This window comes from Hibiscus syriacus, unplaced genomic scaffold (assembly GCF_006381635.1).
Source record: "Hibiscus syriacus cultivar Baekdansim isolate YM2019G1 unplaced genomic scaffold, ASM638163v2 tig00008957_pilon, whole genome shotgun sequence".
Lineage (NCBI taxonomy): Eukaryota > Viridiplantae > Streptophyta > Magnoliopsida > Malvales > Malvaceae > Hibiscus > Hibiscus syriacus.
In genome coordinates, this window is record NW_024062178.1 from 718,554 (window position 1) to 782,907 (window position 64,354).

The following is a 64,354-nucleotide window of genomic DNA, read 5'->3' on the forward strand; positions in this document are numbered from 1 at the left end:
AAACTCGAATTTGAAAATTCCACTGCCGAAACAACAAAAGGATAAACAATTTCCACAAATAATGTTGCTGGATCTATACATTCCAAACTGTGACGAACACAATACCAGAAATCCTTTGCAATTATACCTAACGGGATCTTTCACAAACACTAGGGTTCCCTGGAGAACTGAGGTGCAGAATAGTTGGGTAAAAAGGAAAAATAGAGGGATGGTCGGGCCATATAAATTCATGTTTTTAGAACTTTGTCAAGGTACAAACACTAGTCCCAGATGCATGAACATATAGATAGGAACCATAACTTTGCAACAATTAGAAGGTTTCAAGGATCAACCCACATAGATAATGGAACAGTCATCATTCACAAAATTCTTCAAGACCAACTATCATTTAACAGCTCAAAAACAATTATGAGCGTGTAACAGTAAATTGGTAACAGTAGAATAATGCATAACCGGGTTACCTGAATATAAGCTCTTGCCCAAGGATTTCTAAACTCGGTGTCATCGAGTTTACGGATCTGTAAAATGTTAGAGCAAGCCAGTTCAATTATAAGCACTGAAGAAACAAAATGATGGTGAGTTAGCCAAAATTTCTCTCTAAACCACTTACAGCATATTTCATGTCATCATAATTGGTATAATCAACAATACCAAAAGTCCCTGAATGAATAGAGAGATAATTAATGAAAACTCATTCAAAATCATGAAGACACAATAACTAATACAATGCATAAAGAGAACACTTATAAATCAGAATCAGATGTTCCATACAAGTATACAAAATGGATGCAGTATGAACAACTGATCTTTTAATTCTAAACAACATCCATTAAACATAAAAAACGTCCCATATAAGTGTGCTCTCGTAGACGATAAGAATATCAAATAGCATTATTTTACAGCCAAAAGAATTGGAACAAGGTAAGAATATATGTGAAAACACCAAAAGAAAACATAACCAAAAAAAAAGAAGAATCTGAGGGAGCAGCAGGGAGATAAAGTAAACCATGGACTGCAAGTGCCTCATTAATTTGTATCCTTAGATCATACCATCACTGTCACGTGAAATTTCAGCAAAACACACATCACCAGCTTTCCGCATGTGATCCTGCAAAGAATTCACAAAATAGGCAAGAGTTACAGCAGAACTAACAAAGCCTAAGATCTCTTTTTGAGTTTCAAAAGTTCTTGAACCTTCAGATCTTGCCAGGAAGCTGAAGAAGGGAGTCCTCGCACAATAACTGCAGGACAAACAGAATGTGTAGAACTATTTCTTAGCACAAATAAAGCCAGATAGATTAATTAGGATAACACAGTTAATATACCAAACGGACCTCGATATTCAGAATGGCATGAGGTGCCAAATTTAGATCCACCCCCACTATATCCACCCCGACGATCACTTGAGGATTGTCCTCTACTACCATGTGCAAGCTCAACCTACAACAATTACAATGAAAAGCAGATCAAGCAAAAGTTGTATGACAACAGGATACACATAAAAAAATAACAGTCTAGTATTACCCTCAAACGACAACCATCAAAGTTATAACCATCTCGACCCCTGATTGCATCTTCAGCATCCCTTGAATTGTCAAACTATGAAACAAACACAAATGAAAGACATTGATATGGTTTAGACATGCATCTTCTGTGAAAATATATAAGGTGAGACATACCTCAACAAAACAATAACATGGAGGGCGCACTGGGATCTTCAATTCGATATCCAAAATACGACCATACTGTAAACAAAAAACACGTTATAAAATAACACTAGCAATCAACCAAAAGTAAATAGATTCCCAATTACATTATTGCTGAGGTTCATTTAATCCAAGTACAAGTCCAATATACATTCACCAAAATCAAGTACAAGCATAAGAAAATCCATTATATCAAGTAATCAACTAAATGATTCAGAACACTTTAGGAAAAGGTAACATTTGTTTAACTTAATAAAAAAGGCATTGACAGAAAAGTAAATCCGACACCTACCTTGTAGAATAGATCTTCAACCTCCCATTCTCTAATATCAGAGGGTAGGTTGCCAACATAGATTGTGCGAGAGAATCGACCACTCATTTCCAGTAACAGAAAAAAAGTTAATACAAATATCTCACTGCATCCACAAAAACTAAACCAAATTAATAGAGAAAGAAAATTCCCAATTAAAACTTTAATGTATTTCACTCCACACAGACGTTCCATTATCATCAACATCTAATATGAAGATAAGCAAAAAAAAGTTATTGCAAAACCAAAAGCCATGAAACACACCAAGTGAGCAATTCCTCCGATAGAGAGATGTGCTCCAAAAGCTCCATTGTTCATTTGCTTCACGGATGTTGCACAAGCTATAAAATGATTTGAAATATAATTTAGTCTCATCATGCACCCAAGAACAATTAGCCTGCATAAGGAACATCAATCTCCAATCATTAAACAAAACCAAAACTCCACCCTGATTTCCCCACTCCCTTCTATATCCTCTATGCATCATTGCAAACCAAAAAGCATGAAGCTGACACCAAATGAGCAATTCCTCCAACAGAGAGCAGTGTTCCACAAGCTAGAACAACATTTGAAACTTAATTCAGCCTCCTCATCCTCCCACTAGCATTTAGCCAGAGCTTCGCAAGGGAGAAACATTCTCCATTTTGTTAAACAGAACAAATCAAAACCCAAAACTCCACTCAGATTCTCTCACTCCTTTACTATCCCCCCATGTATCATTGCAAAGCTCCTATTTGTCCAAGCGCTTGTCATCTATCATAAACAAAGCATGTGTGTCACCAGATGATGTAATATTTTCAGGCACGTTATTTCATTTCACCTCACTCGTATATCTAATTCAACTACATTGAAGAAAAATATTCCAATCGAAAATACATTGTTTTCCCTAATTTTCCCATTTCTTATTAATTACCGCGCTTGCTTTTAATAGATTATGCAAAACTTGAACAAACAACAAAATGAAACGATAATTCAAAAAAAATCAATATGGAAAAGTAAGCAATGGGGAAGAATTGAGAGCCTAGTAAGAGAGAACCGAACCCGGCGACAGTCAATTAGCGGAGTAAAACCGGAGCTTGATGGGGCTTCAGCTCGCGCTTGCTTAGGCAAATATGACTCGGCCAACTCGCTAGAGTTCGTTGCTCTTCGTTTCGTCCAGGGATTCGAGATTGCGGATGTTATGGTGGGATTATCGAAAGCCTTTTTTGCTTTTAAGTTGGAAAACCTCGAACCATACCTGATCCAACCCGGTCCAATTGTAGAATCCGGCTCGTGCATTTCTAATGGCATGTAGAACTATATCCGGGCCTAAACCCGGTTCGAATTAGAAACAATAACGAGTCAGGTCATGTAGATTATTGGGTCATCTGACGGTGTTCCATGGTGTATGTTGTTCGCTGATGACATTATCCTAGTTGCTGAAACAAAAACTGAGTTAAATAAGAGATTGACTGCCTATAAGATTGCTTTGGAAGAAAAAGGTCTAAAGATCAATATTGAAAAGACATAATATTTATGTTCAAACTACAGTAGAAACCAAAACGATGAAGATGTAGACGTATGCATAGAAGAACACGTTCTCCCCCCAAAAGATTATTTCAAGTACCTAGGGTTTATGATACATAAAGATGAGGTGTAGATGATGACGTTACACACCGTATAAAGGCGGGATGGCTAAAGTGGAGAGCTGCTACTGGAGTTTTGTGTGACAAGAAGGTGCCTCTAAAACTTAAGGGAAAATTTTATAGAATGGCAATAAGACCAACGTTGCTGTATGGATCAGAATATTGGGCAATCAAGAATGATCACTTAAGGAAGATAGAGGCCACAGAGATGAGAATGCTTCGATGGCCATGTGGTAGGACTCTGTGGGACATGACACCAAACTCTGCTATTAGGATGTCCTTAGGGGTGGTGCCTGTATCCGAAAAATTGAGGGAGAGAAGATTACGGTGGTTTGGACATGTCCTTAGGCGACAACCGTCGGATGCAGTCAAGAGGGTAGAGTCGATTACAGTCGACGGTGTCAGAAGGAGAGGACGACCAAGGCGGAAGTGGAAAGACTGCTTGAGATCTAATTTGAAGGATTTAGCCCTTACCGAGGACATGACCTCTGATAGGAAAGTATGGAGACTTAAGACAAGGATAGTCGAGTAATGCGGGTCACATCCATAGGGTGTATCATCTCTGTCTTCTTTTAATGTCTTTGTAGTAATTTTCATGACTTCTACTTTTAATATATTTTTGTCATTGGAATTTATGATGGCCTAGAACTAGGGTAACAGAATAATGTTGTCTTAGTTTTAGGTTTTAACACATTTGACTTTATCCCTTCTCGTAGCTAGCTATTCGTTGACTTCTGTGTATCTTTCTCTTCATGTTTCCTCTTTTTAAATTTAGTCAGGTCGTACGTTTTCTGTCTATATGCAAAGATTATTACGCAGGGATTTATTTACAGGGATTTACTTCCCATAACAGACACGCATATGAAGACTGCATATGAAGAAATTTCAACTATGTATTTATTATTATTATTTTAATATATGCATTGCATTTCATCTTTATTTTAAATTTTCTTACTGCAAGAGGTCTTCCATGGAAACTGTTCTCAACCTGACATTGGGGGCAGCCTACTATCGTACGTCCCTTTACTCCATTGCATATGAGAATAGAGTTTTATTGTTGTTATTGTGAATTTGACCTTAAAAATTAAAGTCTTATATCTGCACCAAACTTGATTCGGGTTTAGAAGAGTCTCATCTGATCTAAAACTCAACATGATATTTTAGGTTAGAATTCACACCCGATCCTACTCCATCTATATATATAATTAACTTTTATTAAATAAAGAATAATTATAGTATTATATTAAATATCATAAATTCTTTTTCATACTCGAATTTTTAAAATAAAAAATTGACCGACCAAGTCGTGTCGAGTTAGAATTGTCAAATCCAAATGAAATGATCATATCAAATTATAATATTATAATATACAATTGAAGTGAAAATCAAAACACATTTACACTTGAACTGAAATAAATTTAGGCTTCATACTCGAGACCTCCAAATTTCAAGAGTCCTAATATTGTCATTAATAATCTTTATTTTACTGAAAATATTTTTTTAAGTAATTTTATAAAACATTTTTTTAAAATTAATTTTTCGAAAATAATTTTATGATGTGAGACAATGTTTTATAAAATTTAATAATTTTTGTAAAATATTATATATTTTTAGATATTAAACATAATAAATAATATAAAAATTATTCAAACTTATTAAACACTAGTTAAATCGTATGAAAATGATAAACACAATGAAAGGTCTCTAAAAGCAAATCTTAAACTCGGCTTTTTGGAAAGAAAGCATATTTTATTTGATAGATTTAGAAATTTAAATCATCAAATTGAATTCGTAAAATGGGATAAGTGTTAGAAGGGAATATCGTTTTTTTAAAAATTTCTTTGTATGAAAGTTGCGTTTGTAAAGTGTGCATATGCCATCAAATGATTAAAAAATTATGAATCGATATTATCTTATAATTACTTCAGATTATTTTAACGCCTATTTAATATTACAATTACATATTTAATATTTAATCTCGTTCTAATACAACATATTACCATTATGTTAATTAAAAATTATCAAACTAATTTTCCATTGAAAAATGTATTCATTCAACTACTCCTTATCCTAAAACCCCCATAATATAACATCAGCCGGGCGGAAATTTAATTTTCTTTTAATTAAATAAATCATGTAAGTAAATTCCCACCGATGTTGACTTTTTCACGACAAAAAATAACGATAGTATTATTAGTTCGTGACAAAAATGTGGGAAATACGGTAAACGTGCGGCGTCTTAGTACAGCTAAAATAAGGTGTTATCGATTTTATTATTATTTTAAATAATAAAATTGAGAAAAAAAAGTATTGAAAATATCATTATTTTGATCAGTTCTAATTATTTATGTAGGTAAATACGGTAAAAAAATTTGATCAAAAAATGATGTTTTAGGTAGCGCTTTATCGAAAACACCATTTTTGACCGGATCTTTTTACTGCGTTTACCTATATAGGTAATTAGAACCGGTCAAAATAATAATATTTTCGGTCATTTTTTACCGTTTTGTTATTTAAAATAATAACAAAACCAGTAACGCCTTATTTTAGCCGTATACTAAGGCGCCGCACCGAATCGATTCATCCGCCGACTAAAATAACTTTTAGGATAAATTATATATACTCACTAATTTATTGATTCTTTCTTATTCTGTTCACCTAATTAATCTTCCTTACAAAATCATCATTAATGTCACCTTCTTCCTAATTCATTCACCGGTCATTAAAAAATTAACCACGATGCTAAGTACGCATGAAAACACTGTATTAGACAAATAAAATAAAAGAATTCATGTTATTTAAAAGATTAAGGATAAGATCAATTCCTGAATTTCATGTATATAGGTCCATCACCCAAGTACTAAAGCTTATTTGATTTTTTCTATTACAGTCATTCGATTAAATATAACAAAAAGAAATCGATAATAATAAATATTATCGGTTTGATCTACAGTCCAATTTAAAATCATTGGACAGACCATAATATATACATGTGTTGTGAATTTTTTATGAGATTATATAAAGGGTGATTAGATTATTTGAATTTAATAAATTTTGATATAATATGATTTTTTTAAATTATTTTTTGAAATTTAAGTTTGAACCAACATAAGTTTTGTGAATGATGAAATCGAATTTGATTTTATTTTAAGATGAAAATTTTCTAATTTAACCCAACCCAATACAATATAATATTATAATTTTCCTCTATATTTAAGAGTAATTATTATAATGTTCTCTCTATATTTTTCAATTATTTCATTGTTTTACTGAATAAAAATAGGATTTTTTTTATTTTTTGTCGGATCGAGTCAAAGACAAATTTTATCATTAGAAATTAGGTCAAATTCAAAACGGGTAAAACATTTCCAAACCTGAATTGAATCAAGTGGAGGAGTATACCACTCGGGTCAAAATCAAACTGATTGATAATCCGATCTTACTCGATCTATAATCATTCTTTTCTTTTCTTTTTAATTTGTAGATACAAGATAATATATGTTTAAAATACCCTAAACAATTGACAATGAATACTCATACAATTCGACAGACATCATACTCGATCTATTGGGACCACATCATCCAACTCCTCCTTATCCTAAAACTTTTATAATTTTTTAAATCATTTTGTTCATATTTTACAACTATATCAGTTATATAAAATTATCAAACTAATTTCCACTTGAAAAATGCATTGGACCACATCATCCAACTCTTATCCTAAACCCCCCAAAGGCCTCCTCAGCTTGGTGAGGGGACAAGTGTTTCTTTTGAGTTAAATGAGAAAAAAAACAGAAACAATTTGAATACTTTCCATGTGTTCATACACGTAGAATAACATTTTTGGTAAATTATATGTTTAATACTTAAATTTTATTGTTTTAAAAATCATATCTAATGTTTAATTTAGATTTTAATTTGACATATCGTCATTAAAAATTGAGCGACAATGATAACATGAAATTATTCTCGTTTGGGTAAATTACATGTTTAGTACTCGAAATCATACTTAATGTTTGATAAAATAATTACTTTGTACCTTGTTCTTTTTTCGGAGGGCATTTTATCCCTCAATATTTCATTTTAGGTTAAAAAGACTCATATTTTAGAGCGTTAATAATGTGTTAACTAATGATTTTCATCTATAGATTAAGCTTTTTTCCCTAAAGGGAAACGTTGGGGGCCAAAACGTTCCAAAAAATGAATAAGGGCCCAAATAACTATTTTAGTAAACGTTAGGGTTATTTTTGGTATTATTTCTTTTTAAAAAAATAAAGTTTATGTACTAAAACATAATAAAAATGATAGTTTATATACTAAGCGTGTAATTTACCCTTCCCTTTTTTTATATTCGACGTGTCTTGTAATGTAAATTCCACGTCATTGATGTCGTTACATTTTTAACAGCGAGTACCAAATTAACCGTTAGATTGATTTAAAAAAAATAAAGTTTAGATACTAAAATAGAACAAAAAAATATAGTTTAAGTACTAAAATATAGTTTATCCTAAGATTTTTTGATATTTTTCCAACTATTCTTACAATTATTATTAAGAAAACAAAACATGTAATGGCACGATGGACACGTGACCGATATTGACATTTTCACTAGAAACAATATTAACAAATAAATTAAATATTAACAATATTAACAAAGAGCCATGAACATGAAATTTATATTAACAAATAATGTAGATTTAAATAATAAATATTTAATTATCAATTATATTTCTTTTAAATTTACACGTGAATTTAATATTATTTAAATTTAACAAATAAATTAAATATCTAAATTACCATCCATCCATAGTTTAATATATTATGTTGACATAAAATTATCAATAACTCTGAAAGACGATGAGACGGGGTTCTAGTGGTCTTGGTTTGGTTTTGTCGTGAAGAAGATTTTTCCCTCTACCATCTATTGCATGAACATTTAAAATAATGTAGATTTTTCCCTCTACTATCACGTTGAAAAGATGGCTGTATCCTTTGGTACAGCAACGCAGTATTTATACGGGTATATACACGAACATAAAACACAAGCCAAAAACAAAGCCTTGTACTTTGTTTTCACCAGTTGATTAGCATTTCTTTGTTTACAGAGTAATCTGAAGAGCATTTGATAATGGCGGTTGCTGAGAATTCCGGGGCGAAAGTCGGGTCATCGGGTCGAAATGTGGAGAACACTACGGAAGGTAAGTCCGAAGAAGAAAAACCAGCACCACCTGTCAACGGTAATGGCGATGGCGGTTCGGCTGAGAAGAATCAACAGCAAATGCTTATTGAGCTTAGCAATGTCGAAAATGGGGGAAATGATGAAATTTTGAAGAAAGGAATGAGTGATTTGGCTGAGATGTTGTCTAAGCTTAACCCCACGGCTGAGGAATTCAGACCCCCTTCCCTTGCTAATAATCAGAATTTTAAAGAGAATCGATTTTCTGGAAATGGAAAGGTATATTTTACTTTCTGGGCCAAATTCCATTTGATTCTATGAACCTATATATATATATATATATATATATATATATATAAAAGTTATATTCGGTTGTTTTTATTGATCTTCTCTTGTTCTTTTTCAATCAGAAGAGGAATGATAAGTATAATCAAGGGAAGATAATGTTGAACAAGAAAACAAGCATTGGTCAGGGAGTTGATGCTATTAGGAACACTGTTTATGTTACTGGTGTTGATTATCAGGTGAATATGTTTTCACACTTCTGTTTTGATCATTTTTATTGACCTACTTATATTTAAGTTATGTTTGAATATGAATTTCGAGATATGATATTCTAAGGAACCTTCAAATGCATGAAAAAATTCGATTTATGTTCGTTTTGGCTGGAATCCTCATATTCAATGCATGTTAAAAGCTTAGAAAAACTTGATATATCCAGGTTGGATATGTACCTGTTTCATTTTGTTTGCGTACTGGTGCGATCTATGTTGCTTCGACTTTTCATTTTTATTGAACTGGACCTCGGGTTTGCAGATATGATCCTCCAAATCATCTACATGTATGGAAAGGACAGGAAAAAAAACCGGTATATAGTGAAAATCTTACTGATTGATAGTGCTTGTTATATAGGTTACTGAGGAGCTTCTTGCTGGTCTCTTTCTGAGTTGTGGACCGGTATCGTTTATCCCTCCAATTTAATGAAAAAATTTCAGTTCAACAAACTTAAGTGTTGGATTATTCCCCTGAGATTAACTTCATTCTTGTTTTGATCCATAGATTGTTGATTGTCGCATATGTAGTGATCATATTACAGTTCTCCGATTCGCCTTCGTCGAGTTCTATAATGAAGGTATTACAAACATCTTATGAATTTGGTAACTAACCATTGATATCTTCCATCGTTCCACAGCATCAATGATTCAATGTTTTCGCAGAGGACGCTAACACTGCTTTGAATTTGTCCGGAACCATTCTCGGGTTTTACTCTTTGAAAGTGCTGCCTTCCAAGACTGCAATTGCACCTGTTAACCCAACATATTTGCCCAGGGTAAAGCATGGATATGATGAACAAATTCCATTCACAGTTCAATCTGTTTTAGTTACTCATCTTTGATTGTTTTTATGATCTCCAGTCGGAGGACGAGCGAGAGATGTGTTCAAGGACTGTTTACTGTACAAACATACACAAGAAGGTAGTTTCTAATGTCTCTTATTTTTTCTTGAATGCAAGTGTGATCGACGTAACTGGACCTGGCTTGTTTGTTGAACTGATGCAGGTTACTCAACCTGGCGTCAAGCTCTTCTTCGAATTTTTTTGTGGAAAGGTTTGTTGTTTCCCACGTGACCTATTTTACAAAGATAAAATATAGAAAATGTTATTAACTTTCGATAAAATAGTCACTTTGATTTTTTTTTTTTACATTTTAGCATATACTATTTTATTTTGAGATGGCCTATAATCAGATGAAAACCATTAATTGACTAACAATCAATTCTCTTCGTTGACATGGAAATTCTATGTGTCTAAGGTGATGATGTGACATATGTCACGTGTATATAAGTGATGAAGCGACACATGTCATATGTACGTAAATGATTATATGACACATGCTACGTGTATATAAGTGATACTCTACTATTAGCATATGCCACTTGTTGAAAGTGAAAACATGACACATGTTACATGTATATAATTGATGACGTGACACATATACATAAGCGATAATATGACACATATTACATCATTATTTTAGACACATGACTTATTATGTTCTTGACCAGCTCCGATGAAGATATTTCTCATGTTGAACTTAATGAGTTCGTACTGAACATTTGCTCTTTATGTTAGGTTCAACGTTTGAGGCTAGTGAAAGACTCTCATCATTCAACTCACAGTGCTTTTCTTGAGTTCACTACGGTATTTGCTTATTTGTTAACCTTATTTACTGATACGGTTGTAATATCTAATTTTTTGGTATATATTAAATTATCGATTTGCTGAAGCAACTGGAACTTGCTTGCCAGAGTTCACATAATTTTTGCAAGGATGATGTTTATGCTCTATTTTCACTATCTGCAGGCTGAGAGTGCCATTGCAGCTCTCAACTGCAGTGGTGCAGTTCTGGGATTATTGCCAATAAGGTTGGTTTGTGAGCCTTTTTAGTCTGCAATTTTTCGAATTGTAAAATCCGAAATCTTCCGTAATTTCATGGGATTATTTGCCTGTTACACATGAAGGGTAGCTCCTTCAAAGACACCAATTCGCCGCCGTGCTCCTCGCACCACAACACACTGAATCATCAAGCTGAATCATCCTTGCTTGTTTCTTTTCTCCGAGACTGATCAAGCTACCAATAGATGTATGCGCCCACATGTCATTGATACATCGACACTTTCGAGATACTTTCGGGCTTAATGTTAATCACAGTGGTTTAAGTGCATTGTTGTTTTGTTTTAACTTGTACAGTTATATGGGATTTTAAAGACATGAATGTAGTACTTTATGTTGCATATTACAGTGCATTTTCTAAGACTGAATGTTGCCAAAACCCAGAATTGTTCTAACCAACTGATGACTAAAATAGACGAATCTTTTGTGCAGTGTAGTCATATCCGAGATTCTGTGCTTTACGGATTTCAAGTGAAAATTTTCAAAATATTGATTATTTAATCACAATGGTAGGTTTATCCCTACATTATAAGTTTATTATCTTTGATCACTTATAATTTATATTTATAACATTTTTATTACTGAAATAATAAATATAATTAATTTGATAACATGACATATTCATACGAATAATATTTTTGATTTAATAACATGTCATCAAATTAAAAACATTTAACTCAATAATCAAAATATTATAAATCAATAATATAAATGATAAAAAAAATCATATAAAGATAACGTAAATGATCTATAACATCACATTCTTTTAATCCGGTGAGGAAAAACAAATGTTTATAAAATGAAAATGACCATTTAAATAGTTTCTCGTTATTTTTAATAAAAAACACAACTATTATATACCAACTTTTGCACTAAACTACACTTTGAGGCATTAAAAGAGGATAAAAAATTTAAGTACCAAAGTAAAGAAGGTATATACTTTAAGGGCCTAATTTAAAATAGGATAAAAAAACTTCCAATGAAACCTAAATTTAGAAAACTTCTAAAAACTCTAGGTCAGAGATTAGGACTATAAAGTATAAACCAAAGTTGAAGGTTAATCTTTTGGGCCGAAGTACAACTTTACTCTTATATTAACTTGCAATTTCATAATATAATTTTTCATGTGAATGGAGTCATAGTATAGCAAGCATTAAATTCAGGGTCTAATTTGAATATCATAAGATTAATCCGGTAATAAACGTGCGAATCCTTTCCCACTAGCAACCATACCTTGGAATATAGATCTTGTAAATAGACCAAACCAGTTATTTTTAAGATTTTATTGATTTATACTTCGGTTAATCACAATTTAAATAAACTCTATATAACTAATGAAACCCGTATTCAAAATTGGATGCTCATAAAGAAATTCAAATATGAGTCAAACAGAATGCCAGATATGAATATTTCCCAAGAAAAAAAAAAGTTGGAGCAACAGAGGTTAACCATGATAAAACAGGCAGTAGAATAGTGCTATTCAAACAATGGAGTGCCAAAAGGCTTAAAAGAGTTCAAATGGTAGTAAATTGTATCTAAAGATCAGGATATGCATTTTAACTACAAAACCATACCCCAAAAGGCTTAAAACAGCTGAATTTTGCAGTTCGTCATAATATCCTGCCAGAACAAAAACAGATCATTATTTAGTTAAACGATGATATTAGATAATTAGGATCGTCGGTGAAAGCTAAGCTATTCGGACTCGAGTGTGAATGTTTGATATAGGTTTGTTCAAATTCTTCTAGGATTATATATCCATACTCGGTCTCTAGATATAATTTGGACATCAGTGTCGGACACCGGTAATTCAAACAAAATGAGTCAGAGGATGAAAGGGCAATAGTAGAATAGGGAATTCACGTATAACACAATGATTAAACAATAATGGGCAATTGAGATGAATGCACTCACTATCTTCTTGAAGAAAACGCAGCCCTGGTTGTCCTGTCACATTACAAGACGATCAAACTCAATAGGTTTGAGCCATAAAGAATCTGCTAATAAATGACGTTTATCTGCAGGATTTTACATACCTGCCATGCTGTTTTCCAACGACCTTTGAATTAGATCTTCCATATCCAGAAGCCTTGCTTTCAACACTAGTCACACTTGATCTCTCCAAATTTGACCCATTACTTTCAGCAGGATCTTTACCTTGGCTCAAGTTTTTTACTTTGGAGAAAGCTCCAGACACATGGTTGGAATCACTTGATCGAAGTGCCTTGTTTAGCCGATTAGGCTGTGCAATCGGTGTAACAGCAACAGAAGGCAAAAAGGAGTCTGAAGATGATGCTCCAGCAGCTGCAGCAACTTTAGCAACAGCAGCAGTGGCTGCTATCATCTCTTGTGCTCCCTCTTGAAGCCGAATATAATCACCCTCAATAACAAATAACTGAAATCACATAGCAATCACATTATGAAACCTTCAGAAAATATAACCCCCAGGCCAACAACAAATAAGTAAAAAGTTGCAAGAAACCTTAGGGTGGCTAGCTACAAAGTCATCCAACTTCCCATACTTTTTCTTGTAATCATGCCAGTGAAATGGTGCAAGCATTTTCCCTAGCCTATTTGGCAGCTGCAATTGATTGATCCAAGTCAAAACCCCATTAGTTAGGTTTAATAACACAGGAGCTAAGTTGATTTTAAATAAAACTTAATTGCAGATCAACTAACCGTTGAGCTGATCCGAATGCTGCCACCAGTTGGAACTGTGCGAACTATGCATGCCAACAATGATCTTTCATCAAGCAGAGCAGTCTCTGAAGGTTTAGCTGATTTCAAGATATTAGTCCGCCCGGTTGAAACCGACTTTTCAGGCAAAATAGCATTAGCACCATTGCTGGTTGCTGTTCCATTTAAATTAGCAGAGTGCACCCAAGTATCGGGAGGAGGAGGACTGGCATCAGTACTTGCTTCTTCTGCTGATAGAACTTGGTCCACCAGCACATGACTATTCATGTTCAGAATATTCAGTTCCTGGCCGGTTCAAATTTAAATAGAGATTAGATCCGTGATATTCAACTACCAGAGGTGTAGTCAAACTAACAAACCTTGGATTCAGAGCTCTGTTCACGAGTGGCTAACGTCAATGCATCATGAAATTGTGAGGAAACCTGCTCCAAGCTTGACTCAGTTTGGGGATTCATAACATAACTCGATTTACTTGAATCAAGGACCTGCAAAAAAAGGCAAGTTACAAGAACAAATGCTGACAATACTTCGTATTGTGAATGGAAACTTCTCGATTCAAAGAACCTGTGGTTTCACAGCAGATGAAGATATCACAGAATTGAGCTCCGGCCCTTGGTTAATATGATCTAGATGGTCTGGACTAACAGCTTGTTCATTGACAGACATTTCATATTCATGCTTCAAGTCTGACCTCCCAAAGCTTTGATCAGTTTGGGATGGTGGAAGTTGATTCTGAGCAGATATCTGGAAAGCTTCTGATGACATCTGAAAAATATGATGTCAAACCTTTATACATAACAAAGAAACCCAGGGACAAAATTGATAAAGCATTGGTTTGACAATACCTGTTGGTTCTGCCACTGTTGGTGGGACAAAATTGTTGGCATTGAGTACTGTCCACCATGAGATGCCACAGAATGGGGAAAACCCTGTTGATGCATTACAAATGAATGCAGAGCAGTCACCTGCCCAGGTGGGAGGTATGAAGGCATCCCATGTAGAGATGATGGAGCAATTGGAACAATCGGAATATGGCCATCATGATTCTGATAATTAAAAAAACAATTAAAACCTAATAGAAAGTGGCTATTTTCAAAGAGCCCCAAACTTTACAACTAAGATTTTCTAAAATGAGATTACTTGCACCATCTCAAACCACTACTAGATGGACTGTACAAAGTGGAAGGGAGGTGAGTATATACCCACAACTTTAGTATAACTAAAGATTCCGCTATATGAGATTTTTCCAAAGAAATACTTACCATATGAAGAAAAGCATACAGCTATAATCACTATAAAGATTTTTATAAATATTAAATCTCTGATTCAAACACAATCTAGGCAATGCCACGTTGGAAACACCAGCAGTCTTACCTCTGTTGGCACATTACCATCTGAAGTAAATGACTGAACACTGTCTGAAGCATCATTTGAAATGGCCCATGCATTGTTTGTTGAAACACTTCCATTTGAATCCACTTGGTTTCCATCATTTTTACCAAACTGAGAGAAATTTTCTGGTTTTGCTTGGGATGCATGTGATTCATCAGTGTAAGAACTGTTCCTCGTTCTTGCAGCAGCCAGCTGGAGCTGATGTATTGTATGTAAATGAAGTCTCTCCATCTCCGCAAACTAAAACAACCAGGAAAAGGGTCAATCCAAATTCTCCGAAAATTGCATCAAATCTAGTTATTCAAGGGAAGTACAAAAAAGAAACTAAAAGCTCATCAACCTGTCTCTGACAGCCATGCCAGAGCTGGTTATACTGCTCTGTGCGTTCTCGCAGTTCAGCCTGTAAGGAGTGATTTGTATTTGACTGTAAAGCATCCATCTCCTGGACACGAGAAATCCAAGTCTGAGCCTCCCTCAATTGTTCATCCTTATAAAGAATGGCTTCCTGAGCAGCCCTATGCTGAAGAAGAAACTTAACTATCATTAGGGCAAACAATAATACAGTTGATTGAAATTGTTGCATGAATACCATTTTCAACAGAAAAATACCATTCTTGTAAATTACGTTGCATGAAAATAAATATTGTAATTTGTTCTCTTCAGTGTAGAGTTCTTTTCAACCAGGTGGAAGACAGAGAAGATTCTTCCAAGTCCTGGAAGAATATCTATTTTAGATGTAAATTTAGAAAACAGGATTTAAATTATTAGTGAACTCATTTTTTTGGTTTATTTTATTTTTATTAGTCTTTATCTGGGTTAGCTACGATTTAATTTCTCATGGACTTAAACCAGTGGTGTATGGTAGGCCTACTCTGTTTGGAAATTAGATCAGGTTTTGATAATTGACATTCTTGGTATTGAGAACTTTTACTTGATACAATCAATATTCAAGACTGCTACGCCTACAATCATTGATTATTGTTACTTAGGGTTGCTTGTTCTATTTCACAGTGAAGCAAAATATTCACAATTTAACCTCCGGGACTGAAAATTAAGAAAATATACATTAAAAAATATGTACCTGTTCCTGCAGCTCAGTAAGCTGCCTCTCTTTCTCTTGAATGTGCTCTTGAAGATCATGAATCTGTTTCAGGTGTTGAGCTCTCTCAGCTTCTGAATGATCACGTTCTCTTCTGCCAAAAGAAAAAGAACAGGAACCCATCTCAATTTCAGAACATTCGAACCTCAGAAGCTAGTTTAATATATTAAAAAACAATCACCGATAACTGCTGTTGCTAATTATTAGGAAATATTGTTCACAGACAAATATAAGCTAATATATTAACTCAACCCTTGGATAAGTTTAGAAACTTTCAGTGGTACACATCAATAGTACTGCTTTAAGGTTTATGTTTACAATAAATAAAGAAGATCCAAAAGACACACACACCTGAAGGTTGCCAGCTCCTTATTTTGCTCCCTGAGAAGGTCTTCCTTTGCCCAGGCCTGCCACTTTAATCAAGGAGCATTAATTTATACATGACTGAAAAGACCACTATTTTGAAAGAAGAGAATTTCCAAAAGCAGAATGAACAAATCAACAGACCTCTTCTCTTTCTACTTTGATGGCGTGTAGTTCTCTATCTTTCTCTTCCATCTTCCTTTTCAATTCATTTATGGTCTTTTCACTTTCGTGGATTTTCTCCTAACACAAATAAAGCCAAAATACAGGTTGAAAGGGGCAAAAAGACAGCATCTGCGTAGAATTTGCTTGTCTCATGCTTGGTAAAATTTCAAGTGTCAATGAATCCAATCAGTGTTTTAAAAACCATTTCAAACATGACATGTTGAATATATGATTTCAAAATAAAATAATAATAGATCTTGGATTCAAATCCATTAAAAAGGCAGATTTTACTCATTCACTCACTTTAACAGTCGATTCAAGACGTAAGTTTCTTAATTTTTATATCTTACACATGAAACTTAATTACTTTTTTCTCCTTTTTATAAATTAAAGATCATATAAAATATTATACATTCATATAAAACTATACTTTTTTCTTTTCTCAGAAAGTTGAGGTTCAGAACAATAATGATACAAATCACACTCTAAAGTCAAACCTCAAGCTTAGCAGTGGCAGTGACATGGGCCTTGATTTTAGCATCACAACTACTCTGTATATCCAGGATCCTTGGTCTGGCAATTGCTTGAGCTCGGAGTTCAACCTCCATCTGTTGGAGATCTTCTCTCTGTTTAGTAACACTGTGAATCCGCTGCTGCAATATGCCATCATCCAAACTTCCATCAACCGTAATAGAAAAGAAGTCCACATCAGCAGGCTCTCTTCCATGCTGCATATTGATAAGGTTTCAACCATTGTTTAAATTTCATTGTTCTCAAACTGGATTTTGTTTTTAGTACCATGAAACTTACCTGGTATATGTTTCTCTCATCTGATTGTTCCAACTTTGATCTTTCCAGATCCTGCAATATTGCCAGAAATCTGAATAAAACAAACAATCAACACCAACTGCCCACTAATAATAGTAGCAATTATAATCTTTCATGGCTTAATCAGGCATTAACTTGATGCTCGATTCTTCCCTTCACAGCTTGACATTTCCGACTCTTGGGATGAAGGAAACACTTAAAACAGTTTAAACCAAATTCAGATTCCGAGTTATTTAACAACCAACAAACCACAACTTGACACCAAAGTGAGCTAAATAAATTATATTAATGAAAAACTTCTGCAGAAAGGGTAAAATAAGTACCTATTAATGATGAATAATCAAAGGATATACCGTTGAAATGTAAACAAATTAACCCTAAAAGATTAGGAAAAAAGAAAAGACAACCCCTAATTTTTTAGCTCATAGGGAACAGTGGAGAATACCAAATAGGCAAATAGTGGTTGTTACATTAAATTAGTGCAGGTACTTGTCCTTTTTTCTAATCTCAAGACAATTAGGAATTTCATATTCGAAACAGAATTTATCCGCATTTCAATAATTTTCTCATAAACCAGATAAAATGGAAAGCAAAAGTTATCATGGTTAGATGTAAATCACCACTTCAACCCCGAGGTTTTGAACCACTTGAAGTTCGGAAACGGCACGCCACTCCTTCCGAGATGGTGATGTCATCGGCAGCGAACCACTCCGTCCAGCGGAGACACTAGCCGCGACCTCCATTGAATCAGAATGTCTCACAATGCTCCAACTCTCCCACTTTCTCTATCTGCAGAAAAGCAGACACGAAAACAGTGGAAGAAAAGAAAAATAAATAAATAAATGTTTTCCGACGATGAAATAAACCAAAACCCTAGAACTGAAGAATTTAGGAGGAGGAGGTAATAAGGTAAAAGAGATAACAAAAATGGGGGACGCTGGGTTAGGGTTTAAGGATTGGAGGGTTTTTTGGATAATTTTGAGATTGTGTTTTTTTTAGATTTAAACGCCAATTACGAGAGGGAAAGATGGTTGTGCCTTCGTGAAATCTCTACCCAGCCTAGAGTCCCGCCATTTATACGGCAACTTCATCTACAACATTATGATTCCATCACGCTTTCCCGGTGGCGCGTGTCATCTACGTTACTGGTCTAGTCAAGATCTTATTGACTGAAAGCTTCCAATGTAAACGCCGTGGAGGAGGCCCAGGCCCTTGAGCCTTGAAATTATTGGCCGAAGTAGCCCATTGGTCTTGAAATTTTGGCCAAATTTTCGAAAGTTAAAATTTTTGTTTATAAATAAATTAACATTTAATTTTTAAATTTAACAATTTATTAACTTAACATTAAATTATTTTAAAATTATATTAATATTAGGATTTAATAATTTTCTCAACTAATATCATAACTTAAATTTTATAATAGTGTAAGGTAGAGTCTTAGGCGCTCCTCCCCTCCCTCCTCTGTTTAATATATCGGATCAATTTTTCTTTTTTTATTTGTGTAATTAGTGGTAGTACTTACTTTGATATTGATAGGTAATCTTCGGTTTTTTATCTTTTTATTTTTTTATTTAATAAGAATAATTATATCTTTATTATAGTTTTTTTATCTTTATGATATATTTTTCATCTTTTTTTCTCAATAGTTTGCTGTTCTTTTATTTATTTATTCTATTACGTTTTACTCTTATGGAAATGTAAGAGAATTTGTGTTTTTTTTAATTCATGGCCCGCATTTTTTAAAATTATTACCCTGAAATTTTTATGACAAAAAATTATCATGGTATATGTAAGTAGTAGTATAGTAACTAGTGCTTATCAATTAAACAGTTTTTCAACAAGCATTTTCTATTAGATTAAAGGCCCCATTTAAGTCTATTTATTTTAGCGTTGTGTTGTAAGTTTTAAACTTATCATCGATAAGCCGTTCATCTTTTTTTTTATTCATCAATGGAGGTATCAATTTTAATATTGTTTATCGACCATCATTATTTTTTATTGTCCTTTTATTTTCTTTTTTTCCAATAAGTTTGTCTGTATAACACGTTTTCCTCTGCCTTTTGGCATGTTTTTTTATCGTTTGACTGTTGTTTTCATTTATATTTTTCTAAGAATTGATTAGACATCGCCATGACTGATAAGATGACATTTATATGATATATTATTTATACACCCTGCTTTGGATCATCAGATTGGATTTAGATACCCGTTATGCTTTCGTTGATAGCTTTTCACGTTGCTCAAGTCTGATTTGCAGTTTGTCGGTAGTCTTTCAGTAGTTTGATCCCCTTTTGTGGTTCGTTTGCCGATACGATCATATATGTTTGTATCTATATATGTTTTGTATCTATATCTTTGTTCGAGTTTTCTTGGTTAGATTTTAATCTTTCCCTGTATGGTACTGATGTGATTTTAAGTTGCTAGTTTTGTTTCAATTATTATAGGAAATTGTTCTAATTATGTGTTTAATTTACGATTATGATTGTAAATCTTTGTTGTAATTTAAAACATTTCTTATTTTGAATAAAATTACTTATTTATTTAAAAAAATATTTATTTTATGCGTCTTATATCGTATTTTGTGTTTCCTCTTCTATTTTTGCAGTGGCTGCAGTGTTCAGCTTGGCATATAAACTTCAGCCTGCCATTATATTTATTCTTGAGGTTGATAGTTTTCTGGGTCAGCGTCGTAATACATATCATGAATGGCATTAAGGGATGGGTTTACCACTGATCGTGAGTATTTTTGTGCCAATAAGTTATTATATACTGTTATCAATCCAATTCAAAGTACCGTCCTTCGGGTTTTGTGATGAAGGGTTATCTAGAATGTAATAGGGATAGTTTTTAAATTATAATATAGGAGTGAATACTTGTATATTGTTGTGCAGAGAATGCCCGAGTTATGGTTCTTACTGTAACATATCGGCCATCTGAACTAGATGAAGCCATCCTCAGGCTTTTGAGATTGTACCACGGGACCACAGGGAGAGAGCTGAGATACTGAAGGTGATTTTGAAGGGTGAAAGTGTTGAAGAAAACATAAACTTTGACTCCATAGTCAGTTTGTGTGAAGGGTCCGATATTCTCCAACCCTGCAAAAAAGCATCATACTTTCCTATTAGAAAATTGGTGAGTCAGAATGAGGTAGAGTATGAGATTCTATGAGAGTAAAAGTTGAATTTGAATGTAGAATCGATGAACTCCAATACCTTACTTATATAGCCTTCTTATTTTTTATAATCTCTGATATAAATTCATGCGTGTTGCGGAAGACGGCTATCGGATAGATCAAAATCGCAACTGATAATTTGAGAAAATAAAAATGAAGATAAAAGAGACACAAAATTTACGTGAAAACCCCCTAAAAATTTATGGTAAAAACTACGGGCAACGGTAGAAGAATTTCACTATGAGAAAATAGGAATTACAACCTCTCTCGATCTACCAAGGAGAAAACAATGATAATTCTCTCTAGATAAAAAGGAAAAAACAACTCTCAAGAAACTCTCTAAAATCTCTCTAGTATTGGAAGAAAGCTATAATGCTTTGGGATGGTTTTGAAGCTAAATGAGCTAGGGTATTTATAGTTAAAGCTCTAAGGACTAATTTGTAAATACCCTAAATTATAATAGCTAAAATTGAGGTTTTACCATTGTTGAAAAAATCAACAAATGCTGCATCCATTTAATTCCACTGAAAGCGACCAAATTTGCCATGTGCAAAGCCATCAAAATTGATTTTGTGCAATTTGACTTTCAACAATCTCCCACTTGAAGATTTGATTGGAACAATCATATCTTCATATCATTCTTTCTACCTTGTACCATCATGTTGCTTACGTCTATGACAGGCCACACGATGATCGACACCAAGTAAATTTATTAGCGTTGATCGCCTTTGTCATGAAATCTGCTATGTTGTCTTTGGTATGGATCTTCTGCATATCCACTGTTCCTTCTTCTACCTTTTCACGAATGAAGTGGTACTGAACTCGTATGTGTTTTGTCCTTGAATGAAATGCTGGATTCCTTGCTAGATGCAAGGCGCTTTGACTGTCACAAAAAAGAGAAACATTCTCTTTATTGTGCCCAAGCTCCTCCAATAACATCTTCAACCAAATTGCTTTTTTACTGACTTGTGTAGCTGCTACATATTCTGCCTCTGTTGTGGATGTAGCCACAACTGACTGCAATTTTGAAACCCAGCTTACAGCTCCACCAGCAACTTTGAACACATATCCTGTAGTAGATTTGCTTTTATCCAAATCCCCTGCATAGTCAGAATCAACATACCCATTGATAAGTAAGTTTGATCCTCTGTAATATAATGCAACATTTGAGATCCCTTTGATGTATCTTAGGATCCTCTTTACTGTATTCCAATGCTCTTTGCCTGGATTCGCCATGTACCGACTAACCACTCCCACTACTTGTGCAATGTCTGATCTTGTGCATATCATAGAGAACATTAAAATTCCCACTACTGATGCATACGGTACTCGAGACATCTCCATCCTCTCTTCTTCACTGCTAGGACTCATACTGGAGGATAATTTGAAGTTAATAGGAAGAGGGGTAGAAATTGGCTTACAATCTTGCATGTTGAATCGTGACAAGATCTTCCTTCAAGTAATTCTTTTGTGAAAGCCAAATCTTCCTATTACTTCTGTCTCGGTGAATTTGCATCCCTAGAATCTTGTTTGCTGATCCCAAGTCCTTCATTTCAAATTCCCTAGCCAGTTGTGCCTTCAAATTTTCATTATGATCTTTATTGGGTCCTGAAACCAACATGTCATCCACATACTATAGCAATATAACAAAATCATTATCACCAGACCTCTTGAAATAAGCACAAGGGTCTGCATTAAGTCTGTTGTATCCAAGGCACATAATGAAGGAATCAAATCTCTTATACCAACACCTCGGCGCCTGCTTTAGACCGTACAGAGATTTGTTCAACCTGCAAACCAAGTTCTTCTTTTCGTCTTCTTCAAAACCTTCAGGCTGAAGCATATAAATCTCTTCTTCAAGATTTCCATGAAGAAAAGTTGTTTTAACATCTAGCTGTTCTAGATGTAAATTCAATGTAGCACACATTGCCAAGACTACTCGAACTGTTGTTAGTCGAACCACAGGAGAAAAAATTTCATTGAAATCAATACATTCTTTCTGAGCATATCCTTTGACCACCAGTCTTGCACGATACCTCTCCACTTGATCGTCACCATTTTGCTTGATTTTGAAAACCCATTTGTTACCAATTGCCTTCATTCCTTGTGGTAGTGGCACAAGGTCCCATGTATTATTTTTATGAAGGGCTTCGATTTCTTCTTGCATCGCCATCATCCACAGTGAAGCATCTGAGTTGTTTATTGCCTCCTGGTATGTTGATGGCTCACCGTCCTCTGTTAAAAGGTAGTATGCAATATTACCTTCTATAACATAATCTGAGTGCCAATTGGGACGTCTTCTCACATGATCTGATTGACGAGTTGTTGGAGCTTCAGAACTCTCTGGTTCTTGTTCGTCATGTGCTGGTTCTACTTCAGAAGAATCTCCTTCTTCAAACTCTTTTTCCACATGTATCTGAGTAGTCTCTGACTTTTCAGCGCTATCATCGTCTTCTTTTCTTTGTAGTTTATCTTCTACAAAGATAACATCCCTGCTAATGATCACTTTGCGGGCAGTGGGATCCCACAAGCGATACCCCTTTACTCCATCAGCATACCCTAAGAATTTGTATTTTCTGGATTTTGGATCCAACTTTGAAATTTCTTAGGCGTTGCACATCACGTACACAATACTTCCAAATACATGGAGGTTTGAATAATCAACTGGTTTACTAGTCCACATCTCTATTGGTGTCTTCAGCTCTATTGCAGTTGATGGAGCTCGATCCACCAAATAACAGGCGGTATTGACTGCTTCTGCCCAGAATGATTTTTCTAGGCCTGCGTCTCTCAACATTGCTCTTGTTCTTTCTAACAAGGTTCTGTTCATCCGCTCTGCCACTCCATTTTGTTGAGGAGTGTTCACCACTGTGAACTGTCTTTTGATGTATTATTTCCTGCAAAAGTCATCAAATTCTTCGCTTGTGTATTCTCCTCTATTATCTGTTCTGAAACACTTGATCTTATTTCCAGAATCAAGTTCCACCCGCGCTTTGAAGTTTTTGAAAGTTGAAAACACGTCTGACTTCTTCTTAATAGGGTGCACCCAACATCTCCTGGAGTAGTCATCAATAAATGATACAAAGTATTTTGCTCCACCTAGGGATGTTACTGGTGCTTGCCATACGTCAGAGTGAACCAATTCTATAATACTTTTGCCTCTAGAATTTGATGTGTTGAATTTCAACCGGTGCTACTTACTTGTTATGCAATGCTCACACAAAGGAAGCGATACATTTGTTAAGCCTGGAAGTAGTTTTTGCTCCACAAGGACTTTCATTCCTTGTTCTGACATGTGTCCAAGTTTATTATGCCATAGTATTGCAGAATCTGAACTACATGAGGCAACAGAGGCTTCTGCTTCTAGCAATGTCTCTCCCTTCAGCATGTACAAGTTTGCAGCTATCTTTTCACCTTTCAGCACCACAAGCGTTCCACGGAACACCTTCATGATTCCTTTCCGTGTTTCAATCTTGCTAGCATTATTATCCAACAATCCGTAGGATAATAAATTTTTCTTCAGACCTTTCACGTGCCGCACATCTCGAACAACTTTAATTGTTCCATCATACATCTTCAATTTGATGGTTCCTACACCAACGATCTCTAAGGCATGATCATTGCAACTATACACAGATCCTCCTGAGATAGATTCATAATGATGGAACCATTCTCTTCTTGAGGTCATGTGATATGTCGCTCCCGAATCAATGAGCCATATATCTGCAAATCTTTTTCTACCTTCCACGGTGGTTGACGCTTCACAGCATAGAGCATCTTCATCATCTGAAGTGTTTGCGGTATTGCCTTGTGGATTGGAGTTTTTATTTAGACTCCAACAATCCTTCTTCAAGTGACCATTCTTTCCACAGTAGTAGCACTTTAAATTCTTCTTGCTCCTCGACTTCGATCTACCATGTTTATGACTGATGCTTTGGCCACGTTTTGTTGATCTTCCTCTCATCGTTGTCAACGCTTCTGCTTGTTGCAGATTTACTTGTCTGTCTTCCTTGTTCTTGCGCCGATTTTCTTCTTGTAGAACAACAGCTGCAACGTCATTGAAGACTAGACTGGTGACATTACTGTTTGTCAAGTTGATGATGAGTTGATCGTACGAATCCGGTAGACTTTGAAGTAGAAGTTCAGCACGTTCTTGTTCTCATATTTTACAGCTTAAGAATGTAAGCTGAGAAAATAAGGTGTTCAGTGTATTTAAGTGCTCCGTCACTGAAGTAGATTCTGGCATACGGAGAGTGTACAATTTCCTCTTAAGGAAAATTTTATTGTGCAGCGATGTGGCCTCGTACAATTTGATGAGATGATCCCATATCTCCTTAGCTGTCTTCTTTTCCTCGATGCTTGACAATACTTCATCTGCTAATGCTAGATGAAAGTTTGCCATAGCATTCCCATCCATCTCGTTCCATTTGATGTCATCTGCGAAATCCACCGGCCTTTCATTGATAGCCGCTAGACACCCGTCTTTCCTTAGGATGACATTCATCTTCAATTTTCACAATGAGAAATTTCTCTCATTGAACTTTTCAATATCAAATTTCGTTGCCATTGCTTCGTTTACGGATAGCTCCCACTATTTCACTATCGTGAATAGTTCTCTAGAACCTTCAAAGAATGGGTAATAACTTCTTATTTTCTTATGTTGGAGGATCCACCTTTTGGTGGTAACCACAAAGACAATAAGCAGATATTACACACTCTAATCTAGCTTTGATACCAATTATTGCGGAAGACGGCTATCGGATAGAGTAAAATCGCAACTGATAATTTGAGAAAATAAAAATAAAGATAAAAGAGACACAAAATTTACGTGGAAAACCCCTAAAAATTTAGGGTAAAAAACACGGGCAACGGTAGAAGAATTTCACTATGAGAAAATAGGAATTACAACCTCTCTCGATCTACCAAGGAGAAAACAATGATAATTCTCTCTAGATAAAAAAGAGAAAACAACTATCAAGAAACTCTTTAAAATCTCTCTAGTATTGGATGAAAGCTAGAATGATTTGGGATGGTTTTGAAGCTAAATGAGCTAGGGTATTTATAGTTGAAGCTCTAAGGACTAATTTGTAAATATCCTAAATTACAATGGCTAAAATTGAGGTTTTACCATTGTTGAAAAAATCAACAAATGCTACATCCATTTAATTCCACCGAAAGCCACCGAATTTGCCATGTGTAAAGCCATCAAAATTGATTTTGTGCAATTTGACTTTCAACAATGCGTTCATCCTTGGTGACACGTATAGTCGGTTTTTCATCTTATTCTTGTCCATATTTGATTTTTTAGGTCAGAGACAATTATCACAAACTGATTTGGAGGGAGTTCTTGCCACATGGAGGAAGACGGGGGTTTGTGCAAATGAATACAGCAGGTTAAGTTGACAAGTTCCTGGATGGTCGAGGCAAACTAGAGTGAATCCAATGATTATCAGGTTCAAGCTGCCATTAATGAACTCTCCAAGCTCGCATTGCTAACCTTCAATCAGATTCTCAGAACACCTGAAAATTCCTCATCTTTTTACTCATATTTGTATAATTGTATGCAATCCGGCTTTGTTTTATGTAAAAGATACTTGATCAACATTATTATTGATTACTGCAATATAAATTTCGAAGAGATTTCGTCCCAAAGGATATTGGTAGCTTATAATTTATCCAATCTATTGGGTTTTTAATATAAATAACTCAAAATTATATATGGATTATAATTCAATTCGCAATGTGATAGTAAATTATACATGTTGCTAAACTCAAACGTAATTGCGAATATAATGAATGTTATTATGGTTGTCGGAACCGTCTTTCGGGAGGGCTCGGAATTGGGCTTCGACTTAGGAAAATGGATTGGGTTAGAGTCGTCACCGATCATTCATTTAAAAATAAATAGGTTGACCGGATACCTTATTTCTTACCTGATCTGCGTCTTACCAATGATATGTCGGATTCGGGAGTCGGTTACGATCAATGAAGGATTAGCACCCTTGAACCGCCCTTTCGGTAGCACATAATTTCCAGTTATCTTACTTTAAGAAAATGATAACTTTAAATAAAAAAGGTAAAATAACGAGTCAAATTACTTACCTCTAATCATTTTGAAAACGAACCCTTAAAGAATCAAGAAAAACGTTAAAAAAACAAAGGTGATGAAGATAAAGTGAAAATAAAGAAAGAAAAATAAAGAAGAGAAAATAAGTAAATAACGACAGATAAAATAAAGATGAAGTGGAAATGAAATGTACACAAAAGTTTTTTAAAAAAATAATATTAAAAAAATACAAAGAATATATATATATATATATATATATATATATATATATATATAATAATTTATCAAAATTAATATAATAGGTAAAAACGATAGTTAAGAAAAATAATAGAAAAATATTATATAAAAATAAATATATATATGCAAATAAAAAAATGAAATAAAAACAATTAATATATATATATATATATATATATAATAGACACATGAATAAAATATTAATAGTATATATATATATATATATATATATATATATAATGATAAGGCATAATAGAAAAATAACCAAACAAAGATAAATAAAAAATATATACATATATAAACTGATATATATAAAAAAAATCAACTAAAAAAGATTAAAATATATATAATAATACAAATAATAAAAGGAAATAAAAAAAAATATCTACATAATAAATAAAGGACTAATGTGAAAGAAAAATCAAAATTGGGGCCAAATTCGGAAGCAATCGATGGAATTAATGTTGATTTGGGGCTAAAATTGTAGTTATTTTAAAACCAGGGGGATCAGATTGAAAGAAATACGAGATCGAGGGCAAATTTCGAATCAGGTAAGGGATTAAAACTGATTTAGGGATTCAAATAGGGCCATTCAATACTAACGAGGACCAAAACTGTAGTTTGCCCACCTCCAAACAAAAACGCGCGGGTCGTATGTAGGTATGGGTCGGGACGAGCGATTCAATGGGCTCAGTATTTAAGTTAATTATTTTTAACTCTCATATTCACTCATTCTCAAAATAGAAAAGCCCGTTGTTCTCAATATCTCTCTCGTGTTCTTCACTTTTGTGAAGAACACGACCAACCTTCAACCCCATTTCCAGATTCTATCACCGCACAACGGTGACAATTTTTTTAAAGAAAAATATTTCGAAAGCTTTTCACTTCTAGTTTAAAAAAATCAAAATGGTTTTGATAAAATCGGGCCTCGAAGGGCTAGATCTAAAGCAAAAGATCTCAAAAGCCCTCCCTATTCATCGGCCAAAACTCATTATTTTTGTGTTTTCAAACCAAAACGAAATGGAAACGAACCAAAACCTACATGCAAGCGAAACAAAACAAACAAAGGTAAGGACTTTCACCTTTTTTATTGCTTTTTCAACTGTTTACAAGGCCTGGATTTCTCTATGTTTTGTGTGATTTTCGTGCTTAATAATCTCATGTAAAATTGTAGTGTTTGTGCGTAAGTGGCCTCTCTCGAATGTGTAAACTCTCGTGCCTAAAAATCCCCCGCTATAATGTGTTGATACATGGGATTTTATAGGGTTCGAGTACCCTATTTTGGGTGTTTGATTATTGATAAACTACTAACGTCGTGGTTTGTTTTGTTATTGATGTGAGCGCCAGAAATTTCAGGGTTGTTAGAGACGAGAATCGTGAAGCCGTGGGAGGCGTGAAGCACAAGGGGTCCTTTGATCGGGCATTGCGGCGCTGGCTGGGATGCTAGGGTTCTGGAAACCCTAGATGTTAGTCTGGTTTGCGTGTTAGGCTCACGTGTTTGTGTTGTCTGGTGTAGCTGGGACATTGTAAACGTTTACTGGGCCTGAAACGTATAACAAAACAAAAAATAAATAATATAATATATAATATATGTTTAATATAATATATTATAAAGGCATGCCACATGGGACGAAATAGTGTGTCTACAGCTGCCCCTCTTTGCCCATAGTCGTGTAACGGGGATATGGCAAAGATTAACAGACACGCTTTTCGTTTGGTTGAGTTGAAAAAATTGACTCTAATAATTCAATTAAGAATAACTCCCTGTCGAATTGGGTTGCAGATGGCTCCTTTGCCACGAAGTCGGGTCCATCTTGGAATGTAATTGAAGTCGCAATTCAAAATTTGAATTGGAATGTGGCTTCTCGTTGTCAAATTGTAGTCAAATATGGTCTTCGACTGGAGAATAATTTCTTGATGTGACATCGAGCTTAATGAGATCGAACTCGACAGCTTCTACTGACAGCTAGTTTTTCTCGACTTAATCTATGCTACTTGAAAACAGTTTCTTGTCACTAAGGCACGGCTAACCCAGATATTCTTTTTTACTTGAAAACCTCGACTGCAACCGGACAGTAATGTGATTGATGTGTCATCGAGCTGAATGGAATCGAACTCGATAATTTTGTTGACATATAGCCCTTCTTGCCTTGAGCTATGCTATAAATTTGATTTGCCTTCGAAGGTCTTTAGTTGGCAGATAACCCTTCTTGACTTAAGCTATGTTGCAAATAAGGTACCTTGGAGCTGAGCGTAGTCGAACTCGAAGGTCTTCTGTTTCAAGAGAAACATTTTCAAAGGTTTTTTTTTGTGTTTCAAGAGAAACAATTTCAAAAGTTGTATTTCAAGGGAAACTGTCTCAAGAGAGACAAAATTTGTTTCAAGGGAAACTGTCTCAAGAGAGACGAGATTTTGTTTCAAGGGAAACTGTCTCAATAGAGACAAGATTTGGTTTCAAGGAAAACTGTCTCAAGAAAGACAAGATTTTGTTTCAAGGGAAACTGTCTCAAGAGAGACAATGGTGAGCATGATTCCCTTCGTCATGATGTTGAAACCGTGGATGGCCCCTTCGTTGTGAAGTTGAGCCTTGGAATTGGATATCCTTCATCGTGAAGTTGAAATCCAATGTACTATTCCGATGCCAATATCCTTCGCTGTGAAGTTGAAATTGACTTCGAAACTGGAAAGTTTATTGACAGACACTCCTGCTCTGAATTGGATATCCTTCGTCATGAAGTTGAAATCCAATCTAGAGATGGATGATGCTTGTGTGTATGATTCCCTTCGTCGTGAAGTTAAAACCGCGTGTGGCCCCTTCGTCATGAAGTTGAGCTTGAAATTGGATATCCTTCGTCGTGAAGTTGAAATCCAAGTAAGTTGTATTATTCCGAGTCCAATATCCTCCGCCGTGAAGTTGAAATTGGCTCTAAAATGGGGAAATTATTTGTTGATAACCAGTCGCCCCTTCGTTATGAAGTTGAGCTTGTGTTGTCTCGAGTCCAATATCTTTTGTTGTGAAATTGAAATTGACTCTGAATGAAACTGAAAAGTTATTTGTTGACAATCAGTCGCCCCTTCATCGTGAAGTTGAGCTTGTATTGTCTTGGGTCCAATATCCTTTGATGTGAAGTTTAAATTGGCTCTAAAATTGGGAAGCCCCTTCATCGTGAAGTTGATCCCCAAATGGAACAATATCCTCTATCGTAGAGTTGAAATCGTGGATGTGTGGGTACAATATCCTTCGTCGTGGAGTTGAAATCTACTCTCGAGCAAATTGTGTCATTTTGAGTCCAATATCCTTCGCTGCGAAGTTGAAATTGACTCTAGATAAAACCTGCAAAGATATGCATATATGCGATGTTATGGATACAATGCTCTTAGGTATGACTAAAATACATATGCAACATGAATTAATTCTTTTTTTCCTTGGATGGAGCCTCAGTTTTGTCCGTTAGTCTTGTCCTTGGGATCGACCATGCCCCATTTTCTTCTCAAGTGTTATCTGGTCTCTCAGACTGATTATTTTCAGAAATAAGAAATGATCAAATTTTGATATTGTTCGTTCTTTCTTCAATAGAGGCAAAATGAGCCTTAAAAACTTTCAGGACTTTTCACATTTGAGATTGTCCTATTTGAGAATGTTTTTCTTCTTTTTCTTGTTTTAGAAGGGAAAATGATAAAAATTTCTGTAAAATATTGTTCGCAATTGAATCAAATTATAAACATGAGTTCAAAGTATATCAAAGGAATCAATAGCTCTTTTCATGCTTTCAGAGTTACAGCTCTTTGACAAATGTTCAAATGGATGAGTTAGCTTTAGGTTGATATCCTTTCTAAGGTTTTGGTAACCCAAAAATGTCATTTTTTTGAAATATCGCAACATGCTTTTTTGGTTTGGCATTTTAATTGGGTGCGGACAAAATGACACAACTAGCATGATCAATTACTAGACATTTTATTTCGATCCTCTGAAATCTTCCATTTGTTCAAGTTTTGTAAGCTCCTCTAACAAAGGTAGTGCAAAAATATCGGTCTAAAAATGAAATTCTTGAGTGCTCATGTGAAATTGACTATAACAGGTGTTTCATAACTCCCTTAGTCCATTTTATCGAAACTCCTTATTTAAATTTGCCATTGTCTGGCTAGCTGAATTCATAAAGTTGGGGCGTTTAACCAATTGCTCTAGAGGGACAGCTCAATATGTAAACACCTTTATCAGGTTAGCTGAATCTTATCCATAAAGCCAGGGCATTTAACCAATTGCCTTAGAGGGATAGATCAAGCTTTATTGTATAGTATAATCACCTTTATCAGGTTAGCCGAATATTATCCATAAAGTCGGGGCGTTTAACCAATTGCTTTATAGGGACAACTCAAGCTTTATTGTATATATGTAATATTATAATCTGGGTGTCCGGATCAAATTTCTTAAGCTTGTTAAGGAGAACCTGTTATAGTCTAGGTGTTTTTGAAAGTCAATGAATTTCATCTTTAGAGTTCAATTTCCAAGCAACTGACCTAAACTAGATTCACCTACTCGATTATTCCATCTGTGAAGATCATTATCATCAGTGAACTTCCTCAATAAAAGTATAGTAATGTTGTATGAAAAAGATGCCCATGTTGTCCGCACTTATGCACATTTAAATACCAAGCCTCTCATGAGAGGAAAAAGGCTATAAGAAAAGGGTATGGTGTTCGAGTGTGTCTTTGGGGGTGAAATCAAATGTCATTATTTTTTAGTCATGTCATAATGTCAAAGATTTGTAACTCCGATCATTTATAGAGTTTTTGAATTCAGTTGATATTCAAAGAACTTAAAGTTGTAAATTTGTTTCAACATTCAATATAAATTCCTTTAAATATCCAAAAAGAAAGTTCAAAAGTAAGTTCCAAATACTAGAAAATTCGAAAACAAATTCAAGCAGGATGTCACGAAATGGAATAAGGCCTCATTTAAATGCCCCACTGGTTAGATTAGGGTTTTCCTCTGCACTGGCTCCCCATTCTTTAATTGTTTCACTTGTCGTGTCTTCTTTGGATGTACCTTAAGGCGTACAAATTTCTGCTTTATTCGGATCAGCTTCTTGGGAAAATCTCACTTCTTCATGATTTATCAGCATTTCCTTTACTGGTTGTTGAAAATTGGGCCCAAATTTAGATCCAAAACGATTTTCCTCGATGATGATAGTTTGGTTGGATCCCGAACACATATTGCAGTTGTGATTGGCGTAATATTCGTCAAGCCTCATGAGCTGCCTCGAATCCCTTTTGCCTTCAGGAAATATGATATAGGTGTTTGAGGTGTCTTTGAAGATGCTTATGCCCCACTAATTCTTAAACCCGCAGGCCAGTCTCGGACTACATCCATGGAAGCTCTTTTACTCGGATTTCCTTTCTGATCATCCTTCGCCTTAGGTTTTTCACATGAATATTCCGTTGAAGCAGTTTGAGGTGTCTTCTTGGCTACATTTTCCCTATCTATTCTCAAAACTACGGGCCAGTCTCAGATTACATTCATGGAAGCCCTCATACTCGAACTTCCTTTTTCAATCTTTTGTTTCTTATGTTCTTCGTAGGCATTCTCTGTTGAATTGACAACTCCCGAGATTTAGGCCTTCATCTCCACCTTGCACTTCTGGATTGCTTGTTCTAAAGGATCCTCAAGGTTGCTAGGAACTTTAGCTGAACAAACTGGGGTTCCATCCTGGTTCACCCAAAGAATCTCCTTATAGGTCCATTTCTCATTCGGAGGCCACTGTGGCTGGATATATTCCGGTGTAATCAATCTGGTTGTGAGCATTTCTGAACGTAATTTTTCAAGTGAAAAGTGGAAGGGAGGGAACTGAAAACCCTACACTTTGTTTTTGTTCTCATCTAGTCCCCGTGACGAGAGACTATTGGGCAATGACTTCAGAGATAGAACTTGAGTGTCTTGTATTGGTGATTGAAAAGAGGTATAACCTCTAATCATGAGAGGTTGATCATTCTTGGTTTTCCTGGTCAACATTTGGTCATATTCTATGACCCTCTTCTTTGAGTGAAGCTTATCTCTCACAAGGGAAAACTCCTCTTCTATGGTTGGCCTAGTGGAACCTTCTACAATCACATTTGGTTTTTAGGGCGGACCTGAAATATATGGCTCTTTAACAAGTCCTCCAGTCATTATCACTTTAATTTCAGCACCGACATTCATAGGATCCATTAGTGGCTTCTCTCCATGGATCACAACATTGATCATATCCCTTAACTTGACCATCTGTTCTCTGGATTCACCTGAAATCTTCCTGTTTGATCAATCATCTCTCGTTGAGTTTTCAGGAGTTGCTCTTGAATTTTCTCAATCTTACTAATACACGCTAGTATCTCATTCATCGTTATGGATCTTCAGACACGCTTTAGGTAACCTTCAATTTTCTTTCAAAGCCTGTTTGTTCCCTTTTTTATTGGACATCTCTTGTTAGTTAGTGTAGATGAAATGAAAAAACATAAAATAAAATAAAAATAATGCAACACATGCAAGAATGCATGATGCATGAATGTTCGAGGCATTGATCCAAAAATATGTATGTTATTATAAAAAATCTTTATTGGGGACAAATGTGTTTTATCTTTTAAGAGACAAAAAATATCATGACCGTTTCTGACAGTTGACTAGTCTTCTGCATTCGTCTGTCACCGGTTGAATAACCTATCGAATCGCACCGGCTTCTATGGATGAACCATGCAAATGTTGAGTTGCTTTTTGTATTGTCCCAAGAAGTTTCGAATGACTGCATCTCGGCCATTTATCTTTTGTTGAGCATGTTCCCAACGAATACATCATTGGACCCTCAATTGATAGGAACTATATGGAGTTCATTTGTCTGTTTCTTGAATTCGTCAGCAATGGTCTCCAATTTCAGCTAACGTTTTGTCATTGTTGTCTTCGAAGGGACTCCCAAGATAGTAACCTTCATCTTGCCCCTGCAACCTCTGCCAGTCAGTTCTTCCAAGATAGGTTCTCATTGTGCTTGATGTAGACCCGATTCATTCCGAGTCCTTTATAACGCAACAGAGTGATATAGTCTTCAATTGTGGGTGCCACGTCTTCGGGATTGAATGTGACACATAGGCACCTTGTAGACTGCCATCTATATTTTTATCTCTTGTATTACAACCCCTTTTTCCATTAATGTAGATTATTCATGTTCAACAAACACGTTTTTAGTGGATCAACACCTCTTTCGAATGATGTGAGTGATAAAAAAAATAAACACAAAGGCAAAAGAGTTAGTAAAAAAGTAAATAAAAAATGATGAAAGAAAAAGAGTAAAAAGACCAAAAAAGAACAGCATGGTTAGGGTGAAAATATCCTATGTTTTAGAATGTGGTATCGGGGTAGGCTCTAAATCTCCATAGTCTCCCGGTTTAGGTTCTACAAAACGGTACCCGAGTTCTCCTTGCTGGTGCCCCCTTGGGCTTACAGACCCTTAGTCCTAAACCCATCGCAGGCTTGTGTGGACTAAGTTAAACTCGAGAGGACACATTCCCTTATGTCTATGCGGAGAATAAATTCACACGAAGACATAAGATATATAAATCCCGAAGGCTACTTGCTAGGCCTGTGCAGTGAATAAATTCACACGAAGGCGTCGCTTTCACCCCTACTTAAATAGGGTTCTGAGCTCGGGTTTAGAGCGTTAAGTGAAAAACAAGCTTTGAAGGGTTGAAATCATGAGAAAACGATTAATACAACTATTTACTCGAAAATGTAATCAAAAATAAGTAAAAAATGATCGAAATGTTACCTTAAAATTTAAACTTACCCTTTTCTTTAAAAAAACAACTGGAAATTACCTTAGCCTGACTCACTTACCTGTGTCCCCAGTGAAGTCGCCAAGCTATCGGAACCGTCTTTCGGGAGGACCCGAAATTGGGCTTCGTTTTAGGAAAATGGATTGGGTTAGAGTCGCCACCGATCATTCGTTTAAAAGTAAATAGGTTGACCGGATACCTTATTTCTTACCTGGTCTGCGTCTTACCAGTGATATGTCGGATTCGGGAGTCGGTTACGGTCAAGGAAAGATTAGCACCCTTGAACCGCCCTTTCGGTACCACGTAATTTCCAGTTGTCTTACTTTAAGAAAATGATAACTTTAAATAAAAAGGTAAAATAACGAGCCAAATTACTTACCTCTAATCGTTTTGAAAACGTACCCTTAAAGAATCAAGAAAAGTGTTAGAAAAATAAAGGTGATGAAGATAAAGTGAAAATAAAGAAAGCAAAATAAAGAAGAGAAAATAAGTAAATAACGACAGATAAAATAAAGACGAAGTGGAAATGAAATGTACACAAAAGTTTGTTTAAAAAAAATAATATTAAAAAAAATACAAAGAATATATACATATATGTAATAAGTTATCAGAATTAATATAATAGGTAAAAACGATAGTTAAGAAAAATAATAGAGAAATATTATATAAAAATAAAAAAAAATATACAAGTAAAAAAATGAAATAAAAACAATTAATAGATATATATATATATATATATATAATAATAATAGACGCATGAATAAAATATTAATAGTATATATATATATAATGATAAAGTATAATAGAAAAATAACCAAACAAAGATAAATAAAAATATATACATATATAAACTGATATATATATATATATATATATATATATCAACTAAAAAAGATTAAAATATATATAATAATACAAATAATAAAAGGAAATAAATAAATAAAAATATCTACATAATAAATAAAGGACTAATGTGAAAGAAAAATCAAAATTGGGGCCAAATTCGGAAGCAATCAATGGAATTAACGTTGATTTGGGGCTAAAATTGTAGTTATTTTAAAACCAGGGGACCAGATTGAAAGAAATACGAGATCGAGGGCAAATTTTGAATCAGGAAAGGGATTAAAACTGATTTAGGGATTTAAATAGGGCTATTCAGAACTAACGAGGACCAAAACTGTAGTTTGCCCACCTCCAAACAAAAACATGCGGGTCGTATGTGGGTATGGGTCGGGCAATTCAATGGGCTCGGTATTTAAGTTAAATTTTTTAACTCTCATATTCACTCATTCTCAAAACAGAAAAGCCCCCCTGTTCTCAATATCTCTCTCGTGTTCTTCACTTTTGTGAAGAACACAACCAACCTTCAACCCCATTTCCAGATTCCATCACCGCACAACGGCGGCAATTTTTTTTAAAGAAAAATATTTCGAAAGCTTTTCACTTCTAGTTTCAAAAAATCAAAATGGCTTTGATAAAATCGGGCCTCGAAGGGCTAGATCTAAAGCGAAAGATCTCAAAAGCCCTCCCTATTCATTGGCCAAAACTCATTATTTTTGTGTTTTCGAACCAAAACCTACATGCAAGCGAAACAAAACAAACAAAGGTAAGGACTTTCACCTTTTTATTGCTTTTTCAACTGTTTACAAGGCCTGGATTTCTCTATGTTTTGTGTGATTTTCGTGCTTAGTAATCTCGTGTAAAATCATAGTGCTTGTGCGTAAGTGGCCTCTCTCGAATGTTTAAACTCTCGTGCCTAAAAATCCCCCGCTATAATGTGTTGATACATGGGATTTTATAGAGTTCGAGTACCCTTTTTTGGGTGTTTGATTCTTGATAAACTACTAACGTCGTGGTTTGTTTTGTTGTTGATGTGAGCGTCAAAAATTTTAGGGTTGTTAGAGACGAGAATCGTGAAGTCGTGGGAGGCGTGAAGCACAAGGGGTCCTTTGATCGGGCATTGTGGCGCTGACTGGGATGCTAGGGTTCTGAAAACCCTAGCTGCTGGTCTGGTTTGCGTGTTGGGCTCACGTGTTTGTGTTGTCTGGTGCATCTGGGCCATTGTAAACGTTTATTGGGCCTGAAACGTGTAACAAAACAAAAAAATAAATAATATAATATATTATAAAGGCATGCCACATGGGACGAAATGGTGTGTCTACAATGGTCATTATGGGTGGGTATCACGATCGTAAGTTTTTAAAAAGAGTTATTTTTTTTAAATAAATAGAACAGTGGAATAATAGTGGGAATAACAGCCAGCTATTGCTCGTAATTGGTTGCTACCCGTTAAGTTGCAATCATAGTCCATCGCTATTGGTGTGTTTATGCTTCACACCTCTATTTTCTGCAATAACGATTTTGGACATCGCCGCTACTACTATATAGAGGTCGTTATTCCGCTATTTGAATCCCTGGGACAAACTACTCAAATTGTCTATAGATTATATAACATTTTTTAATTGTGTTTCTCGACTATGAAAAATTATTAACTAATAATTCGAATTTACTGAAAGTTATAAAATGATATTTTTTATATGATTTATGTGATTCAAATATATTTTATGACATATTTGATTAATATTTAATGCACAATCTAATAGTTAGACTGATGAAATGAACTCGATTAATATGATAATGATATTTAAAGCATTCAATCGTAGTGTGTTAAAATTTAAGGATCAAATTAAAATTTAAGTCATAGTTTAGGTAGGTATAGTGAGATTAACCCATATTTAAATAAAAATTCTCATTAGTAAAGATAAGTTCGAACAATACCGGATTAACTTGAATTTATGGAAGAAAAAAAACCGTCGTAAACCGGCTCATACCAACCCGGCCCTAACTGTAAGCCCCGTCCGTCCTGGACAAATCTACTTTTAGAAGTGTATATATAAGGAAACAGTATTTGGCTCCTCCTCTAAGTGCGATTTACTGTGTATATCTGTTTCTCTTTTAAAGCGTTCAGAAAAGGAATCCCAGATGTGAGATGACCCATTAGCTTTGGCTTTACAGCTATATATGTAAATCTTTGCGTCTTTTGTTATAAATTGAAGAAGAGAAGAATTCAGGTGGCGGGTAAGATTTGGATACCAGTTTTCTACAATGGAGCTGTTCTACTTAATGGTGTTCGGGGCGTTGGCGGCGCTGGTGGCTGCATTAGAGCTAAGCAAGAACAGCAAGGATCGAATCAACACGTCCCCTGCTTTCAATTCCTTTAAGAACAATTATCTTATTGTTTACTCTCTCATGATGGGTAATTTTGATTCCCCTCATTTTTGTTTACCCGGATCTGATTTCCATTTATATTCTTTAGATCTCTCTTCTTTTTACATTGTCATAGAATCTGATCGATTTTATTTTTGAACCTGGATACCCATTCCTTGAATTTATGTTTATGAAGTGTGATTGTGGTGTGTTTTTTTTCTTTTTTTATTAATGGCTACATTGAAAATTACAGACTGGTTTATCTTATATTTGGAAATGGAAAACGAGCTCATCATGAAAAGGAAAATGGAAGAAAATGGTTAAAGAAAAGGAAACGGTGTAAAGAAAAATTAACTTATGATAATTGATTTGTGTGTGTGTGTGTGTGTGTGTGTGGTGTAAAGAAAAATTAACTTATGATAATTGATTTGTGTGTGTGTGTGTTGCTGAGTCTAGTAATACTGCTTGGACTGAATGCCAATTCATGTATATTTTTTCGTGTCATAATCATGTTTAAAGTATTTTATATTCATGTAAATTTTGACAAATTTATAATTTGTGCTTTACTGATGTTGACATTTTTGTGTATTCATTTCGTATTTGATTTCTCTTTTTGTGTAGTAGCGAGTTGTGTCCGATGGTCCTTAGCTAGTTAAAGTGAAAGACTAGGTGAAAGATAAACAAGATTGCATTAACCTCTTTAAATAGTTTCTTAGCAATAGAAGGATTGGTGGTGTTTTTTAGGCGATTCCTTGGTATTAATAGTCTGAGATGCCACTGTTCTTGAATTTTCCTTATTGTATGCTTAATCTGGCTCTTGATACAAGTCTTTAATGATAATCTTGTTCGATTTGTGTAATTTAAGACTTATGAATTCCATCGTAAGCAAATTACTTTCTCTGGCTGGATATCCTTTATAAAAAGAAAAATTCCCTATATTGTTACCTTCTCACTTTAATTGGTTTTGGAGGTATGATCTTATCTGCAGATATTTGTTACGGTAATTGTAAAAGTTAACCTTCTTATATTGTGGTTATCGGGCATATGTCTATCTTGTTCCTTTGATAAATGGGTGTTCATGTGTCGATAGCTGGAGACTGGCTGCAGGGTCCATATGTTTACTATCTTTACAGTACATATGGCTTTGGAAAAGGGGACATTGGACAGCTTTTTATTGCTGGTTTTGGATCCTCCATGTTGTTTGGGACAATTGTTGGATCTCTAGCTGACAAACAGTAAGTTTACTTTTGACTTCTTTTATAATATTTTCATACTTATGGATTAAACATCTTATCGTAATACAAAAATGCCTTCATATGTTTAATTCAGGGGCCGTAGGAGAGCATGTGTTACTTACTGCATAACATACATACTTAGCTGTATCACCAAGCATTCTCCTGAATACAAAGTTTTGATGGTCGGTCGAGTTTTGGGAGGTATCGCCACCTCTCTTCTGTTTTCAGCATTTGAGTCATGGCTTGTTGCCGAACATAATAAGGTGAGGCATTGCTGCTGTGCCCTTTTACTCTTAATACACATATCAGACAAGCTTACAATTTACATTATTGATGCTTTTGCTTCTGTGCCCTCTCTCATTTTCTTTTCTCCTTTTCATATTTTAGACGCTGTATGTTACTCACTGTCAGGTTGTTTCACAATTCCCACCATCCCCCGGTTTTAAAAAAAAAAGTTAAAAATATTTTGTTTATATCTGTCATATTGCTGTATGATGCATAGAAAAATGCTAACTCTGTTCATGATTTTTCTATCTTTTTTTTCCCCAAAGATGGTAAGGCACGTACCATTTAGTTCCGCTTAGCCACATTCTTCTATTAGCTTTATTTGTTGTAATTGATGTTGATATCTCTTTTAAGTTTATATCTTCCACAGACGGTTACTTTACTGCTTCTATTCTTTGCAGAGGGGCTTTGAGCAACAATGGTTGTCACTGACATTTTCAAAGGCAATATTTCTTGGGAATGGTCTTGTTGCCATTGTTTCTGGGTTGTTTGGGAACCTACTTGTTGATTCATTTTCCCTTGGACCTGTGGCTCCTTTTGATGCGGCCGCATGCTTTCTTGCTATTGGGATGGCCATTATTTTATCATCATGGACTGAAAACTTTGGAGACCCTTCAGAAAATAAGGACCTTCTTACCCAATTCAGGGGAGCTGCTATAGCAATTGCTTCTGGTAGAGTTTAATATTTTACTTTAAACTCAATGCATTGATCAGGTTGACATGTTGCGAGAAAGTACAGTAACTCAAAGCTTTGTTACATGTTATCAGTAATCCACTGTAATGCATTTATTCTTTACATTGTTTACTTCTGGTTCCCCTCATTCTAGTATTCTGTGCAGATGAAAAAATTGCTTTGCTGGGTGCCATCCAGTCTCTGTTTGAAGGTTCGATGTACACCTTTGTGTTCCTTTGGACTCCTGCTTTGAGCCCCAATGATGAGGAGATTCCTCACGGTTTTATCTTTGCCACATTCATGTTGGCTTCAATGTTGGGAAGCTCGCTTGCATCTCGATTAATGGCTCGCTCTTCACCCAGGGTAGAAAGCTACATGCAGATTGTTTTCGTGATTTCCTCTGCCTCTCTTCTGCTTCCGATTGTAACCAATGTACTTTTCAACATCCCTCTCTTTGTGTGTATGTTGTGTATATATCATCCTTTAAGTGTTTCTTGACACTGATGCATTTGCAACAGTTCTTGGTGGCACCTTCTAAAGAGAAAGATGGAAGTATCTCATTTGTAGGTTGTCTCCAGCTTCTTGGCTTCTGCACTTTTGAGGCTTGTGTAGGCATATTCTGGCCATCCATTATGAAAATGAGATCCCAATACATCCCGGAGGAAGCTAGGAGCACGATTATGAACTTTTTCCGCATTCCTCTCAATATCTTTGTCTGCGTCGTGCTGTACAATGTATGTTACAGGCTTCCCATGATAGATTCATTCCATTATATGCCACAGATGAATATATATATGCTGACAGACACTCTATGCTTTAACCCTGTTACTAACTAACCATATTGGTGTTTGCCTCTGAAGGTTGATGCATTTCCCATCAGTATTATGTTCGGTATGTGCTCGATTTTCCTCTTCGTGGCATCTATCTTGCAAAGACGGCTGATGGCAATTTCCGACAAACCAAGTACGTACAAATCTTATGCCACGCTTCTTCCCCCTCAAATAAACACCAGTTTCAATTCTAAAAAAGCCAAATTTACATATTCTGCACATCCTACATCAACCTGAAACTTTCTTCATTCTCCTGCCATTTCTCCATGCATATTTGAGGCTGTTCTGCTCTCAAACTTTTGGTGGTTTTTCTTTTTCCTTTCAGAGACAGAAAGTTGGACAGCTATGGACCCTGAGGCCGAGCCACTGAATGACTGAGCGATGTTGAGCGGGCGGACAGTCCGGCCTTTAGACCATTAAGTGTTGTATGCAGGTCGGAAAAAAAAAACAACAACAATGGTAACTTTATTCCTTATACCGTTGCAATTCCTACTTGTTTGATGGAAGATTATAGTTTTTGATTATAATAGTAGAAGAAATTACGATATATATAACACAATATTGGTCTGCCCGGTAAACGAATTGGGGCTTTCAGGTCACTTAGTTTCCATCATTGTTCTTTGGTTGTTTGTCATTGTCAGTAGATCACATTACAGTAATTAAAATCTCTCTGTGTCCCTTATTTTTTCCTTACATTTTTAGTGAAACTGCAATGCCTTCATTATTTCATTGAAATTGTAGAGTAGCTTGAAAATAAAATAAGAGATTGTAAATTTGAAGATAGATATTGGAATGTTTGCAAAATGGCATTAAAAAATATGCTTCCTTTATAACTACAACAAATACAGTGAGAAAAAATAATTATTTTCATAATAAATAAAGATATCTGAAGTTGATATGTATTGCTTGACACCCTCCACCTAAGGGCGTGTCTTTTCGGATATTGTGTATCATTCGATCCAAATTTTCATACATCCAAAAATTCGAATTATCAAAATTATGATCTGTATCGATCCGAAAAAATAAATATCCGTCTTGAAAAGTTGTAATTTGATTATTAGATGTAAATATTCATGAATACTTGTAGTTTAATTTGATTATGCCGTGCTTGTTATGTAAATGAAAGAAAATATATTTATAAAATTTTGTTAAAAAAATATTAGAGTAAAATATTTGTATATAGATTTATTAGTTTTGTGTTCTGTATAATTTGTAAATGTTTTATTTAAAGGTTATCTAAAAGCTTGAGAAGAAAAGAGAATATATGTCTCTATATATAACACGTTCGTTCAGGAAATGGCCTCATCTACAACAAAGCAATATGGTTTTCTAAGCTTAAAAATAATAATAAATAAAAATTGCGAATTGCTAAACCTTGACAAACATTAACAGCGCCAGCTAATTAAAATCAAAGATTAAATTCTATAAATTAAGCAGTAAGAGATCCAACTTCCTTAATAGCACCATTAAAAGCATTACCTACAGCAAAACATAAGATAGATTCTCTTTACCAAATCTTTAACAAATTCACACGTGCCGTGGTAAATCTGTATGTGAGTGGAACACAGTCGCCTAACTTCGTCGGCCGATGCACGTGCCAAAAAGGATCACCGAAACTGATGACTCTATAGAAGAAAAATTCAATCCAAGGAAAAAAATAATCAGAAGAAGAAGATGAACCAAAGCTTTGTATACTGTAGAAGAACACAGAGAGAAAAACTTTATGATGATTTTATTCTCTGTTTTTTTTAAGGTGAATTGTTCACTGGTTACAAAGGTATTTATACAGAGGACTGTACAAGGAAAGAATGATCATCATCATCACATGGAAGCGAACGTTGGATAGTGTTAACTGTGAACAAAATTGCGCCGCTTTGTTTAGACGTCAACAAGGCGGCCATCAACCGTAATTATTCCTATCTTTAGACTTCCTTAACAGCAGCTCCCTTCTCTGGACAGCATCACCACAATCAACACCATTATTCTGTAATATGCTGTATGTCGTCGCAAAATTCTTGTTGCTACAGGTTTCAGCGTAGTTCTCCCCGGTTTTAATCTGCTCTTCTATTAATTTTACCCCAATAAGAGCATCCACAAGATTCAATAGCAAGGAGCAACCGATAACATCTTCCTCTTCGGTAACTGGTGGTTCTATTATAGACTTTACCAGAGAAACAATCAGATCGTCTCTGGGAGCAAAACCGTTTCTTCCCAACCAGGACAGAATAGTTATCCCAGCTTGTGTTCTCACACTTGCATATTGCTTCCCATAAGTTGAGTCGGAAGTAAATTTCTTACCGAGCTCGGGTTTCCTAGTTAGTTCAAGCAGCCATGGAAGTTGTAAGGCGGCAAAAGACAAAATCTTTCCGTTCTCTTGCAAAAGAAGCTGCCAATCTGTACCGTGCTCAACGGGAGGATGTTTAGCGACGAGAGAAAGTGTATTTTGAATACTATTTAAACGATCTTTCCTATCAGCACCTTGAAACCCTTTACCCAGTCCAGACGAATTTGTTCGCGTCAACATCATTAAATTTTCACACTGCATTTGCATGTCTAAGTCTTTCCATGCATGGAGCAACTCACCAATTGATTGCTCGTCACAATGGCTCAAGGCAAAACCCAATAGTTGTTTACGAGTACTTGTATCCATATTCTCGAGAGGAGGACCCCTTGCGATCGCAGCACATAAATCCCAAACAAGACCATGACCCTTTTTGACCAGAACAAGGCAGAGATCAAAGGCCAACTGCATATCACCAGAAACAGCTGCTTCTCTAGCAACAACTTCCCGAACACTTAATATTTCATCTGGGGAGCGCAATCCAAGAAGTTTGGCAACCTCAATTAGTTCATCAACATGTATATAAGCTCCAGCTTCACTTAAGATTACCATTTTAATAATTTCCATTGGATCTTTTATTTGCCTGAATTGCATGGGAAGAAGTGTCACTCCGAAGTTGGGAAGTTTAACAGTAAGTCCATCAATAAGATCAAACTCCGCTTGAATGTTTCTGCTGCTTGGAAATAAATTCAAGCAATCTTTAGCCTTCCAGATCTGAGACAAGTCACAGCAGCACAATCAATATTTCAGTTTTCGAATTTAAAACATAAAGAAAAGTCGGTATATTTCATTTACTTTGACATCGTTGAACCACAAGTGTGAATATATGCTGTCATCAGCATGTGGTTAAAATGAAAGTTCAGATCATAACACAAAAATCATACATGACATTATTTCAACCATAATAGACAATAAACTGACTGCATACTTACTTCTGAGCAAGTCAGACTTGAAGCTGAGAAAAAAAACTCCCTTGCAGCTTCAATAACAAGTTTTTCTGCTGTTTCCGTTGCAAAGGCAACTGAACTTGTACCCTTTAAGTAACTTCTTGCAAGAGAAAACCTCTCTGCTTTTAACAGTCCTCCACAAAATTCAGTTAACAAATATTCGAGGTCCAGAAATGGAAAGGCTTTCTCATGCAAGCACTGCAGATCATACCACATGCTTTCCCACACATCATTTGGTCGGCCACGCTGTTGGCGAATAAATCTTGAAAGCATGAGGCTGATAATCTGTTTTGCACCTTGTTTATCTGAATGGTCTTCTAAGAAATAATTCATTGGTTTTGGGACCTGTAAAAGAACACCTCATAGTAGAAAGCTACCCATAGCATCCAGCACAGCAGGATAAACACCTTGAACTGATGTTTAAAAGGGCGATAATTCTAAAAGATAATCCATATGTGACATAAAAGCATAGAAGAGAACAAACCTGGTAAAATGCCAAAATGCTCCCTGCTTCAATATGGCCTTCTGCCACTTTGCACCTTTGATCAAGGTTGCCGATAGATATTTTAGAATCTGTAAAATTAATTGTAAGTGGAGCATAAAAGATCGGGTTTACCAAACTGAGGCCCAAAAGTTATGAAGTATGGAATCAACGAAGTTGGGAGTCTAGGGAGAGATATCAAAAGAAATCAAATCTTTAAACAGTAAGTATTAGAAGGAGGAGAAGGACAGATAACCAGCACAGTTGCCTTTTCTAAAATTTTAATTCATTCAACAAGCCGCATCTCCCTTACAGTCCTAAATTAAACCTTATATCGTTATTCCTTAGCTAAAAGACTTAAGCTCCCTACGGTGAGATAACCAATCACCACAAAATGTAAGGGCATTACCAAGAAGAAATGGAATTCATAATTCAAGTCCTTTGGCACTTAACTGTGAAAAAGATTAATGATGAAAAAACAACAGACTGGAATAAGCACAACATATAATACTTTGAGTGGGTTGGGCTCATTTGTGACAGAAACTACCTTGCTTCAATGGAAGCTTTGACATTATTTCAGCCATGGTACCCCACCTATCTGTGGCAGTAAATAAATATAGGCATTGCAAAGCACAATCTACAACTTCAACCTCATCCTTGAAGAAGCAATTTCTATGGAGTCCCCTGCAACCTTCCTCAATGACCATCAAGCATACATCCAATTTATTCATAAAGGAAATCTCTTTGAGCCATCTAACCAGGAATGATTCGCTCTTAGTCTGATCTACCACAGAATGACCATCTGCAATCTGCTGTTGGGTAGCCAAGGAAACCCTGCACGACCTTTTCTGCATAAATGGGATTGCCTTATTCCGCAATGATTCAACCACATTTCCCTCTCTGCACCCATTAAGCATTGTTTTGAACTTTTCATAGTCAGATAATTGCTCCCATGCAACAAGACTCATACTGGTACTTATTTCAGCATCATTCTCAGGAGCATAAACCAGCTGGTGCAGATATGAGATATCCTCGTGAAACTGCTTTAACTCATAGATACCTTTCTGAAAACCAAAGCTAACCAAGTAGCGGCAGTTTTCTAGCAACCCACTGTAGGAATCAATATCTCTAGCTCTATGCTTATACCAAACTGCAAGTTCATCTGTTGAAGGCCAAAAAGATCCTAGCAACCGCTTGACAATAGGTTCAGTTCGGATTTGATTACCAATGTCAAGGTTCGCAGGTAATTTATTAATAAAATTTACCATTTTATCACATTCAACCCAATCTTCCTCTCGCATAAAAAAATTTGGAGGGGACATCCCAGGAAGAAGCTGCACATACATTTGCACAGGAATTGTTTCAGGAATTGCAGCCAAAATATCTAACATGAAGGGAGCCAGTGAATAAGGATGACGCTTGAACAGGAGGTTTAAAGCCCCAATTTTTCCACTTTCAGCGAGTGCAATTGCTGCTTCATTCATCGGCATAACCCGGAATTTGCTGTATTCCCAAACAGAAAACCTATAAAAGCCCATGTCATTATGGGTCAATCAATAGAAACAATTAGAAAGAAGCAACCTACTAAAAAAGTGGCAGAAGTGACTACTAAAAGTTGGAACACACACTACCTGCCCATGTTTATCCCGAGAAATGTTTCCAACCTGTCAATGAATTGCAACAGCTGAAGTCTAGCCAAACGGAAATCCCAAATCTCACGACCTTCTTGATTGTTTGGTTCTGAAAATCTGTAACAGTTAGTTAACTGCAGCCCATAAGCAAGTAAAGCCTTTACTGCTTCTTCTGATGGCCCAACTTTATCTACACACTCCGAAAGAACAAAACCTTTATCTTTAATGTTGGACAATAATGTATTTAAGTCATTTATTCCTTGGCCAGAACACAGCCACTGGGACTTCAGAGCCTCATCCCTATCCAACTGATAACGATCAGCAAATGCCAAGGCAGATTGATGCTTGGAATTTCCAATTAGAATCTTATACATTTCAGGAACAGATCTCTCTGATAATGATATCAAATTCCAACGCAATCTAGAAAGGTCAGATTGATTGGATCTGTCCTCAGAACTTTGCTCTCCATAATGCAAGTCCTTCATCATTCTATTATGATTAAATGAATCACACCTATCTTCTGATGATAACCTCTCTAAAAGAAAAATATTTCCTTCAAACTTCTGCACCCTTTCTAAAACAGGCATAGAATATACAGGATCATTCTCTATTAGTTTCATACCACTAACAATGTTGAGCATAGTGACAACGCCACTTCGTTTAGCAAGAGTGAGAATATGGCCAGACCACCAAGTAAAATCTACAATGTCAACTAAGATATCTGTGCATACATTTAAAGATCTATCGGTCACTTCAGAATTAGTTCTCTCTTGGAAAGAAAATTTTGTAACCAAATATGTTTCCTTATCCAGCTTAAACAAGTGCAAACATCCATTCGTATCTAAAGTCGCAATATAAGCCTCTTGGGGTGAGATCAACACCTTTGGGTAGGCCAGATGAGTTGCAGAACCTTTTTGCTCACAGTAAAGCCCCTCAAATTGAATAGAGGTTAATGGCTCCAAATTCTGACGTTTACACCAAAGAGAAAGACAACAGGATTCTGGAAAGAAAGATACAAAGAACCATTAAACTTGAAAATCATCTCTATGCTTTATCATATGAAACGGATACATAGAGACAGAGGCTTCATTGATTCAATTCAATATCCGCAAGCAAAGACTAGAAGATTGATCCAGGTAACATAAATATAAAGACTTCCAAATTCAAGTTGAAGTTTTCATTTAAGGTCAAGTGAAAAGAAGTATAAAACCATACCAGATTTCCCCCTAGCAATAATTGAGCCAACAACAACAAGCAAGAAAAGTTCTGGATAAAAGTCGAAGCAGAAAACATTCTGGGGGAATTGCCTTTTTAAAGCTAAGTCATGACTTTTTATGGCAGAAATAGAGGCACTTGGCTCTCGACCGATCTCAATATGATGAAAAGCTCCATCAAAAGTCAGAACAGTGAAGCTACACCTGAAAACAAATCCCTTGATTACACACACGCAGTAATTATATACCTTCTATGGTATTTATAAATTATAATCATGCATTTAGAAATACTTGCTACCTGATCATGAATCAAAGGTTATAGATGTTTAAAACCAGCAGTTGGGGAATGGGAACAAAAGCTTACAAGAAAGATTGTTGTAATTCAGAATCATCATGTGCAATCAGTCCTGTTATTGTTGAAGATACTTTTAAATGCCTCTTTGTAATCCTTGTTATCTCTTCACCATTTGCCTTAATGAAATATATTACATCAGCATCATCAACGACTCCAAGAATATCATGAGATTCAGACCAAGCTCCACTTGTGAACAAAACAAGGCTGTTACCTGATGCATGGAACCCAAGTTGAACACAGTTATAAAAACTATATGGATCAAGTTCTATAAAGAATTTAAAATCCTAACTTAAACCACTATGAACACTTTTCTTCAGCATCAAGCCATGTTCAAGTATTAACCAACGAATCCGAACATATTAGAGAAACAATTGGAATAAATATGATACAAATCTTACCAGTAAAACTGCCACACGGCTCCTGATAATCACCTTCCTTCGGAAAAATAGTGATTTGATTTCCGGCAGCCACAGCGACATGCTCACCTCTAGAAGATATAAATAAAGACACAGGTTTTTTCATTTGCTTCGGATTTTTGTATTGAATCCATTTCTCTTTAAGCCGACTTACACCTTCATCCAATAACAGCCCGCAATAAAGAAAATTCTTTTTAAAAAATAGAAAAAATTCTATCGTCATAAAAAATAACTAATTAAACCACAACCGAATTAAAATATATATCAATCAACCATACCTCCAACAGAAAGAAATGATAAGAAACCGCCTTTATCAGCTCCGCTTGACTTAATTTATAATAAAAAAATAAAAATAAAATTAAAATCGGAAACTGAGTCGATTTATGAGAAGAAAGAAAAAGTTAAATCAAAGAGGATACCTGTTGAAGCGTAAGAAGGGGATGATTGGAAATGAGAGGTCTCGAGGCGTGACGCCGCTCTTCGTAAAGCACTTCTCCGACGGATTCCGCCATGGCCGGCGACTATCTCATTCACTTCAATCAAAGATCAAATTCAAGAAGAAAACGCGGGGACGGTGGAGGGAAGCTTGTAAAATGGATCTAAGAATTGTCCGTTTCTGCCAAATGGGCTGGAGGAAGTTTCTTTTCCAACGAAAATGTTTGGGCTGCAAGCCTGCAAAATATTCTTATATGCGCGCTAATTAATTTATTACAGTTACTACATAACCCATTAAACCATAACCCGATGGAAACCAATGTCAGCTGTCAAACACTTTTTTATTATAACCAATGATATTCAATCTATTAATTAGTTAATATATATCAGGTATTATATAAGCCATAACAACTCTCTTAACTCAGTTTATTATATTCATAAACGTAAAGATTTAAAACTCTAATATTACTTAGAAAATATAATATCTCATCCCATATTACAGCTAATTATTGATGGCAAATACTTTTAATATATAAGTATAGACATAGACGAAGGTTTTTGAATTCTTTTACCTAAATATATTTAAATTTGACTAAAAAATTATATTTATAAGCTTAAAATAATCTATACTTCAAGTAACCTATATTTTAATTGTTTTAGATTAGATACGATTTAATATCTATAAAATTATCTTTTTAAAAAATAAATTAAAAGTTAATTATGCATGAATAAAGTTAGAGCATCTCACGAGTTTTTAATCCCACGTTCCATGGACATGTGGGATATGACATGAGTATGGGTGATTTTTTTTATTTTAAAAAAAACTATATAAATACTCATTTATTATTTGGTCCATAAGCACTAAAACATTCAAAGCAATTCCTTTTCACAGAAAAAGGGCATTTCATCTGATAAGATTTCGAGTAAATTGAATATTTTGACGTTTTTAGCTTTCGCACAGTTAAATTTGAAGTGTTCGCTAGTGGTTTGTGGTTGTCAATCATAGTTTGTCATATTTAACAGTAGTTTTATCACATCTCGATTTTTAACATCAATTAGGTAATGACTAAAAATATTTATATACGACCTTTGCGTTGTGTTTATGCTAACATTTGATATCATAACATGTTTTAATATTTATTTTATCTGTTTTTTTAAATTTTGTATATTTCTTAAAATTATGATTCTATGAATTTTTCAAATTTTGAAAATTTATTTAGAAACTTTATTTTCTTAAATTATTAAATTTTATTAGAAAAATTAAAATTATTTATATTTTATTATATTTACACATTAATATAGAAAAAAATGAAACATGTATCTTAATCGGTTCTTCTATTTATTGATCAAATTACTTAATAAATTGTTAAAAAGATGTTTTTCTAAATTAAATATTTAAGGTTAAACAACACTAACTCAATATTTGAAAAAAAAATAAAATATTTCATTAAAAATTATATAATTTAACACTATACTTTCAATTTTCGTTATAAATTACCGTTAGGTTGGCGCCATTTCCACCATAACGTATTTTCGACTCTGAGTTATACTCCTGGGAAATGGGACTCACCCCGTTTCTTACAACTCCCACTCTTGCTGCTCTAACCTCCAACCAGATTTTACTTATTTCCCACTTCATGACGTGGCAGCATCGGGTTTCTCTTATTTACAATCCTATCATAATCATCACCGCAGCGAATCAGCAGGAAATATAACATTGACTTTGTCAAACAATCTCCAATTTTTAAAAGGTAAATAAGAACGGGTCTGAATAAGAGACTTGGGAGAAATTATGGAAAATTAGAGGAGAGAGTCTCTGTTCGTGGAGAAGCTCCCCGAAGCCATATTTCTTCCCTGGCTGCGATTAATTTTCCCGGAAAATTCCAGTGGTTTCTCGCAAGTAAAACTTGACCAAAAAGTAAAGAGATTCGTTGACTTTCTGCATCTAGGTGAGCCGCCGTTTCTTTCTTTGCTAAATGCTAAGTGTTAACATGTCGAGTAATCTTAACGACTTGAGAAAGTGTTGGTTTTTTGTTTTGCTTGTTGTATCTTGTTTGATTGCTCTGGGGAAAAAGAAGTTGGGAAGTGAATTATCATTATTGTTATTTATTTTTAAATGAATATGTATATTTTTAGCTAGTTTCTGCTAGTGAAAGAATAATGAATGCTTTACATGAATCAAGCTTGAGCATCCCCTGTATCCCACTAGATGCTGATTGACTGACGCTATTTTGATTTTCTTTGAAAGAATTCATGTAATGTGACAGATCAACCCAAAATAACTTTCCTCAGAAATTGAATTAACTGCAATTGATTTGTAATTCTCTGAATTGGATTCCAGGGGTTGGTCTGGCGAATTCCATATGAGATATGACCTGAATTTCACCATTTTTTGGGATGGATATAAAACATATTCGGAATTGAATATACTATTCTGTAATTATTTTGTTCCTTAGTTTTTCCCTTCTTTGAATGCTCAATGATGGATAAAGACGTGATTACAAGAAGTATGTCCACGGTTTCACTACCTGAGTTGTTCTCACAGACCACATTTGCTGTAATTGATTGCATTCAAGCTGCCAAGGCTGTCATTACTCAGATTAAAAATTTTGAGAGATTCTCAAATTTCATGGAGAAGATCACACTTATCTTAAAAGAGTTATCAAAATCAAATGTGAATGATTCGGAGAGCTTAAGAAATGGTCTCGATATTCTGAACATGGAGGTTAAAGTTGTGAAACAGCTAGCTGATGAGTGTGGAACTAGAAACAAGGTTTTTCTCTTGATCAACTGCAGGAAAATCTTGAAGCAATTGGAGAACAGCACGAAAGAGATTTCCCAAGCACTAAATTTCATCCCTTTGGCCTCTTTGGATGATCTGAGAATTATTAATAAGATTACCAGGCTGTGCAAGGATTTAGTGGAAGCTGAATATAGTCCCTGTACAGAGGAAATTACTGTTTTGGAGAAGATCGAGTCAGTTTTACTAGAGAGGAATACTGACAGATGTTCTGCGAATGATCTGTTTATTTTAATTGCTGGGAGAATTGGAATTCCTGGTGAACACTTGGCCATGAAGAAGGAACTCGAAGAATTGAAGGTCGACATACAAAGTTCGAAACCCGGAATTATCATGGTCGAAGCTAGAAGAATGGAAAAGATTATTGAGCTGGTTGAAATGGGTGATGTTATGACATCTTATGAGGAGAAAGCTAAAAGGTACCAACTTGAAAGAGACTCACTTGGTACTCAACCTTTGCAGGTTCTCCAGTCGTTTTATTGCCCAATCACCATGGACATCATGGTTGATCCAGTGGAGATTTCTTCAGGTCGGACGTTCGAAAGAAGTGCCATTGAAAGGTGGTTTGCAGATGGAAACAAGGTCTGCCCATCGACATCGATTCAGTTGGATTCATTGGTTTTACAGCCTAACAAGACTCTCAGACAAACAATTGAATAATGGAAACACAGGAACAAATTGATCACCATTGTTTCCATCAAACCTAAACTTAAGTCACATGATGACCTAGAAGTGCTTCAATCTCTCTCTGAGCTGCAGGAACTATGCACAGAGCGTGAGCTGCACCGAGAATGGGTGACATTTGAGGGTTATATACCGATTCTTATTGGACTTCTTAGAGCAAAAAATCGTGAAATAAGAACACAGGCTCTAGCCATTCTCTGCCTACTTGCTGGAGATAGTCATGAAAACCAGGTACTTAGAGCCTTAACTTCTTTCATATTAACAAAGCTGTTTACACTAATCTATTCACTTGCGCATAAACTGGATAAACTTGGTTATCAACCTAGGATTTAGAATGATGTTTTTTTTATTGTTTGTTGATGTAAGGATTTTCGAATCGTGTATCACAATAGTGGAAGTGGGATCTTGCATATAAAGCCATAGTCCAATTCTTGACTAGTCAATATGGATTGTTTTTCCCTTTATGGCAAAGCTTCTTGCATATTGTCATTACTGATGAAACTGACTTCCATTTTAGACCAACTACAACTTAACCCAGTTGGTTCATATAGCTTCTTAAGAAATGATACCAACAAGATTAGGCTAAATCCCGGTATCAACAATTACTTCATTTATTTCCAATCTACAATACGCGTATATATATATATATGTGTGTGTGTGTGTGTGTATTTATTTTCCTCAAATTGGTTTTGTTAACTTTCCAGGAAAGGATTGCTAAAGAAGATTATGCACTCAAATCCATTGTCAAATCGGTTGCTCGGCAAATAAAGGAAAGCAAGTTGGCCTTAGAGTTGCTATTGCAATTATCAAGAAGCAGTGTAGTACGAGATGCCATTGGAACCATTCAAGGCTGTATTTTTCTTGTAGTTACTATGCTAGGCAGTGATGATACTCAAGCTTCTAGAGCCTCAAGAGAGCTTTTGGATAACCTTTCTTTCCTAGATCAAAATGTTATAGAGATGGCCAAGGCAAATTTCTTCAAACCTTTATTGCAGCTTCTTTCTTCGGGTAAGTTCTCTGTGGTGATTCTCTTGTCTAACTATAATTGGCTATGTACCTGGATTTGGGTTGGTGTGGGACATAAGTTCGTGTCTAATATGAGTGTCTTCGATTTTATTTTATATATATATATATGTTTGTGTCTAATATGAACTTTTTAAGTCACAATCCGGTTGCGTGCAGGGCCAGATGATGTGAGATTGCTGATGGCAAAGACATTGTCTGAAATTGAGTTGACTGATCATCATAAACTATTTCTAGTTAAAGATGGGGGAGCACTAGGACCTCTTCTTCAGTTACTCTCTCATGATAATCTAGGGATGAAAACAGTAGCAGTTAAAGCCCTTAAGAACCTGTCAAGCTTGCCACAAAATGGGTTACAGATGATTAAAGAAGGTGCACTTGGACCACTATTTGATATCCTGTATCGCCATAGCTTGTCATCCCCAAGTTTGCGTGAACAGGTTGCAGTTGTTATCATGCACCTTGCCAAATCAACTAATACCCCAGCTACGGATCATGAGCAAATCTCATTGCTGGAATCGAATGAAGATATTTTTAAGCTTTTTTCTCTGATTTCTTTCACTGGACCTGACATTCAAAGAAACATTCTCGAAGCTTTTTGTGCAATGTGCCGATCGTCTTCAGGTCCAGACATCAGAGCAAAGCTGAGACAGGTATGCATGCTTTCGGAGCTGTTCCGAATCCGATCTATGTTATCAGGATTTGAGATTAGAGTTGGGAATTGGTACGTGTCCGACACAGTATACTAAAATTTCCATATATTTGGAGGATTATATCTTACTTATGTTTGAATAGAAGTGGTGTGGAAATTAAAAATGGTAGTAATGTAGTCTACAATACATGACATGGAAAATCCTCTCTGCAGTACACTTGGATAACTAGTTAGCATAGGGAAATCATTCTTAGAACTTGGATAAATATGCTTATGTTAAGCATTTTTAGACTTTGGAAATTGCATTGAACACCTCTCCTCTGCAAATCTCAAGGGAATGCCATTAATTCGGGCTCATCCTCTACATTTTTTTCGGTTCCCGAATAAATCATGAATTTATATCTGACGTTTTATGTTATTCGAATGTTTATTTGATCATCAGCTCCCCGCTGTCCAAGTATTGGTTCAATTATGTGAGATAAACAACCAAACGGTGAGAGTGAGAAGCAGTGCAGTGAAGCTATTCTATTGCTTGACTGTAGACGGTGACGACATCAGTTTCCAGGATCATGTAGGTCAGAGATGCATTCAGACATTGCTGAAGATCATAAACACTTCGACCGATGAAGAAGAGAGCAATGCAGCTATGGGGATCATCTCGAATCTTCCCAACAACATACAGATAACTCAATGGCTTCTTGATTCTGGGGCACTTGATACAATCTTTGCTTTCATAACCGATGGGAACCAAAATGCCTTGAACAAGAAGCATGGAATAGAGGATGCTGCTAAAGCCCTTTGTCGTTTCACTGTTGCAACAAATAAAGAATGGCAGAGAAAAGTAGCTGAATCCGGCTTTATTCGGGTGTTGGTTCTATTACTAGTTTCAGGCACTCCTTTGACAAAACAATATGCAGCAGTTTCGCTTAAACAGTTTTCGGAAAGCTCGGCCTCAATGAGCCAACCGTTAAAGAAGACAATAGCATTCATTTGCTGCTTTGCTTCATCAGAAACAGGCTGCCAGGTACACCGAGGAATATGTAAGGTCGAGTCTTCATTCTGCATTTTAGAGGCCAATGCCGTCGATCCACTGGTCCGGATTCTCGAGGACGGGGATATAGGAGCCTGTGAAGCTTCTTTAGACGCACTATTGACATTGATCGACAACGAAAGACTGCAAAGTGGTAGCAAAGTGCTTGACAAAGTAAATGCCATACCTCCAATTATAAAGCTATTGAGTTCAACTTCAACCAAATTGCAGGAGAAGGCACTGGATGCCTTGGAAAGGATATTTCGGCTGCCTGAGATGAAGCAGAGATATGCAACGTTGGCTCAAATGCCGATCGTCGATATAACTCAACGGGGAAGCAGTGGAATAAGATCAATGGCTGCCAAAGTCCTTGCGCAGTTGAATGTTCTAGGTGAACAGTCTTCATATTTCTGAATCTGAAATATCATCCTGTGCCTGCAATTTTCTTGATTGGCCGTTTGATGATCTGAAATGGATGATAGTTTAACAATTATTTCTAGAAATTGATATTTTATTTTAATTTATAGTTTTTCATATATATCATAATAATATTAAATAGTTATACTTTCAATTATAGAATTTTCATCCATGTATGATATTTAAAACTCATGTAAGTCTATAAGTAAATATTGATATGAGTAATTTTATAGAATTATTTGTATATTTCGTTTAAAATCCATGTTTGAATGCGACCGATGTTCACTGATTAAATTTATGATATTATTTGTCAAATATTATTGAGATAGAAGTTATTGCTTTTTTGATTGATGCACAAGTTTTATTTGTTTAATGGTATATATATATATATATGAAACAATGCAATGGGTATATGTAAGATACCTAGTTATCTGCAGATGTAATTATTCAAATCCGAAATCTCTAGAGATAACAATACTTCTTTTTATCACTAAGATCACTCATGATATTCAATTAAAATTAATTTTTATCATTTTGTCATGTGATTTTTGTCATTGTAAAAGTAAATGTGTGGTATATGTGCTAAAAGCCCAAGAGAACGTGTAGAGCGGTAATTATAATGCATTATATGTTCATAATTTTTTAAACTATTGATATTGCATACACACCATGCAGACATAATTACTTAAACTGTAACCCCCAGACCCAGTCTGTAAATTAGACACAAACCTAAGTGGTCACATATCCCATTCATATATATTTTTTATATTTAAAACAACTTATAAAACATTAGAGATAATACGGAACAAAGTATCGATAATACAAATATATCCAAAACGATAACAAAATACATGTCACCAAATACAACTTAAAAACATATAGAGATATACGTTCGTACAAAATAAAGTAGTTGATCTCCTCTGATGCCAAATCTGCTAGCTTACTTGTTTGTTGTTATCTAAAAAATGGTAAAAACTACGGAATGTGCTAAAAAGCCCAATGTGCCCCATACAGTGTATAAAAACATATATATATCAAAATAATTCAAATAAAAAAACAATTTATCAAATACATTTTAATAATATGCACCCTACCCCCATCTAATCACCAAAATGTGTAGGTTCACCTGAACCGTACACCACCTATACACCAGTAAGGTTTAACTTGTGCACAAAGCAGAGGAGCCTAGGAAAACTGTAAGGCTTACCCTTGCACACAGCAAAGGGACCTGAGAAACTGTAAGACTTACCTTTGCACACAACAAAGGGACCTGATGTAACACCCCTAACCCGTATCCGACCCGGATACGAGTCCGAAGTGTCACATTGACTTTTCAAACATTTAATCGTATAAATGTTTTGAGTAATTTAAAAACTTTTATAACATTCAACTTATTCAAAACGTTTACAAAACTATTCAGAGTTTATACAATATTGTCGAAACCGTCTTTCCGGTGGGCCCCGGAATTGGGCTTCGACTTGAATTGATCGGGTTGGAGTCGCCACCGACCACTTTAAAACGAATTTAGGTGGGTCGGACACCATCTTACCTTATCTGCGTTGTACCAGAGATGTGTCGGGTTCAGGAGTCGGTTACGGTCAAGGAAGGATTAACACCCTTGAACCGCCCTTTCGGTACCAATTAATTTATCGATTGTCTTTAATTGCGAAATTTTTAAATTTTAAATTGAAATTTAAAAATTCGACTCAAATTACTTACCTTTTGATCAGTTGTGACTTCTCTAAAAAATGTTAGGTAAACAAACTTAATTGAGTAAAAGAAAAGACAAAAGGCTAAATTATAATGTTTTAAATAGAACAGAAAAAAATGGGTACATGCCAGAAATATAAATTAACAGAGTATAAAATAAAAGTAAATAAAATAAGAACAAATCACACCTACTGGTAACACAAAATAATTAAAAACATAAACAAGAAAGGTGTATTAGATTAAAAAGAAACGTCAATGGCAAGATTAAACATAACCGAAGTCAAAACGAAAAAATTACTAGGATTAAGACATAAATAAATAATAAAGAAAATATAAAAATGATTAGTAAAAATATGAAAAATAAATGGAAACAAACCACACAAAAAAAAATAATAGAAAAGAATAAAAAGCTAATTAGATTAAAAAATGAAAATAAATAAACAAACAAAAGAAACATAATAGAAAAATATATGATTAAGAAAAGAAAAAAAACATGAAAGCAAATGCTACAAGATTCCAGAGAGGCCATCACGTGAAACAACTATATTTTGTCTATGTGAACCATATTATTTTATTCAAAGTATTTGGAACCATCAATGGACAAGATATTTTGAGTGCACAGTTCAACTTTAAATGATAAAATCAGAGAATCAATTGGGTTACCCTACTAATTCCAACATTTATGTCCTCGAAATAGTAAACTGAACCATTTGATTTATCCTCTCCGCCCAACTAAAGGTTCAATAACACAAAATCTAATTTTATTTAGACCATAATGCCTTGTGTCGTTTTCCTCCTCTCTTCTCTTCATTTCTCTTCAAAAGCTCACCAATATCCACCCCAAATAAAATACGAAAGTAAAAACTGACTACCTCTTTAGCTTTCGTGATTCCGTGATCGGTGAGATGATATAGCGTTCAACATCGATGATAATGGTTCGATCTTCCTTTCTCTCGTTTTTTCAACCCGAAAATCCTCTCTCTTTTTTATGTGTTCTGCTGTGGTTTCGTGGTGATCTTTGTTCTCGGTTGAGGATGTTTTGGTGTTTCGCTGTCTCTCGATTTACTCTCTCGGTGTATTGTTTTGGTGTGACCGTGTGTTTTTCTGGCTGTGTTGATCTTGTTTTGTTGGTACTGTGGTTGATCTTTATTTGTTCGTGTACCGTTGTGCCTCGATGTACTATGGTTTTGTGATGATGGTTGATGGTATGAGTTTGTGATCGTTTTGTCTAGATTTGGTTGTGTTTAGCTGTGTTGTCTGGTTTCGCTCGGTTTACTGTTGATCCTCATCCCCTTTGCATGGCCTAACCGGGGGCTTTTTATAGCCCCGGTGTTGGCCGTTCAGGTTCCGAGATGAGCGGGATCGTGGTGGGTTGTTGCCGAGTACCTCGGGATGGTTCAGTCCCGGGGATCTCGGCCGGACTCTTCTGGCCGTTTGGCATGACTGGCCGTGTTGGTTTCCCATACGGCGCAGTGCTGTGAGACATGTGGGAAACCCTAAGGGTCTTGGGCTGATTCAGGCCCAACTACTTGACCTGTGCGCTGGACTGGATTCTTGGACCTGTACAAACACCCAAAAAAATGATAAAATAAATAATAAAAACAAAAACAAATAATAAATAAAAAGGAATAAAATACTATATGATAAAAAATGTTTTAAAACTTTATATAATATATATTTCAAAGATATTTTCAAAATCATATATTATATAAATTTAAAAAACGTTTTAAAACTATATGTTATAGTTTTCAAAAACGTTTTAAAACTATATTATATGTTTCAAAAATGTTTTTTTAACTATATATTATATAAATTTTAAAATGATTTTAAAACTATATATTATATAAGTTTTCAAAATGGGTTTAAAAACTATATAATATATATGGTTTCAAAAAAATTCAAAAATTATATAATATATATGTTTTCAAAAAATGTTTTCAAAAACCATATATTATATATTTTCAAAATGTTTTCTTTTTAGAAAACCATATATTATATAGTTTTCAAAATGATTTCAAACTATATAATATAATATATATATATATATATATATATATAATAAATAATAAAAAAGATGGACGAAAATGAGTGTCTACAGCTGCCCCTCTTTGTCTTTTTTCGTGGAACGAAAAATAGGACAAAGATAAAAAGACACAAATTTTCGTTCGGTGGGGTTGAAGAATAACTCCCTGTCGAATTAGGTTGCAGATGGCTCCTCCGTTGTGAAGTCCAATCCATCTTGAAATGATATAGAATTGAAGTCGTTAGTTCGGAATTTGAATCGAAATATGGCTCCTCGTTGTAGCCCGCTTCAGTCTTCTTCTCGGTTTAAAGATCTTTGTTCCAAAAATTCGACTTGAAAGTAATTCTTTAACTCCAAGCTATGGTTGACAGGCCCTTGAGCTGAATGAAATCAAACTCGAAAGGTCTTCGTTGACAGATAGCTTTTCTCGACTTAAGCTATGCTGTCGGGAAACCTTTTTTGTTACTGAGGCACGGTTAACTTGGGTCTTCTTCTCGTCTTGAAAAACCTCGATTGCAATCGGACAGTAGTGAATGATGTGTCATGGAGCTGATCGTAGTCGAACTCGAATGTCTTTGTAACAGATAACCCTTCTCGCCTTGAGTTATGCTGTAAATGATGCGCCGTTGAGCTGAGTGTAGTCGAACTCAAAGGTCTTTTGTTAGCAGACAACCCTTCTAGACTTAAGTTGTGATGCAAATGATATGCCTTGGAGCTGAGCGTAGTCGAACTCGAAGGTATTTGGTTGGCAGATAACCTTTCTCGACTTAAGTTATGCTGCAAATGATGTGCCCTCGAAGCTGAGTGTAATCGAACTCGGGGGTCTTTGGTAGATAGCCCTTCTCGACTTAAGCTATGTTGCAAATGATGTGCCTTGGAGCTGAGCGTAGTCGAACTCAAAGGTCTTTTGGTTGGCAGATAACCTTTCTCGACTTAAGTTATGCTGCAAATGATGTGCCCTCGAAGCTGAGTGTAATCGAACTCGGGGGTCTTTGGTAGATAGCCCTTCTCAACTTAAGCTATGTTGCAAATGATGTGCCTTGGAGCTGAGCGTAGTCGAACTCAAAGGTATTTTGGTCACAGATAACCCTCCTAGCCTTGAGTTATGCTGTAAATGATGTGCCCTCGAAGCTGAGTGTAATCGAACTCGGGGGTCTTTGGCAGATAGCCCTTCTCGACTTAAGCTATGCTGCGAATGATGTGCCGTTGAGCTGAGCGTAGTCGAACTCAAAGGTCTTTTGTTGGCAGATAACCCTTCTCGACTTAAGTTATGCTGCAAATGATGTGCCCTCGAAGCTGAGTGTAATCGAACTCGGGGGTCTTTGGCAGATAGCCCTTCTCGACTTAAGCTAAGCTGCAAATAGTTTGTTTAAAAATGGCTTCCTTTTACGGGTCGAAAATGGTCATGATTCTTCAGGTGGTTCCTCTGAGCGAGAACCAAGTAAGACAATCTTTGGATGACTCCCATTTTATGGGAAAGCCCGTTGATGAATTCTGACAGCCAAATATCTTTCGTTGTGGAATTGAAATCTGGCTTGAAGACATAAACTGGAAACATGTTGCTCATTGTTGAGTTGAGCTGAACTGAATTTGATCTGAATTGGTTCTCGAACCCATCTGAAATTGGTTCTGAGATCTGTAGATATGTAAAGTCGGTTGAGGTGTAACTTGCTGCTGAGTTACACCATCGTTCTTTAAAGGTGCTTGCAAGTCGAGTAGCCTTCATCCTGAAGTCGAAGCTTGACTCTGAAAGCTGCAAAATTATGTATGCTAAAATGATGAATGTGATGCACCTAAGTATGTCTAAGATGCATGCAACATGAATAAATTATGTGTTATTTTGGAGTCTCGTGCTTTGTCTGCCAATCTGGTCCTTGGAATCGATCGTGCCCCATTCTCTTTTCCGGGCTTTGGCTTTACAGACCTTTCATATCTGAGACTGACCTGTTTGAAAATGTTTTTCTCCTTTTTTCTTGTTTTAGGAGGGAAAAGGATAAGAATTCTGTAAAATATTGTTCGTAATTGAATCAAATTGTAAACATGAGTTCAAAGTATATCAAAAGAAGCAATAGCTCTTTTTATGATTTCAGAGTTACAGCTCTTTGAAAAATGTTCAAAGGGATGAGTCGGCTTTAGGTTGGCCTCCTATTTTCTAAGGTTCTGGCAAAAAGAAAAAAATGTCATTTTTTTGGTCATTGTAACAGACTCTTTTCCTTGGCTTGGCTTTTTAATTGGATGCGGACAAAATGACGCAACTAGCATTATCGATTACTAGACCTTCTATTTCGGTTCTCCAAAATCTTCCATTTGTTCAAGTTTTGTAGGCTCCTCTAACAAAGGTAGTGCAGAAATATCGGTCTAAAAATAAAATCCTTGAGTGCTCGTGTGTAGTTGACTATAACAGGTGTTCCTTAACTCCCTTAGTCTATTTCCCCGAAAATTTATTGCTCAGACAAATTTGATTTAACTTGTCATTATCTGGCTAGCTGAATCCATAAAGTCGGGGCGTTTGACCAATTGCTTTAGAGGGACAGCTTAATATTATAATCACTCTTATCAAGTTAACTGAAGGGTTCATCTCATCACAGAGTCTTCAGCCTGACAAGAGCAGTGGAGCAAACACCGAATTGCCAAGTGTCCGAGCAATGTCATGGTTTGAACGTAATCTACTCATAAGGCCAGGGCTTTCAAGTTTCCTCTATAACCAATTGCCTTAGCGGAATAACTCAGTTTTTACGGATTTAATTTCTTAAGATTGTTAAGAAGAACTTGTTATAGTCTAGGTGTTTTTGAAAGTCAAGGAATCTCATCTTTAGAGTTCAATTTCCAAGCAACTGACCTAAACTAGATTTGCCCACTCGATTATTCCACTTGTGAAGATCGTGATCATCGTTGAACGTCTTAAATAAAAAGCATGGTAATGTCATATGCAGAAGGATGCCCCATGTTGTCCGCACCATATGAAAGGAAAATGTTTTATTGATTAATTGCAAGAGCAGGGTATGGTGTTTAAGTGTATATTCTGGGTAAGGTCAAAGTCCTTGTTTCTAAATCATGTTACTTCGTCAAAGATCTGCAACTTTGAACCATTTACAGAGTTTCTTAATTCAGATGATATTCAAAGAATTGCAAGTTTGCAAATGTGATTCATTGCTTATAATCTTTAAAGTAGCATAAATTTATTCAAATATCCAAAGAAAGTTAAAAAACAAGTCCCCAAACATGAAAAAAAACAAATTCAAACAAGATGTCTCAAAATTGAATAAGGCCTCATCAGGATGCCCCACTTGCCATGACTCTTTCTGCTTTAGGAGTGTCCTTGCTTTCATCGTAAAATTCCAGCTCTTTCCTGTCCATCATTAGTTGGATCAAGGCTCTAAATTCGGCACATTCTTGTACATCATGTCCATCTTCATTGTGATAACAACAATAACTGTCACTTTTGGAATCTGATGTGCTAAGATGTGGTGCAAGAAACCCCTCATTTATCATTTGTCTCCATACCCAAGCAAGAGGTAACTTCACTTCGGAAACTCTGGTTTTGGCCTTTTTACCTTTTTCCTCGGTAACTGCACTTTCCTTATTCTCTTCATGATTTGGTTGGGGGTTCTGTGCAACGTGGAGTGATTCTGAATTATTAAAATGAATCCAACCCCTGTTGCGCATCCTTTAGATAACCCTCTTAAAGGGGAGGCAATTTTCGATAGCATGCCCCGGAACACTGCCATGATATTCACAATGCATATTTTTGTCATACCACCTGGGGTATGGGGGCTTTAGAGGTGTCTCGGGATAGGGTGACACCACATGTGCGTCAAACAGTTGTTGGTAGAGCTCCTTGTATGTCATGGGAATGGGATCAAAATGCTCTTTTTCCTTCCTTGGTTTTTGCCTACAAAAGGGTACGACTGGAAACGACTTTGAAATGTTGATGATCTCTCTTTCTTTCTTCTTCAGGGGAGGTTTTCCACCCGTTCTACCTCCTGGGTTAATGGTAATTTCTACCCTCGTTGTTTTGACCTCTTCTTCAACTTTCGGAATGCGATAACCATCCGAATTATCTTGAAGTCCTGGTAAGATTCTGGGTGAGACAACCACTTGCGGGGTAGGTGGCATGGTTACCCCTTCCGATGAGCCTGCCCCAGGCACACTTGTCTGACGTAAGCCAACTAACTTGGCAACGATCTGATCGATCAAGGACTCTTGGCCTTTCGTGATTGCATCTAGGGTACTCTGGCTATTCTGATTTATCTTTTCTTCTAACTCTCTCTGGAGCTTCAACATGTTCTCTTCGATCCAAGTAATTCTGGCTTCCATCTTCTTTTCGGTTTGAATGAGGATGACACGTGTTCGAGGCTTGTGGAGGTATGTCCAGTGTTTATACCCTTCCGTTATGAAAATATCTTATTAGTTCATGTGAATGCAGTGAAAAAAAGGAAAACTATGTGAAATATGCAAGAATGCATGATGCATGAAATGTTCGAGGCATTGATCTGAAAAATGTGTTTGTTATTATAAATAATCCTTATTGGGGACAAAAGTGTTTTATCTTTTAAGAGACACAAAAAAAGAAAAAATATTGACAACTTCTGATTTGTCAACTAGTCTTCTGCCTTTTCACCGGTTGAATATCCTGTCAAACCATTCCGACTCCTTTGGCTAAACTTGTGCAGATGACGAGCTGCTTGCCCCAAAAGATCTCGAAGGACTGCATCCCCGTCTTTCACTCTATGCCGAGTCTGTTCCCTAACGGCAACACCATTTGAGCCCTTCATCGATAGAGACTATCCGAAGCTTGCTTCTTGAATTCGTTAGCAATGTCATCTAGCTCAGCTAAGGTTTCACCATCTTGTTCTCGTAGTTTTTGAAAGGAGCGTCC

General features: G+C 35.5%; 5 protein-coding genes and 1 pseudogene across 14 annotated transcripts in view; 3 read left to right on the plus strand and 3 right to left on the minus strand.

Annotated features, from left to right (window-relative positions):
• LOC120202639 (serine/arginine-rich splicing factor SR34A-like) overlaps positions 1-3,185 on the minus strand; it is a 4,151-nt gene extending 966 nt beyond the window's left edge. For 4 of the 7 annotated variants that reach the window (XM_039203048.1, XM_039203047.1, XM_039203052.1 and 1 more), the window contains exons 1-8: positions 1,999-2,262; positions 1,680-1,745; positions 1,525-1,599; positions 1,335-1,440; positions 1,195-1,241; positions 1,051-1,108; positions 611-660; positions 462-518 (exon numbers count right to left, since the gene is read on the minus strand). In XM_039203048.1, the coding sequence (XP_039058979.1) occupies positions 462-518; positions 611-660; positions 1,051-1,108; positions 1,195-1,241; positions 1,335-1,440; positions 1,525-1,599; positions 1,680-1,745; positions 1,999-2,223 (684 nt within the window). In that variant the 5' untranslated portion in view covers positions 2,224-2,262. The other 3 variants (XM_039203053.1, XM_039203050.1, XM_039203049.1) reach the window with 3 other exon arrangements.
• Positions 3,186-8,696: 5,511 nt separating this feature from the next.
• On the plus strand, positions 8,697-11,609 carry LOC120202640 (polyadenylate-binding protein-interacting protein 10-like). 3 transcript variants are annotated; one of them, XM_039203055.1, is made up of 10 exons: positions 8,697-9,096; positions 9,228-9,341; positions 9,730-9,774; positions 9,877-9,949; positions 10,035-10,147; positions 10,233-10,292; positions 10,377-10,424; positions 10,949-11,017; positions 11,180-11,241; positions 11,338-11,609. In XM_039203055.1, exons 1-10 carry the CDS (start codon positions 8,770-8,772, stop codon positions 11,393-11,395), a joined length of 969 nt encoding a protein of 322 aa, XP_039058986.1. In that variant the 5' UTR covers positions 8,697-8,769; the 3' UTR covers positions 11,396-11,609. The 3 variants fall into 3 exon arrangements, with proteins under 3 accessions (XP_039058986.1, XP_039058987.1, XP_039058988.1); XM_039203056.1 differs by having other exon boundaries at positions 9,231-9,341; XM_039203057.1 differs by having other exon boundaries at positions 9,255-9,341.
• Positions 11,610-12,720: 1,111 nt separating this feature from the next.
• Positions 12,721-18,968, minus strand: LOC120202641. Of its 2 annotated transcripts, none has more exons than XM_039203059.1 (16): positions 18,434-18,968; positions 17,796-17,846; positions 17,483-17,713; positions 16,965-17,063; positions 16,809-16,864; positions 16,440-16,551; positions 15,699-15,878; positions 15,341-15,598; positions 14,812-15,012; positions 14,531-14,731; positions 14,326-14,451; positions 13,949-14,251; positions 13,752-13,850; positions 13,306-13,664; positions 13,184-13,216; positions 12,721-12,889 (listed from the first exon to the last, which is right to left on the minus strand). In XM_039203059.1, coding segments are annotated over exons 1-16 (2,433 nt in total). In that variant the 5' UTR covers positions 18,557-18,968; the 3' UTR covers positions 12,721-12,888. The 2 variants fall into 2 exon arrangements, with proteins under 2 accessions (XP_039058990.1, XP_039058989.1); XM_039203058.1 differs by having other exon boundaries at positions 16,809-16,870.
• A 19,037-nt stretch (positions 18,969-38,005) lies between these two features.
• Positions 38,006-41,757, plus strand: LOC120202642 (molybdate-anion transporter-like). Its single transcript, XM_039203060.1, has 8 exons — positions 38,006-38,342; positions 39,384-39,528; positions 39,623-39,791; positions 40,215-40,485; positions 40,653-40,918; positions 41,005-41,220; positions 41,347-41,449; positions 41,642-41,757. Exons 1-8 carry the CDS (start codon positions 38,192-38,194, stop codon positions 41,692-41,694), a joined length of 1,374 nt encoding a protein of 457 aa, XP_039058991.1. The 5' UTR covers positions 38,006-38,191; the 3' UTR covers positions 41,695-41,757.
• Positions 41,758-43,078: 1,321 nt separating this feature from the next.
• Positions 43,079-49,337, minus strand: LOC120202643 (MAG2-interacting protein 2-like). Its single transcript, XM_039203061.1, has 10 exons — positions 49,121-49,337; positions 48,980-49,028; positions 48,684-48,857; positions 48,295-48,496; positions 47,932-48,134; positions 46,717-47,716; positions 45,633-46,609; positions 45,089-45,177; positions 44,590-44,949; positions 43,079-44,371 (listed from the first exon to the last, which is right to left on the minus strand). The coding sequence occupies exons 1-10, from the start codon at positions 49,211-49,213 to the stop codon at positions 43,217-43,219; spliced, it is 4,302 nt and encodes a 1,433-aa protein (XP_039058992.1). The 5' UTR covers positions 49,214-49,337; the 3' UTR covers positions 43,079-43,216.
• Positions 49,338-50,883: 1,546 nt separating this feature from the next.
• LOC120202644 lies at positions 50,884-55,835 on the plus strand (annotated as a pseudogene).
• The last annotated feature ends 8,519 nt before the right edge of the window (positions 55,836-64,354 follow it).

Coding starts and splice junctions, on each gene's coding strand:
- LOC120202643 (XM_039203061.1), bottom strand. CDS start 49,213: ATGGCGGAATCCGTCGGAGAAGTGCTTTACGAAGAGCGGCGTCACGCC. Junction 44,950..45,088: donor GCATTTTGGCATTTTACCAG/GTTTGTTCTCTT, acceptor GTTCTTTTACAG/GTCCCAAAACCAATGAATTA. Junction 44,372..44,589: donor CAAGTCTGACTTGCTCAGAA/GTAAGTATGCAG, acceptor GACTTGTCTCAG/ATCTGGAAGGCTAAAGATTG.
- LOC120202641 (XM_039203058.1), bottom strand. CDS start 18,556: ATGGAGGTCGCGGCTAGTGTCTCCGCTGGACGGAGTGGTTCGCTGCCG. Junction 16,871..16,964: donor TCAAAGTAGAAAGAGAAGAG/GTCTGTTGATTT, acceptor CCTTGATTAAAG/TGGCAGGCCTGGGCAAAGGA. Junction 16,552..16,808: donor AAGGAGCTGGCAACCTTCAG/GTGTGTGTGTCT, acceptor TTCTTTTGGCAG/AAGAGAACGTGATCATTCAG.
- LOC120202642 (XM_039203060.1), top strand. CDS start 38,192: ATGGAGCTGTTCTACTTAATGGTGTTCGGGGCGTTGGCGGCGCTGGTG. Junction 39,529..39,622: donor GGATCTCTAGCTGACAAACA/GTAAGTTTACTT, acceptor TGTTTAATTCAG/GGGCCGTAGGAGAGCATGTG. Junction 40,919..41,004: donor TGCTTCCGATTGTAACCAAT/GTACTTTTCAAC, acceptor CATTTGCAACAG/TTCTTGGTGGCACCTTCTAA.
- LOC120202640 (XM_039203055.1), top strand. CDS start 8,770: ATGGCGGTTGCTGAGAATTCCGGGGCGAAAGTCGGGTCATCGGGTCGA. Junction 10,148..10,232: donor ACCCAACATATTTGCCCAGG/GTAAAGCATGGA, acceptor TATGATCTCCAG/TCGGAGGACGAGCGAGAGAT. Junction 10,425..10,948: donor TCGAATTTTTTTGTGGAAAG/GTTTGTTGTTTC, acceptor TCTTTATGTTAG/GTTCAACGTTTGAGGCTAGT.